The 72,089-nt window shown below is 41.6% G+C and overlaps 1 long non-coding RNA gene across 1 annotated transcript; it reads left to right on the top strand.

Annotated features, from left to right (window-relative positions):
* The first annotated feature begins 16,008 nt into the window (after positions 1–16,008).
* On the top strand, positions 16,009–27,145 carry LOC134474058 (uncharacterized). The gene is made up of 4 exons (XR_010044644.1): positions 16,009–16,593; positions 19,866–20,012; positions 21,549–23,966; positions 25,544–27,145. It is a non-coding gene; the product is annotated as an uncharacterized LOC134474058 (long non-coding RNA).
* The last annotated feature ends 44,944 nt before the right edge of the window (positions 27,146–72,089 follow it).

Raw genomic sequence — 72,089 nt, 5'->3', positions numbered from 1 at the left:
ATGTATTTTCTAAAAACTATATTGTTGAGAATGTTCTAATAAGAGAAATTATGGTTTGGAATGTGGAGATGGTGCTTTATTGTTCTTGGAAGAAAAAGAAATGAAGGAAAAATCAATTAAGTGTAGAGAATCCTTGTCTACTAAAATCTGTTATGGGCCAGGTCCATACGCAGGTATCATCTCACCTCCATCAACCAATAGTCCAGCAGGTTCTGTTATTATTCCTATTTTAGAGATTGTCTTAGTTACTTTCTCCTTGCTGAGATGAGATATCTGACATCCACAAGGTAAAGAAGAAAGGGTTTATTTAGGTTCACAGTTTGTAGAAGTTTCAGTCCCCAGCTGGCTGGCTCCAAGGTAAGAAGGCATAGAAGAGGGTCATTGCAGAAGAGAAACAGTTCATGGTATGGCAGGCGGCAGGCAATAGGCAGCAAGGAGTCAACTTGCCTTTCCCTTTTATCCCATCCAGGTTAGCAACCTGTTATGGATTAAAAACTGGTGGTCAACTTAACACCAGCTGGATTACATCAGCATGGCACTGAGCATAGATGTTCCACCTGAGAGAAGTTGCCAGCATAAATAGAGACTTGAAGAAGGAGAAGCTGATGCATTGAGGCATTGAGGTGTTGAGGCATTGTGGGTTCTCCTATGAGTTGCTGTTTGAGCCGTTGGTTCTTCTAAAGAAGCTCTGGTTCTCACATCAAGCATTGCTTTCTGACTCCAGAGAGAAAGGCGTGTGCAGCTTGGTATCCAGTATGAACTCATCACACTGACTTGCTGGCAGGTACTCAACTGTGCTTGTCATCGGAGGAGCCTGGGGCCTCCATGTCACTGAGGATGGCTGTGGTGACTTTCAGGACAGCCCTGGTCTTTGTTGTGATTTTGACTTCTCGGCTCTAGCGTGGAACGCTCAACCTATCATCACTGCTCCTTCATCCTGCTGGTATAAACTTTCTGGCTTCCACCGCTGATGTTTGGGCCTTCCCAGCATGGATCTATAAAAGAGTCTGGCGTGAGTCCTTCTTGTTGGCTCTGCACCTCCAGTTGGACTCGTGAGAGGCATTGTCATGAGCTCTGGGTCTTCATCTGGACTCATGTGGGACATTGCTGTGGAATTCAGGCCCTTGGCTAAATATTCTATGCTTTTGGTATTGTGGATAGATTTCCTGCATTTTCTTGTGTTAACCCCAGTGACCACCATAAAAGTAATATTATAAACTCCATGTCCTGATTCTAATTGTTCTCTGCACAACTCTGGACTACAACAAACCTTTTGGGTGATGCCACCCAGAACTATGCTAATTCAAATCGGTGGAGTAATTTAGTGTCACACACCTTTAGTCCCAGTTTTACATGGATCCAGCCAGTTAAGAAAAGGTGCACTTGAGGCTTTAGGGGGACATCTAGATAAAAGCCATAACACAGATTGTGGGATAATTGTGGATATGCACCAGTAATTGCTGCTAGTTAAGTCTCAGAGCCTGGACTTTACTATGCATTCTCAAAAGTGGATGAAAAGTAGTGCTCCTAAGAAGAGGATAACCTTCTCTGACACTGATGGGAAAGGATAAAAGGGTACAGGAAAGGGAGTCTGCAAAGTCACAGATAATCGTGGTTACAGATACCAGATTTTTCCCCCTATTTTGGCAGAGGGTAAGAGAATGGCAAGGTGTCTAGGTACCAGGATGAGAGGAAAGCACCATGGTGAAAGACAAAATGACTGTCTTACTCTGTTTTCTGTTGGTATAACTGAATACTACATATTGGGAAGTTTGTAGAGGTTTATTTAATTTATGGTTGTGAGGGTTGAGATGTTCTAAAAGTATGGTGCAGGCTTTAAGCTAGGGTGTTCTGTTTTGTTTACTTTCTCTTATTGCTGAGACAAAGCACTCAACACTCAAAATTAAGAAAGATAAGGTTTATTTAGCTTACAGTTTGTGGAGGTTTCAGTCCATAATCAGCTGGCCCCAAAGCAAGGTGGCAGGGCACAGGCAACTGTTCAAGTCAGCAGAAGATAGCAAAGCAGCAAGAGCAGAAAGGGGACAAGGAAAGCCTCTTTTACTCCCTTATATTGTAAGCAAGCTACCCCATCCAAAGAAGGCATAGCATTTACACCAGCTCCCTGCCCCCCTCTTGCACAAAATGATGATATTTACAAAGAGAAGACCTTGGTCCCCTGCTACATCCCTTAGTTAAACTTCCAAGCTTTTCAAGTTGACACAAACTATCAACCATTACAATCCATCCCTTGTCAACTTAGCATCCACACACATTTCTTTAAACAGGTTTCCAGATACAAAACATGCTTATTCTTATCATTTCATAACTTGGACATTATAACACAGGTTTAACAAGCCTTAAAACCAGTATTAATTTAGCAAAATTATATTACACTAGAACTATAATATTCCAGCCCTGGTCCCTCCGAGACACATGCACACCCCTTTATGCAAAAGGCATTTAATTCATCTCTAAGAGTTGCCAAAGTCCTAACAGGTTCAGCATTGATTTAAAAAACAAGTCCTAAGTCTCCTCCAAGATGTAAGACAAATTCTTATCTGCAAGCCCCTGTACAAATAAAATCAAAGTTAAGGACTTCTAGCATTCAATGACAAAAGATAAGCATTTTTATTCCAAAAATTATAAACAGGAGAATACAAAAGATTGGGGGGAAAGCAAGTAAAAAATCCAGCAAAGCATTAGAATAAGACATTAAGTCTTATTCCCTGTGTAGTACCTACGGCAATCTGTGACAAGTTGTTAGTGCCAAAGACTCTGAGTGGCTCCATCCTTATGGTGCATCTTGTGGTGGTAGCTCACATGACTTCTTTTGTAGGCCCATTCTGTTCCCTCCTTGCAAGTTTCCTTAGATGACCCACATTGCTGGCTTTTGAAAACTTTTGAGGTCTCCACTGCACCTTTGACTTCACACTCACAGCTTCACATATTGCCCTCTCAGGGGCACACTGTCTGGCCTCCCAGGCCTTTTGAAATTGGGATAGAAACCTTCTTAACCCAACTCTTGCATTCTGCGTACACCTAAAACCAGCACCATGTGGATGATGCCAAGATTTGCTGCAAGATGGAGCAGTAGCCAGGCTTTCCTCTTTCATGACTGTAGGAGTCCAGTGCCTGGATCACTGGGTACTCTGAACCCAATTCTAAGGAATAAATTTTCTATGCCACCACCATTTAAGAGCATGGTGTTCTGCCACTTTCTTTTCAAAACAAAGTCTTTCATTTTTGCAATTTTGAACTGAAAAGGATGGGGACTTGCTGCCTCTTGTGATGTCTTCAGATCAACTTTTCTATTTTCCTGTTTCTTCCCAGCAGTTGATTTTTCTTCAGCTCTGTCTTTGCAGTTCACAGCTTTCTGGAGCTTTCTTTATGGCCAAACTCACATTTTAAATCATCCTGCTGAGCTCTTTGCTCTTGATTCACAATGTAAATTTGCCTAAAACCCCCAGCAATAGTTATGTTACTGCCTCAACATATGACTGCCTTGAAATTCTTTTGCCAGATTCATTAGTTCACCACCCTTAATGTTAGTCTCAGGCAAAAATCTCTGGACATGAGATGACTGTGGATAAATTTTTTGCCAGTCCATAATATACATCATGAGGAGTCCAACTGCCAATTAAGACCTTCTTCCCAGCAGAAATCTCCTGAGGCTGATTTTTAAGAGATTTCTGGTCTTCTGAGCTCCAATCAGAATCTCCCATACAGAACAGCCCAAAGCATTTCAGCACTACTCTTTCAGGTGATATCCCTGAACCTTTCCAAACTCTTCCCACAAGCCATTTCCAAAGGCTGATGATCCATATGGTCAGGTATAATCACAGCAATGACCTCACTGTAACAAATTCTGTCTTGGTTACTTTCTTTCATTGCTGAGATAAAATACCACACATTCAAAACTAGCAAAGGAAAGGTTTAGTTAGCTCACAGTTTAGGGAGGTTTCAGTCTGTAATCAGCTGGCTCCAAAGCAGGATGGTGTGGCATAGAGGCAACACTTCAAAATGGCAGAAGATATCAAGATAAGCAAGAGCAAAAAGGAAGAAGGGTAAGCTTCTTTTCCTCCTTATAAGCATGCTACCAACATTCAGTGGGGGTGTAGCATTCACACCATCTCTATTACAGTCAGGGGTTTTCAAGGAGTACAAAACAGTACAGGACACATAATTTATAGTATTATTTATAATGGTCAGCTGAAAAGTCAAATACAATAAAAGTGCAGGAAATCTGTCCACACACTAAAGACCTGAAGAATCCAGCCAAGGGCCAGGATCCTAAAGCAATGTCCTGCATGAGTCCAGCTGAAGACATAGAACTCATAACAGTGCCCCATGAGTCCAGCTGGAGGCCTACAGCACATGACAATGACTCGTGCAAGTCTATTTCATGGATATGTATTGGCAAGGCCCAACGGTCAGCAGTGAAAGCTAGAAAGTCTATACTTGATTGCTAGAAAGTCTATACTTGCTAGGTGAAGGATCTGTGTCAGTAGGTTGAGGGTTCTGCACTGGAGCCAAGAAGCGACACTCATAATAAGGACCAGGGCTCCCCTGAAGAGTACCACAGCCATCCTTAGTGACAATGGCGTCTCAAGCTCCTCTGACGATGGAGAACAGCTGAGTTCACATCAGGAAGCCAACATGACAAGCTTCTCCTGGATACTGAACAGCACATCATCTTTCCCTCCACAGCCAGGAACTGATAAAGACCAGAGCTCCCTCAAAGTGAACCACAGCCATCTTCAGCAACAAGGTCCTGAGCTCCTTTGACAGTGAGAACCGCCAAGTTCATATTAGGAAAGAAGCTCACCAAGCTCCTCTAGGAGAACCCATGGCAACAGGAAAGCCAACAAAATAAAGAACAACATTACACTCTTTCTCTCCAGTTCTTTTTATCTTGGCAGGGTTGTCAGGTGGGAATCCATGCTCAGCACCACAAGTTATGAATCCACCGCAATCTTCTTGTCCAGGATAAGGATTTCACAAAGAGAGGACCCTAGTCCCCTGCTGAGTCCCTTGGTTAAACTTCTAAACTTTTCAAGATGACACAACGTATCAACCATTACACTTTCTTTCCACATCGTGTCCTTAACATGGGAGATTAGGGCATGGCAAAGTTGGCTGGGGAAGTAGAAGTGACCTGTTAATTACAAGATCCCAGACACAGGCATAGCGCAGTTCTCAAAGCCCTACTTGTGGACTTCTCTCAAAAACTCAAACAGGTTTTCAATAGGATGGGCCAAACCAGACACTTAGCCTGAGGTGTGGATCCCAGCACCACCTCTCAGGACCAGGATGTAAAAGTTCTCAGGGGTTCCCTAGAGATCTAGACAATATGTAAGGACACAAAGCAACAAGGAGCCTGTTCTTTTGGTGATTTTCCTCATGGTAGCCCACTCTGCTTTCTCCAGAGTGTCTTTTATCTTGCTTTTTCTCCTTTTATCCCAAGCTTGCTCTGCAGAACCAGTTTCTCTCTAACTCTTCACTTTTACTTTCTTGAATAAACTTTGCTATTGCTCTTTTGCTCATTTTGTTTAATTCTTTGTTTTAGATGAAAAGAGTTTGGAATGTAACCCCAGAAGGAAAGGTGAATAACCCAGAACCTGATAACATTGAATTGGCAACCTACTTTTAGAAGAAACTACCTGATAACACTTTGACAGAGGGTATCTCATAGTGAGACAGAGCAGATGTGCTGGTTGGGTTGCACTTCCTCATTTTATAAAGCCACTGATGTCATCATGGTGCCCTGCCCTGTTGATTTAATCTAATCCTGATTACTTCCCAAAGGCCCCACCTCCATATATCTTTAATGTATGACCGGAGGAATTAGGTTTCCAGCTCATGAACTTTTGAATGCTATGCTATTCCAGGGGCATGGGCTGAATACTAACCTCAAATATATTATATATGAAACTGTCTACTTACTTTTGAATGTATCAGAAAAATGAGGCCAGTTCTTCAGATCCTTTTAATGGAATCCATGAATGTGACCAACTCAGGGGGCTCATCAGCCCTATTGATACCTGTGATCAGCATTTAAGCTTTGCTTTATAGGCTTTCTCTGCTGAGAGGGTCTTTTCATTGGAAAGTAATTTCTCTTAGAATCAAATGTCAAAGAGTGGTTTAATATTTTGAAGGAAAAATTACAAACACTTTTTCCATTGTGAATTGAATATTCTTCTGCTAATACTACCTGGACTTGTAGCTATGTGGTAGAAGCTAATAAGGGCTTGGGAACCAAACAGTGGGAGGATCAAATTTCTGCTCAGGTACAAAATAAGGGGATATGCTGGCTGTATCAAAGAATCCCAAAATAAGAGAACTTGATTTTTTCATACTTCCCCAGAGATACACGGACCAAGACTGCGATAGCTGCTCTGAACTATGTCCAGAAACTAGGCTCCTTCCATCTTACCTCTATAAGGCGATGCCTTTGACTATAAGACCCAATATGCCTCTGACTTCATCAACATTCTAAGAAGCAGCTGGTGCTGGCAGGCAAAGTGCTAGTGAGAGGAGAGCTTTGTCTTTAAAGGCAAGTCTAGGAAGTTATGCAGGGCGTACTTCTCCTCAGAGCCTGTTGACCTCAACTTGGTCTTCTGTTTGTACACAGCTGCAAGGGAGGGTGAGAAATGCCGCTCTTACTTTAAAAGGCCATGTGTCTCAGAAGTTCCATCACTAGGAATCAGCTAGTGATGGCTGACTTTGGACTGGTAAATTCGTAACAGGAGCACCCAGACCAGATTCACCCACCACTGCCTCAAGAGTCCAATCAGAGTGACGAATGGTGGTAAAGTAAGTAAGAATTTATTCAATATGGGCATACTGGGAAAGAACAAAGGATGAGAATCCTAAACCCCATTTTGGGGATATGGACAAGAGATTCAGGATTACTGGGGCAGAGTGAGGAGAGAAAAAAACACCGGGATAAGACATGCATAGCTAAGCAGTTGTGCTTACACTGTGGTCTAGGATCGTTATCTCAAGTCTGGTTCTTTGCTGTGATGCCCAAGAAGGTATTATTGCTTGAGAAGGGCGATTTGGCTCCCATCATGAGATTATTGTTTCTGTTTGGGGTGGGGATGGGAATAACCTAGATTAGTCATAGGGTCTTTTTTCCTGGAATTAAAGATAAGTTGGGAGGGACTCAGAACAGGCCAGAGGAACAAAACCGTGATCCAGAACAAGTCTTTTAAGTCCCTAATTTTAAAGAAACCCCTGTTACAAATTAACTTTTGTGCCTCCATTTCTACATTTCTAAAGGGAGAATAATAAAAATTTACCTCACAGACTTGATGTGATGATTAAAAAGGAATATATTTAAGGCATTTAATAAGCATTCAATAGACATCATGGTGGTCACTGCTGATTATGATGGCACCATGTACTTAACACACCAGGACCCTGATCTTACCATTCTTTTTTCATAGAATCTCATGTCTGAATCCTCTAAAGGTCAATTTGGTTAGGGCTTTAGGGTTTAGAGAACAAAAGCAATGGAGAGAGAGAAACAGAGTGAGAGAGACAGATCCCACGTTGTTCCTAGGCAAAAAGGAGCTAGGCTCTTGCCACAGTCACTTACTCAGAGGACCATGTATTGGAGGTGGAGAGCAGAGCTGGTTTGCATCTTCTGCTGCTTCCTGTGCTCAAGGCTTACCTTTCATTTTCCAAACCAGCCATTCTGTTTCAAGCTGATAGCTACCAACTCCTCACCCCACTCCAACCTGGCCCCTGTCCAGCCCACGGCAGGAGCCAGCCACATTTACATTGAAGTTACCTGAGAATTATTATTAGAAAATAATTTTTAGAATGGCCCCGTTTGCCTTTGGCTGGCTTTGTTTTATGAGGCTGGGTAATCATGCTGGCGCTAAATCTGATGGGAGGGAGAAGTGTCTCGCAGAAGTATGGCTCACAGTCTTGTTAGAGAACGCGTGTGCACTCTGATGTGACTAATCCATTTCAAAAGGCAATGCAAAATACCTGTGCTGTAAGCTGCCTGTGCCTCTCAGGAGGAATTCATGCTGTAGCTTATAAAACACCTGTTCTTCCGTATAGGCAGCCCCAAAACCATTCTTTTGTTTTCAGTAACCTCGGATTTACTGAATGCCAGCCATTCAAAGTCAGGAGCAATTTGTTGAAGACCTACTGTGTGCTGGGTACTTGCATAGTCACCAGCTCTCCCACCTGCCCAGTGTGGAGTTGTCAACCTCCTTTTGGAAAGGACAATCTTCTACTTAGCCTACATGAACCTCAGCGTTGTGTGGCGATTCTCAACGCAGTTCAAGATGCTCTTTCCTTGCCCTGATTTCTCCTCCTCATGGAAAGAATTATCTCCTCAACTTCATCAGTCCATCTGGCACCAAAAATTTAAGAACTTGTGGTAGTTAAAACGTGCATATATTTTAAACCCACAGGGGTACAATGCTTTTCTTTTTTGGCTGTAAATCATAAAAGAATCCCTCAGCTGCAAGAGTTCCACTATTAACACAGGGAGATGCTAGCAAAAGCTCTTAGTAAAAGCTCTTAGAAGCCAGTAGTTTATCTTTAATTGTTTCTCTTTTTTCTTCCTCTTCTACTTTACTGATGCCTTAAGTCTTTTTTCCTTTCCCTCCCCTTCCCTTCCCTTCCCTTCCCTTTTCTTTTTATTTGAATGTATGCATACATACAAATCACCATGCATACAAATCCATTTCACCATGCATACAAATCACCATGACTGCAATAAATAGCCTAAAAGTTTTGGGGTTTTAATGGACTAAGATTTACAGAACATAGACGTTCATGCCTGTGTCCTCACTGCAGTAAACTTTATTGCTCTGCACAAAACAAATTCACTTCCACACGGATTCTCCCCCATGAGGTCTGATCACAGACATATAGGACTTATAGTAAGAACTTTAGTTTTTCACACCGATTCAGTGTTCCTAAATTCTATCTGAAGAGTAGAAGTTGTAATGTAAATCAAAAATAGCTCTAACTTCTGCATAGTATAAGGCCCATGTGTGGAATTAAAACCATTCCTTTGCAAAGTAGCTTGTGTTCCAATAACTGCTTTGGAAATCTCCCTTAGTGATAGCAAGAAAGCTAGTACGTAACAACAGAGTTGAGTCCTCTCCAACTTCTGTAATATTCTTAGATTGAATCTCTGCTACTTAATCATGTAATAGTTATGTGTTACTATAATTCCTTGCTAGGGATAGTCTCAAAATAGCCTTTATTTCTAGTATGTGCCTAGTAACATGATGCTTCCAGTGATTAGTAATGTTTGTCAGTGGTCACTCTCACAGAGGGACATAGTTCTGCACAGAGGATTATGTTTCATATGCACATAGATTCAGAGAATGTATTATGGATATGCAGGAATATTATACTCAACAATACTCGGGCTGGAGATATAGCTTAGTGGCACAAGCATCTGCTTGGCAAGCATGAGGTCATGAGTTTGATTCCTAGCACACACACAAACACACACACACACACACACACACACACACACACACGAAAGAAAGAAAAAGGAAAAAAAATGCTGAAACCAATAAAACCCAATTGCTTCTCCTTCCTCTGTTAGATTGGAAAGCAAAAGACCAAAGAACTATGGCACTTTATATTTTTAATGGTGTGTTTATTTTTAAAAATGTATTATTTCTTCAAAGATGTATAAAACAGAACATAAAGATTCTGGGAACTTGAAAGAATTTTCAGATTTCTAAACTCACAGAAATTGGCATTAATTATTTTATTTTTTCATTGTGGAAAAAAAAAAAAACAATTTTCTCTGATGTGGGAGGTTAGCCTCTAAGGCAGTACCAGGGGAATGAGGGGAAACGTTGCACTTTTGTTTATTTTAATATTAAAAAGTGTCCAGGGAAAGTTCATAATTTAAGTTTAAGTGAGAAAAGTAAAATGCTAAACACCATGAGCTCAATTTCTTAAATACTGGAAAAAGTACATATTAAAAAGATTGAAAGGATATGCATCAAGATGTTAGCATTTTCTTTCTCCAGATATGAAGAATATTTACTGGTGATGTTTACCATTTCTATTGTGCCACTCTCCTTTCTAAAGAAAACATAAATTAAAAAAAATATATATATATATATAAAACATTCTCTGCCAATAGAAATGAAACAGAAAAAAATGTTACGTTGGGGAAATACAACTTTAGTTCATTCGTTCTTTCTCTCCTTCCTTCCTTCTTTTTTTCCCTTCTCTTTTTCTTTTGCCAAGTAACATTTCTCATGAAGGACGAGATGGTTAATTTTCCGTGCTTTGTGGGCTGCACAATGTCTCTGGTAGCAACTGCTCTGCTGGCGAGGTGCACCAGTCATACTTGATATGGACACGAATGGGCATAGCTGTGCTCCTGTATGACCTTATGTATGAACACTGAAATCTGAATTTCCCACAATTTCATATATTTTGAAATAATAGTTTTCTTTTAACATATCCTCCTCCCTATTTAAAATCATAAAAACCAGTAGGATTTTGGGGATTACATAAAAGACAACTGGTAGGCCAGATTTGGCTCTCAGGCCATAGATGACCAACCCCTACTCTATTTTATTCCATATTTTCCAGAAAATTTAAAAATAAAAATTCATTATTTTTCAGGTTTCTTACTTTAATAATTTTAATAGTGCAAAATTTTTAAACAAATGTCTGCACTTTGGTCACTCAAGTTTTTTTGGCTGTTCTCATGGTTTATGTCTGTGTCCCCAGGCCTCATGAGTTTGCATTGTGCATTTGTGATGGTTCATTGTCTAGTGCTTGGATTGATGGTGTCAGTGCTCCACCCACATAGGGGTGGAGCCAGGATGTAATGTAATGGCAAGAAGAAGGTGTGTCTTGCTGTTTGCTGGTTCCTGCTTGCTGTTTGCAGCCACCATGAACTGATGCCCAGCCATGCCCGCCTGCTTTGGAGCCAACTGAGTGTGGACTGAAACTCCAAAAACTGTAAGAAATAAATCTTTCCTTTCCCAACTTGGGCTTCAGGTATTTTGTCTCAGCAACGAGTAAAAAGTAACTAAGACAGCTGTCTTTAGCTGCTTATTACCAACCTCAATAGTGAGCAGGATCATCAAAATCCTATTGTGACAAGATTGTAATAATCGAAGAGAGGGGACAGTGAGTATAAAGAAGAAAGGCACAATTATGACATAATGCCATAAATTCAACAGGGAGAATAGCTCAAGAAAGGTAGAATACATACTTTAAATAATCAATCAATTTTATCAATCACAAAGTGTTTATTGCATATTTAAAGTGTTCTAGGTCTCTACAGCCCTGGTACATTTTATTTCCTATCTAGGCTTATGATCAGAAGGACACAATGTACTTTCAGAGCTTGGGAGGGATAATGGAAAAGTACAGGGGACATTTTCTTTTAATAGAGCTTTACAACTTAAAGAAGATGCAAAACTTTTGCTTGTCAAAAGGAATCTTTATTGAGTTGACATTATCAGGACTGATTAGAAGCCTATATTTTGTAAGAAAATGTTTCTTAATAGTTCATTAAAAAACAAAAAGAAGAGCATGTTTATAGATTTTATATTTTGTTAGGTAGAATGAGGTCCCATGCACAAAGGCACACCTTAAAAGGACTTGACACCAGAGAGAGGAGTCATTCACTTGCTATGAGTGGGTCCTGTGCCTCAGAACTTGGAGATACTGTAAGAGATTTGTTTAATGAATCTCTACAGATGAACTCTGTCAAGGTTTGTGTCTAGATGTTTCTCCAATGCCTCATTCAGTCTTGGAGGGTGGGATTTTTTTTGTGATTGTCCAGTCCTGGGATTGGTGGTGTGACTGCTACACTTGCCCTAGAGTCGGCAGTCTGCATACAGTATAAGGGAGGAAAAGAGACTTGCTCCTTCCGTTTTACTCTTTCTGCTGCCAGGAAAGGCTGCCCCTCCACGCCTGCCTTCGAGACAGCTGATTATGGACTGAAACCTCTACAAACTGTGAGCTAAATAAACCTTTCCTTCCTCAATCTTGGTCATTGGGTGTTTGGTCTCAGCAACAAGAGAAAAGTAACTAACACAGAGCTCTGACCAAAGAACAGGCACTGGACTGCTCTGCATGTCCTACAAGGGCATCAAGACATCTCCCTGGCAGGAGACCTGGCTGGTGTGTGATCCGAGGGAGACCTGGGATCATCGTGAGTGTTCTCCCTCTTTGACAGATCTGCTGTTTTATCGCTTGTTAAACCAGCAAGAGCCATAATAACTTAAGTTGAAGGAACAGATTTAGGTGCCAAGTTTTCCTCCAGGATCTGGATGGGAGCAGGCACATGTGACGTTAAGGATATGCTAAACTTGGCCCTTCTGCAGGCTGAGCAGTCTCTTCATGGCTGGTGGAGAGAAACACGTGATTGGGTTTCTTGAAAACGCTTTGTGTTTATCTCTGGAATCACAAATAAGATTTGTACTTATTTTATGCTATTAATATAGAGGTTTTGAGGGGAAGTTTTTCTTTTTAAAGTAAATTATCCTTACATTATTCTTTCAGTTTTAATAAAACTTCCATTTTCTAGAATTTTTACAATTCAGTAACACTGACCTGGAAAAGGTAATTGAGACAAAGGATAGGAGTGTGTGTGTGTGTGTGTGTGTGTGTGTGTGTGTGTATGTGCGCCCAAGTCTAGGTGTAAATGAATGATATTTGATACTACATAACAGATGAAATACAAGATTCATGAGTGGAATACAGAAGTTAAAATCCTAACTAATTTAGTATTTATTAAGTAGGAGGTTTGGGGCAAGTTAGATGACCTTAATTTATCACCTAGTAATTGGATATACCTTTAACCGCTTAGCACAGTATTTTGCACTAACACACATAGGAGGTATCCAGTAAATAGCAATTATAATTACTAATTATTCTTTCTGATAATAAGCTCAAAACTTTTTATGGAACCCATGCCTACTCACATAGTTTTAGAAAATCTAGTTTTTCCTAGTCTTGCATATGACTGGTGAATTTTCATACTTGTTAACTTTAATTTCAGGATTCAGATTTTGAAATGTGTATAGATCTGCTTTCTATCATTGTGACCAAAATACCAGAAGGCACCAATTTAAAGTGGAAAGGTTTATTTTAGCTTACCATTTCAGAGAATTCAGTCCATGATCACCTCCATTGCTCTTTAACCTGTGAAGAGGTAGAATCATGGTGGAAAGGGGGGGGGGGAACTGCTCACTTCATGGTAGCCAGAAAGAAGAGAGGTTGAGAGAGTGAAAGAGGAAGGGGCCAGGGGCAAGATATCACTTCCATAGTCCTTATGACCTACACTCTTAAACTCAACTCTGTGTCCTAATAGTCCATTCAGCTTCAAACTCATCAGCAAACTAATCCATTGATAAAGTTAGTGACCTTGTGACTCAATCACTTCCCAAAACCCTAACAAAGCCTTCAACACAATGATCCTCTTGGGAGGTTATCTTAGATTCCAACCATAACAGATCTTATGTCAAAAAGATTGAAAATCAGGAGCCTAGACTCATGGGTCATGCACATGGCCTAGCCTATTTTATACATAGCATTCCCAGGTTTTTCTAGTGTCTAATTTGGATTATTACAATCATATTCATTCATCAAATTGAATGAGTACAAAAGAATATTCACCACTGGATCTTTAGTTGTAGGCAAGAGAAGGCTCAGGGAGTGCATTCCGGGCAAGAGTTCTGGGTGTGTGGGCTGAAGGGCAGAGGAGCAGGTTGGAGCATGTAGAGGAAGTTGGGAAGGCAGCGTAGAGAACTGCAGGCCAGCATGCCAAGTCTTACTCCAAGGAGGCGGAACTGAGCTGGGGAACGGATGCAGGAACACAGGATCAGTGGAAAACATTAGCACAAAGCAAGAAGTTGGGATGGAGATAGGAGAAAGGCCTGAAGGGACCCGTTGAGATGTTAGAAAGTTGCCTCAGGGCTCACCTGTGCTTAAGAGGCTGGGGTTGGGGAACACACACACACACACACACACACACACACAACACAGTCTCACATCTCATAACTCCGGGAGTAAGATCGTAAAAATTTTATTTTTCATGGTGATGATTTTTACTATTTGCTACTCCAAAATGGTGGTTCTCAACCCTGTGGTACCTGAGAATGTTTAGAGTAGCTGTACAGAATCAACGGTACTTGGACCCAATTCTACAGTAACCGAATGGAATTTGATGACCTGAGCCGGGTCCCAGATAGGGATGTTTTTGGAAACATCCTTTCCCAGTGATTCTCCTGCATATCCAAAATTCAGAACACTTGCCCCAAATACTTTAAACTTGAATTATTTTTAGTAAACAGATTATCATTGTCACTGAACAGACAGGACTACAATATTTTCATTTGCTGTTAAGATTTCATGTTTCTCTACTGTCATAGTGAATCATTCTATCTCTGGGAGCTATTTGTCCACCCTCCACCTCTCCTGTATTGTAATTTGAAACTTCTAATGATGTTTATAATAGCAGGCAAAGCTGCTAACCAAAATTGTTAGAAGTGCAGTTTGCATTCATTCTCTTCACCATTTGGCTGGTGGCTTTTGATCTTGTAAAACATCTCTTAGGAGACAGGTGTCATGGCACGCTTGTAATCCCAGCAGGGAGGCTGAGAGAGGAGGAGCACCCCTCCCTCAAGAGTGTGAGTCCACCCTGGGCTACACAGTGAATTCAAGGCCAGCCTGAACTTCATGGCAAGACCCTGGCTTTTCAAAAAGACAAAAACAAAAGAAACTTCTTAGTTTTGAGATTTCCAAATATTAAAATGCCAACAGCTCCAAAATATGACTTAAGGTAAGGAGGCCAGGCTAGCTCAGTCTTGCTGTCTAGTCGCCTGAGTGCTGGGACTATGGGCATGCACACTATACCAAGTCCTGTGAATACTTTATATAGTAATGAATCTGTCTGCACACAACAAGTAGCCTTCTTTTACTTCTTTTTCCACTTCAAATGAATAGATAATGACTCTTATTGTTCATCAATTTATTTAAAAATATTTGCTATCAGGTTTTTGAGGGTAGTCCATGTTGATGCCCACGACTGTAGTATGATCTGTGTAACATTTGATTAAGTGAATATATCATGTGATTTAGCTGTTCTTTAATGCTGTTGTCCAGGATAGAGAAATGTCAAGGTTTCCTTCAGTTTTAAAGTTCTCGAACTTGGCATTAAAATGTGTTTTTTCTGAAGATGCGGCATATCAACACCTTTACTTTTGCAGCTTCTCTTAGTTGTCTTCGTTTTTAAGTGTAATTTGAGGCCCTGTGGATGACCGGAAGCCTGATCTAGGACTGTTTTCTTTTTTAAATAGCAATCAAGTAAACTAGACATGATCACTCATGTCTGCGCTTGGTGAGTGCTGGAGAGGTTGAGTCTTAGCCCCCTTTTTATTTTACTGCTATAACTGCATATTATGGACTGGGAATCTTATCAATTAATTTATTTCTCACAGTTTTGGAGACTGAAAGTCCAATATCAGGATGCTGGCATCTGGTGAGGGCTTTCTTGTTGTGTTACAATATGGCAGAGAGAGAGCATTATATGGCTGGAGGGCCTCCACGAGAGAGCTCGCTTCCATTACAAAGCTGCTCTACAGATAAGTAACCCACTCCCATAACAGAAGCATCAGTGTAGCCATGAGGGTGCAGGCCTCTTGGGCCAAAGACTCCACTTCCCAAGACTGTCACAGCAGCAGTTAGATTTCAACACCAGTTTTGGAAGGAATGTTTCAGCTGTAGCAGGTCTAATCATGCAGTGAGTGAAAACACAGACTTTGGGGTCAGTCCGACTGTATTTGGTATCCCAATTTTGCCATCTGTGCATTATGGGATGCTGAGCAAATTATGTGACCTCTCTGACCCTGAATTTCCTTAGCCAGAAAATGGGCAATAATTTCTACTTCATATAGCTGGTATTAGGATAAAAAATACATAGTGTGTGATTATTTACCAGAATGCCTTCCACCTAGTTAGTGCTTGAAGAGAGGGAGAGACAGCGAGACAGAAAGACAGAAACAGAGACAGAATGTGATAGCACTCTGTCAGGACCCCTGTGAACATTCACAGTGCAGACAGCTGGTACTTGGTAAATGCTTGCAAGAAAATGAAGAAGTAAGTATATAAGTATACAAATGGAACTATAAGAAATACGTATTTTGTGGTGGAATTGATGGAAGCCAGTCCATGAAATGACCATAAAGAAGTTTTTCAGTGGTTCCTATTAGTAGAGGGTGACTCAGTAAAGTTGAGAACATTTTTTCCTGAAGATCAAACATTCTGTCGTACAAACCAGTCACTCCTTTTAATCTCCTAAAACAATCTTGATGTTTTAGTGGGAAAAAAAGCCTCTGCAGTAGCCTAGAGCTCAAACGTTACTTACAATTTCCTGTCTGTCATCTCGGCAGCTCCCTGCCCCTCTCACTTCATCCGCCTGCTCGGCGTCCACCCTCGAGACAGCCTGACTTCAGTGAATGTCCACGTTTACAGGAGCTCAGCAGGCACTTCCTGGCTGGCTCCTTTCAGACAAGGAGCCTCTGTTCGCCTTGGGATGAGGGAGCAGACAGCCTCTGACTGTCCCAGCTGGTGAGCAATGGGCTGCAGCTCTGGGACAGATACTTTATGTACATATTTTTGAGCGATGGATGGAAAGCAAGCCAATAGGTTAGGATAGCGCCAGTCTTTTTAAAAAGCAACGCCCAGCAATAGTGTTTACAAGCTAATGTTTAAGAAAATAAAACATGTCTATCAGGAATTCCTTTTAAGTGGCACAGGATTTGCAAAGGTGTGTCATGTCTAAATAAAGTGCTTTCATGCTCAATAATGGTGGAGGATTGTTATGGTTCTGCTTTTCCTTTGGAGGTTGTGTTTATGTCCCACTTGAAGCCTTCAAGGATACTGCATATACATCTGCATATACATCGGAGGTCTAGTTTACTTGATTGCTATTTAAAAAAGAAAAAAAAAAGCAGAGGAAAATGAGTGTTTCTGCTTGACTTAGAGGTTAGTAAATTGAGTGTGGCTGGTTTGTGGTCACTGGCTTGCTTAGCTTAAATAGATTCAAATCTCTGCTCTGAATCAGCTTTGGGTGCCTTGGGGGTCAAGCTGGGGCCTTTTGTTAAGGGCCATGTTGAGTGACAGGAGGGCCAGGGAGGTGGAGGAAAGACAAGTATTAGAGGATTGTTGGCTGGTATTGTGTCTCTGTGAGTTTTCAAAGCCCGTTTTTTCTGTCAAAGGGGGAGGGGGTGAGGGAGGAGGACGTTCTGGGGGTGGGGAGGAGAGGGAAAGATAAAAGAAGACAGGGAAAAGATAGAAGGGTTAGGTGCAGCCATTTAGGCCTGACTGTCCCTCCCACTCCCACCCCCCACCCCACTCATCCATGGCCTTCTTGCTGACCAGAGACAGAATATAAATGAAATGCTTTGCCGGTACAGGACGCTAACTGGCAGTGGCCTGCTTGAGCTCAGGCCTTTTTCTAAGCAACTCACTAATCAGAAGTGACTGGGGCTCTGGAGAGAACACAGCCCAGCCTTGGGTTCCACCCTCCATGCTAATGAAGAAGGCAGTGAGGTGGATAATTAAGGGCAGTGATGTGAATAATTCCAAACGGATCATTCAAAGGTAATGAAATGCATTAGGAGTTTTGGGGGCAGCAGATTTCCCTTACCAGATATGGCTGTTTTCTGATAAAATGAGTTTGCCTTTTAGAAGCACAGAGCTGCTGACTCTGGGAGGAGCCTGCCTGGAAAGGCAGGGCTTGTGGGTGTGAGCTGACCTAGGACTATGAATTCAGGCTGCCGTGAAAGACAGTGTTCAGGAAGCTTGCATAACCGTAGAGGGAGACACACTTCTGCCATGATCTGAAGTGTAGAAATAAAGAGGCATGAAAAGTAAATGCATGGTAAGCAATAGCAATGTACAAACAAGCAAACTAAAGACACACCAAAGTTGTATATACACGGAAGGATGCCTGGAAGAAGATCTATGATTAAGAGGGTTAACAGTAGTTAATCTAGGTAGTGGGGCTGTGGGTGATTTCTTTTATTTCTTTATCTATTATTTGCCAACTTTTTAAATTAACCTCGGTTATTTTCATAATAAAAAAGGTGAGCACACTAAAAAAAAAATTATTTCACATGTGAAATTCTTCCCCAGGATAGCTAGAGAATTGACATAATGCTGTGGGATTAATGCACAAGGGAAGCCTATATTTTATTACAAATTTATTAGAAGTCCCAGCAGCCCTTTTCTGGATAGAAATGTTTCCACTATGAAATGTGATTCTATTTGAATTTCCTTGGCTCTGGTTTTCTGAAAGCTTGAGAAATATTTTCAGAGACAGCAGCTTTTTGCTTACTGTGTTCTCCTTAGCGTATAACCAATATATATCTGTATTAGTCTGTTTCGTGTTACTGTAACAAAATTGCTGAGACTGGGTAACTTTACAAAGAAAAAAGTTTGCCAAGTGCATACTTCTATCATGAAAGAAGAAAGAAAGAGGGAGCGAGAGAGAGAATGATGGGGGTCACGGGAGAGACACATTAATCTCTCCAAAGGGTAGTACTCCCAGTGACTTTAAGACTTCCCAGTTGAATCTACCTCTTCAGTGTCACCATTGTAGGGAAAGGGGGCTCTTACGAAGGGAAAAGATAGGATAAAAGTCTCATTTAAACTTTATTAAAAATTATTAGAGAATCTTACTAAAAAGCAGTTTTTGTTTCTACAGGCAGACTATACAGTTAAAACAATCAGAAAGAAAGGTTGAAAAAAAAGAGAGGAAAAAAAAAAAAACAGATCCCCAAAGCTACCAGCTAATGCAATCACCATAAAAATTCATCAAAAAGATTTAACAAAACACGCAAAAAGGTAAAAATATAAAGACTAGGGTAACCAGTCTTCCTCCCCACCTCTGATTAACTGCAAAGGAGGTGAGGCAGCTGTGTAATGGCTCTTATTTAATGTGTAAAAGACATACACACCTATGCATACATACATAAATGTATTCACTCTAGCATCACTATATGGCTACACTGATACACACAGGTCCCCTTTACTTAATCATTCATTCTAAGCTACGTTTCTATAATCCCCACTTATCCATCTAAAAGGGCAGAAAGAAATCAGACAAAGAGGTGCCTGATTTAGGGTCAAAAACAGCCAAAGGGCCAGTAAGATAGTGACAACTTTCAGATGCCCACATAAGGAGTTAAGGAGAAATTGCTAGTCTTAAATAAAAGGAGCAAGGGACAAGGGCTTGGGCGTCTTTATCTTTTCAATGCTCCCTACTCTTCCAGAGTAGCTGTGTAGTTCCTCTTTTTCCACTCTTTTCCAGATAAAGCATCATCCTTTATTTTAAACCGCATCTTTTTAGATCCCTTACTAGTGGTGAAAGTTTACAACCCAGCAGAACAGTGGTGCACACAATGTCCCAAGCTAACACTGTCACCTCACCACTGCTGCCCTTCGGGCCAGTCTCCAACACATAAGTCTTAGAGGGCAAACCACAGCTCCGCCACTGCACCCATGTTGAATAGCCTCATTGCAGCCATATTTAATAACCGTCCTTACCCATGTTTCCTTCCCAGTTTTAGAATCAGTCGTGAACATCACCTATTAATATTAAATGGACTTCTTATGTCAGGAAGTCATGGGACTAGCCAGACTGTGGGGTTCATGATGGTCAGCGGGGAAAAGAGACTGATTATTTCTCATTCTTGTTGTGAGACAACTACAGGAGATTTGGAAGAGAATGATTACTTTTGTAAAGATTTTTATTAAGCGAAGGTAATCTGTCACTTCAAAATGAAAGTCATGTTTCCTTCTGTTTTTTTTTTTTTTTTTTTTTTACTCTTATGCAGAGAATCTGTTAAGATTTGAATGTCTGTGCCCTCCCCAAATCTGTATGCTGAAATGCTAGCTTCCAAGGTGATGGCGTTAGGACATGGAGCATGTGAGAGGCGATTTTAGGCCATGAGGATGCACTTTACAAGGACCCAAGAGACCACGTGAGTTCACAGTGAGAAGGTGCCAAGTGGGCCCTCACCAAAAGTCAAGTCTGCTGGCACTGGATCTGGGACTTCCCAGACTCTGCAACTGTGAAAACTAAGTTTCTGTTGTTTATAAACCACCCAGCCTATGGTATTTTGTATTACCAGCTTGAACTGACCTTACAAATTCTTAGAAACTCTCTGACTACTTATTCTCATAATATTGCGTAAGACAGCAAACCTGCCATATATATGTGTGTGCTGCTGCTGGCCATGACCTGGTTTAGGGTTGGATGTTTAATTGTTGTGCATTGCTGGAAAGTGAAGGATCCCTCTGTTTTACTGCATTGAGCTGATAAAAGTATCCATTGCAGTCTTTGGACATTGTGTATATTTGAAGTTTTATCTCAATAGTTTGACGTTTATATATATAGATCAAAATGTAGTGAATGCTTAAATTTTAAAAATTATTACAGTAAAAGACAGATACTTTAAACACAGATATCCCATCATTCTTGCCACTTGCTGAAGCGGTTCTACAAGTGCATGGCAGTCACAAAGCTCTTTTGAATGAGGGTAGAGGATGCTGACCATACCCATGCTGAGCCCTTGCTGAGCACTGTCCTATGAGTAGCCATGTTAAACTCCAGCCTTGCCCCATCAACTACTGATGATGGGTCCAGGGAGGGCTTTCTAGCTATCTGGTACGATAGTGGCCAGCTTTCCTCATCAAGTCCTGTCCCCGGGAGCTGGCATTCATGGCATTCTTGGAGAACTCATCAGCAGGAGCAATAAAGACTGAGTCAGAGAGCTGCTGAACCCCCAAAGGGGCTGTAGTTCTTGTCCGCCCAATGCCTTCTCCTCTGTTCCTTCCTTTGGAAACAGACCTACCTTCCATCCCCCTAAGCCAGTCAGAGGCCTGCCCGGAACCTAATGGATTAGGCTGTCATCCTTCCCCAGACAGGAGACTGTGGAACCAGCTCCCCTTACACAGGCCGGAGGGGCCAGGTGGGTGCTTCAGTGAGAAAGGGCCTGGTGCAAAGAGCTTGGGGCTGCGAAGGCCTGTGACCAAGGAGAATGCATGACTGCCATAGGCAATCAAATTAAAAGAAAACTGGTGTAACCAATAAAATGAATGAGGTTTTAATGTGGCCCCCTTTGGGGTTGGCTGCTCTATTTAATATCAGCTTAAAAGTCTGGGCCTCATTCTCTTATGCTATGATGAACTTAGTCTCCAAGAAGAGACACCAGGGCCACACCACTCTATGGATGGATTATAATGTATTTGGTGACTCACTGTGGAAATGATATTAAAGGGGGAAATCCCTAAAGCCAAGATGGGCTATATTTGACTGAATAATGAAACTAAAATTTCTGTAAGTTAAAAATGTTATAATTACAATTAGATGTGCATATTAATATAATGTATGTGCATGATAATATAAATAAGATATATGACAAATGGTAAGCTAAAAAAAGTACTTTCTATAGATATTTTTGATGCTGCCAGCTATAGCTCACCATTAATACTATGCACTATTTTTCTTTCTGCAGTTAGTTACTTTATTCAAGCAGGCAGATCAAGTCACCAATCTCCATGAGGTGAAGGGTAGGAACAAACCTTTTATGTTCTATTCTCTCAGAGCAAGATCTAGACTTTTGGGAGACAGTAAGTATTTTGTTTTTGTAATAGTCATTTGAAATAGTCATTTCTATGATATGTGGTTTATTACACAAGATAGCTATGATGATGTTGAAACAGGGCTCTCTCAGATAATGTCTACTGAGAAGAACTTTGAAGCATAAATTTGCTTCATATTATTTGCTGTTCTTGGGGGTGCAAAAACAAAACACCATATTCTGTGCAGAATGGTGGATAACTTTATCTCCCTGGCTCTGAAGAATGATTTGCCTCTTGGCAAAAATGAACAATTGTGGGTTGGGAGTGTAGCTCAGTGTTACAGCACCTATCTGGCATCTCCTGCAAAAATAAAAGGATTAAGAATAACAATGATTCCATACATGGAATTTAAATGAGTGCTTCCAGATTCCCAGTTTTTATAAATGCTACTTTCTGTCCTGTGAGAATTAAATCCCCTGGGTTTGAAACTGCCTACATTTCCCCAAGCTTTGATTGCCCTTGTGGCCCAGGAAAGCGGCCAAGTTATAGATCTAGTTCATAAAATTAAAAATCTTAGATGCTCTCTACTTTAGGAATGAGCTAAACCCTGTAACTTCATCCATGACAACGCAGACTTGAACAGCTTTGGAAAAGTAAGTTGTAAACTGGACACCATTTTAAGAAAAGCAGAATATGTACTCAGAGAAATTCTCCCTGATGAGAACTGTCTGTTGGGATATTATTGAGTGAAGATTTATTTTAAAAGACATTCAGCAAGAAAACTGGAAGGCAAGCAGGGAGAATCATCACTTCTTGTTGATAGATAAGATAGAGCTGATTGCACTGAAATCTTGGGCTATTCCCTTTTGGTTTTAGGGTCTTTGGCAAGGGCCCATGTCCAGAAAGACTCTTGTGAGGTGGAAAAGAGAGCCATCCCAAAAGTGACACAAGTCACTGGCTATCTTGTGTAATAAGTCATTCAGAAACGTGATGGTATGCCATCAGGGCGTTATTACTACAACTCTGTAGGAAGAACTGGGGATGTGGGGACCACTACTCTCCATATGGCAAGGCCACTTGGCTAGCTTGAGCTTCCTTCCAACATGGAGATCTCAAGGCAGCCTGAAAATTTGGAGGATTGGGAGGCTGGTGACCAGCTTCTTCCTGAGTCAGTGTTTCAGCAAGCCTAGGTGGAAATTGCTAGTCTTGTTAGAAGTTAAGCCCAAATGCAGCCCTGTATCACTTCCGTTGTTCTGTGTTGGTAACAGCCCAGCCACAGGCCAACTCTGATTCTAGAGGAGAGGAAATGACCCTCGCCTCTTGATAGGAGGAATGTCAGAATTTCTTGCCATCTTTCATATACTACCACCATTAAGGTGATCTGGTAGAGGAAAGCAGACCAAAGTGTAGCCAAGGCGCTATGTGGAAGGATTTTTTTTTTCATTTCTGCTGTACTTAGTTATGTGGTTTATTATTTGTTCCGTAGTGGAGTGTGAGAGATTTGGAGAAATTTGAGAGGACTCCCAATGTTTGCAGAGAAGCACCGGTTTAAACGCTGGGAAGTAGGACAGAGGGACTTACAAAGTAGGATTGATTTGGCCTGGAGCGGGAAGGCAGGAGAGTAGCTGACTCATCATCTTCAAATTCGTGACGGTTGCTATGAAATAGATGCATGACTGCAGAAAGCAGAGCAAAAGTGGATTTGTCAGGCTGGAAATAGCAAAGAATCCCAACCAAGATAGGGGCATCTCTGGGACCTGAAAGAAGTTTCCTTTTCTGAAGCTGTTTGAAAGAGGACACATTTTATATGACTGTAAAGAATTAGAATTAGTTTTACTGGGAAATAGAAGTGGTAGATTAGATCACTTTTTCTTTTCTTCTCTTTTGTGTTTTATATTGGAACCCTTTTCCAAGCAAAATCATGTATCAAATAGGAAAAGTGCCGCTGTTTGGGTTGTGGTGAGTAAGGGCACAGCTTCCCTGGGTCTCTTCTGTCTCCTTGCCTTCCCAAGGTCCCAAGCGTCACTGTGGGAGACGCAAAGATTCTGCAAAAGATAACTTAAAAATAATTAACGCTGATAAAGTGTCCCCTCACAGTTCTATAAAAACTGTGTACACTTAAGAGGTTTTTTATCTTTTGTTTTTCCTCAAAACTGAAGTTAGGCCTTATGGGTTTGGGAACTTGATGAGTTCTTTTCATGATTCAAATTCATGAGATTTTGTTGTTTCTGATCTTAGGTTCTATCTCTTGTGTACTGTCAAATGACACCTTGTTATGTACTCTAGAAGTACATGAGTTACTAAAGGTACCGAGTATAATGCAAGCTTTAGTTAACGATTTTCATTTTTTGGTAAGTTTAGTTCTTTTGCTTGAACTTCATTCAGATGAAATTAACTTGCTTACATTATTTGTGACTTAATTTCATTAGTGGTCAATGAAATTAAGGGCTTAGTCTATTAGTCCTTAAAACCTTTGCAGAAATAAAAAAAGAAAAAGAAAGTACTATTATTGCCACCAAAGCCATCATCCTTGTGTTACCATCCAGATAGTTTCATTAATATTCCATTTACTTGGTGTATTCTTGGGCCATTTTAATATGCACACATATTATTACAACTTTAACACTAGGTCAATCTACATAAAACTTTTAAATACATAAACTTTTCACGGTTGATACAATGTCTATTTTCAAGATTGTGAGTAGCCTACTTCGCCTGTATTGTACCAAGTCATATAATTGGTAGAAAGTACATTGTGAAAACAAACACAGCTGCCCTGAAACTCAGACAGTCATAATGAATTCTTAAAAATGCAACTATATTTTTTTAATGTGAAACATCATAAAGCAAAATGACACAGAAAATTTAAATGCAGGGATGGAAAAACTTACTAAGCAAATTATAGCAAAAAAAGAGAGTATAGCAGTATCAGCATCAGGCACAACAGATTTCAAGGTGAAACAAATTTTCCGGGCACCAGAGAACACTCCACATTGACAAAAGTAACAGTTCACCAAATGATGTGACATCATGAGCTTTTATGCACTTAATTACAGGGCTATGACAAGCAGGTAAGTTTTTTTTTTTTTTTTAATCGGTACCAGGGATCGAACCCATGACTGCCTGCTTGCAAGGCAGGAGCTTATGCCGCTGAGCTAAATCCCCAGCCCCTGAAGCAGGTAAGTTTGAGGATTTATGTTTTTGCATTTTCTGTGATTATAAAACATGAAGTAAAATCAAAAGAATTAAGAGTTCGTCATTTGGGGCTGGGGATTTAGCTCAGCGGCACAAGCGCCTGCTTGTAAGCAGGCAGTCGTGAGTTCGATCCCCGGTACCGATAAAATGGAAAAAGACAAAAAAAAAAAAAAAAAAGAGTTCGTCATTTGATGGTCTGTGGAATATTAATAATCTGTGGAACATTAATTCTTTGCAATACTTTGTAACAGTCACAAAAAATGAAGTTAATCAGTATAAGAATATAACTGACTCTCTAAAATATATTGTTGACTGAAGAAATATTTGCAGAAAGACAATGTATAGTACATTATAAAGCCACTTACATTAGCACACATACAAAACAGTGCATTTTTTCTTTTATGGAGATATTTTTATATAAATACAAAAAATTTTTAGAAGAGCACATACAGAAGATGTAACTGTGGTTACCTCTGCAAAGGGGAAAACAGATACATGAGAATAGGTGGTTAAGCAGAAAAGACTACCTTATCCAAAATGCTTTCAGTTTAAACAAAAAGTTATTTTTTATTATTCGGTTTATTAAATTTTTAAAAATTCTATGATTTCAGAAAGCTTTGAAAGCCCTATCCTTCTTGATGTTGGAAATCAGCGCATTTGATTGCAAATAACAGAAAGTTAATCCCAACAATCAGGCTGGAACAGTAATGGGGTTTATTATTCCACTTCACAGCTTGCTTGGCTGGGTTGATTATGAAGTGCAAACGTATCATTGAAGATCAAAGATGTTATGCTGGAATTGATTCATGGTGTGATGCTAAAATTAAGAGTGTGAGGTCTATGTGCCCTGATATCCTGGACAGAACATAAGGTACAAAAAAGGACTGCTCTAGTCACTTGCTGCTTCATTTCTTCACTACTGGGCTGCATTCTGGCCGCTATGAACGGTTTCTCATCGTAATGGTCCTCTGCCACGTCACCGTGCCTTGGAGCCAGCCAACTGTGAACTGAAACCTTTACAAACTGTGAGCCAAATAAATCTTTCTTCCTTTAACTTTGGGTACTAGGTATTTTGTCTCAACGAAGAGCAAAGACACTGAGTAATTTATCGAAGATTACTTTTTACCAAATTGGTAAGTGGTGGATTCAAACCAGGCATTTTGGTGCAAGAACATATGCACTTGGGGTCTACATCTGTGTTTCCTTGTCTCTCCTCTCCTTTGCTCTCTCAAAGGAATAAGAAGAGTTTTCCCAGGACCCGTCCAGCAGACAACTCTGCAGCTGATCGATTTGTGCCTACTCCTGAGCCAATCGGATAACCCTTGCCAAATAGACCACTTCTGGAGTTGAAAGTGTGGTCAAAATCCCTCCACGAGCGTTGCTGGCAGGGAAGCATAGAAGCATAAACTGAACCTGAGTTCACTTTGGAAGGAAAAAGGGGTAGAGGGAGAGATTCATTCTAAGGAGATAATCTATTGCATTCAGTAGAGGTGACTTCTACTAGCTCTTTGTAGTCAGTGACTGACTCATTTGAATGCCAGTTACATTGAGCCTCCAAGTGAGAAGCCCATGAGGCAGTTGGACTATGGTTTAAAACCTGAGGAAAATTTGGGCTAGAGATGTAGTTCTTGATTGGAGCTGAAGATCTAGGTACCACCCACACAGAGATTACAGTTTAAGTCTGGACACTCAGAAAATCTCCATAGAAGAGTATAGAGATTTGAGACAAAATGGCCCACCAAAAGATTTAGTGTATCTTGCACTGTGTTAGATAGAACATTTTTTTATGATTAAAAAAAAACTGTAAAGCCTCTTTAACAAATAGTGCTAAAAATTGAATATGCATTGTAGAAGACTGAAACTAGATCTCTATTTCTCACCCTGTATAAAAATCAATTTTAAATGGATCAAGCACCTAGGAATGAAACTTTGAAACTGCTTGAAGAAAAAAATAGGAGAAATACTTGCAGGCATAAGCACAAGCAAAGAATTCCTGATTAGAACTCCAAATAACACCAGCAATACCAACAAATGGGACTATATCACTGAAACATTTCTGCACAAGGAAACAAGAAACAGTGTGAATAGATAACCCACAGAATGGGAGAAAAATCTTTGCTAGGTTCTCTTCCAACAGAAGATTATTGCCTAGAATGTATAAAGAACTCAGGGGCTGGGGATTTAGCTCAGCAGCATAAGCACCTGCCTTGCAAGCAGGCGGTCATGAGTTCGATCCCTGGTACCAATAAAAAGATAGAATGTATAAAGAACTCAAAACAGTTAACATAAAAAAATCAGTAGCCCAATCAATAAATGGATAAGAGAATTGAGCTGATACTTCTCAGAAGAATGTCTATACATTGTCAATAAGTACACAAAAGCATGTTTAACATCTTTAGGGAAATACAAAACTATATTGACCTTCTGTCTCATCTGAATCAGAATGGGTATCATCGAGATCACTTTTAAAAATAGTGAATACTAGTGAGGATGTGAAGAGAAAAGAACCCTTCTGCATACTGTTGAGAGTGTAAATTAGTACAGCGACTGTGGAAATCATTATGAGATTCCCCAAAACACCAAAAATAAGCCAGGATAATTGTGCATGCCTGTAATCCCAGCACTCAGGAGGTTGAGGCAAGAGGCTCACAGTGAATCTGAGGCTAGCCTGAGTGACGTATTGAGTTCAAGGCCTGCCTGAACTGTACACAGAGACCTAGTCTCAACCCCCTCCTCACACACACCCAAAACTTAATAAAATTTCTAAGTCTCAAGTATACCACTCCTTGGTGTATACCCAATGGAAATAGAGTCAGCATACTGGAGAGATATATGCATTCCCAAGTTATTGTGGCCCAGTTCACAATAACCAAGATATGCATGCCAGTTAAACTGGATTGCCAACTTGATTGGCTTCAGAGCTACTTAAAAGATTAGCAAAGCATACTTATGAATGTATCTACATAGGTCAGATAGGTCTGGCCTTGGGTACTATGCTGGCCCCTGGCTCTTTGTTTTCTAGAACTGTTCCCTAGCTCTGCTTCCTTGCTGCCACAAACCAATCTGCTTTTCTCTGCCATACCTTTCCACCATGGTGTTTCTGCCTTGGAGTCAGTTGACCATGGACTGAACCCTCTGAAACCATAAGCTCTGTACATTTGCTTTGCAAGTACCTTATATTCAGCAATCTAGGACATGGCTCCTCAGTGTGTGATAGCAGGGCCAATCAACAAGCTTCTGTCTCAGAGGTTTACTCCCGTAAAGATTTGTCAACCTTGCTTATATTGGATCCCAGCAAGGCAGAGGGCTTCTCTTTTCACTTAGTGCTAGGATTATTTCCAAAAGATGAAAAATATTTCCAAAAGATGAGAAGTATAAAATAAAAAGTGGCCTTTATTCTGAGAACACGGAGAGAGATGACCAGCACCCCCACCGCTGGCATCAGGCGATCTCTCCGGCGGACACGTGGCATGGGGGCATGTAAATAGCCTCGGTTTGGGGTGGAACCTAAGGCGGGCATTAGGGATGCACAGGTAGCCCATTGGTCCTAGGTTTGGCGCCATATGTAAATTTCCAGGGGCGGGAAGATGGCGTCACAGGTAACTTCCTAGGAGCAGGGGAGATGGGGCTTCCTGCTTCCGGTTGTGGCTTTCCTGGCTACAGTGTCCTGTCTGGGCCAAAACCCTTTCACTTAGTAACTCCATCATAACCACAAACTTTGAACTCTTCCATGTGGTCCTCAGTATTTGACTAGCAGAAAAAGAGGGAAAGCACATAGAGGATTGCTTGGGAGCCTCTGGGCCAAGTCTGATGAACACTGCTTCCGACCCACATTCCATTATGAAAATTTAGTCACCTGGTTGCAGCTAAGTATAAGGTAGTCTGGGAAATGTAGTCTAGCTGTGTGCCTAGGAGGAGGAAAATGAGTTGGTGGAATTTTATCTAGTTTCTTACACACCATCGATCAAGAGAAACATTTCTTACCATGTCCAAATTTAATATTTATTTTTGGTGTCTATCTCATATCTTATTTTTATTTACAAAAGATCTGCTTGTGCTGTGTTCTTCCTCACTGAGTACAGCTTGGGAATGATCAGTATGCATTTCATATTTCTACTCGTTAAGAATCACTTCATTTTTGCATTTGTTATTTCATTATTACACTCTTAAAAGTTTTCTGCCTTTGGTTTTTCAAATTTGCATTTCAGTTAGAATTTAGTTGATCTCTCCTTGCATGATTCAGTGACCTTCTTTACTTGTGTTTTTGGCCTCTGCATTACCTATTTTTATGCATCTTAAAACTTTCAAAATATTCACTAAGTGGTCAAACATTTGAAAATATATATTTCTTGTTTCAAGAAGTAAAACCTCATAAATATATATAACTTGTAGAAACACTGCAATGTACTGTATTAAATTGAAAGCAGGCAACTTGTGTTCAATGCAATGAATTACAAAAATTATAAGCTTAATTTTTAAAAGGTTAAGTAAATGCTCAGAAACATATAATTCTTTACAGTTATCTATCTGTCAACTGGCATTGTTGATGTTTAAAAATTAACCAGTATGGTTTTCATGTGATTAGGTAAAAACCACACCCATCTGAACCTTGGGGAAACATCCTTGAGCATTTCAGATATATTATTATTTTTTTCCATTGTTGTCATTACACCAAGATCAGCAAGGTGCTCAGGGACACATTAAGCTGCAGCTGTTCCAATTAATTGTACCCTCATAGCCTCGAGAGACAAGCGTTGGCCAATTTAGTCCCAGGGAATGACAAGTCCTAGCAGGAGGCCTTGGCTCAGGGTTCTTTGGACCCTCCCTGAAAACTATCAGTAGTTTGATTAGGTGGCGCTGGGGCCAAGCCTGGCCTGGGGCTGGGGCTGGGGCTGGGGCTGGGCTGGCTGGGCTGGGTTGGGTTGGGTTGGGTTGGGTGGGGCTGGGCTGGGGCTGGGCTGCTGGTGGCAGAGCCTCTTCAATGCAAAACTTTTCATTGGCTTGGCTGCACCCCACTCATGACTCTGGCTAGATGACTCGATGGGAACCACAAACAGATTATCTGTCAGTTAGCTGCGTTTCACAGGAGTGGCTGGTTAGACCATCAGTTAGCATTTTGTGTGAAGAAGTTTATCTGCTCAGGATCACAGCCTGAGAGAGTAGTGGCTGTAGCCAAGTGCTCTAATGCCCTAATGCTTCACTTAAAATATGATCCAATCTGCTCGAAATTTTAGCAACATTTTTATTTCTCACATCATATCACATGAGTGGTGCTTAATACCTTAGGTCTTTTTTTCATTAATTTTTTCATTAAAGTGACCTGTTTTATGACTTGATTGCAGGCCAGAATTGGACTCTCTAAAGCAATATGAAAAGAATTACAGGCAAAATGAGATCTAATCTGGCCACTTGGCTATCTGCTAAATCTTAGCATGTTCTTCACATCATTGTTTCCTCAGTGGGGTAATTAATTAGTGATTGCACCATGTGTTTGTGGAGAAACAAGGTTTGGGGTGATCCCATGTCAAAACAAGTGCTCAAAATGAAAAGTAAGAGGTCATCATTTTATAACCTGTTTCATGGTAAATTTAAACTTTTCATTAATGTAGCCAAAGACTTGGGACAAAATTGGAAACCCAGGGCAACAGAGATAGACATTTTAGCCAACAGTTTCACACTGTATGCCAGACTCTGGGGCCGGAAGGGAAGGTAGAGAGGGGGCTCCTGCATGAGCTGAGAGGTTGGTTAAAAACAGGATTCCTTTGTGCCTTTCTTTATAAATGAAGCCTGTCTGCTCTGAGTCTTGATTGTATCAAACCGCCATTCAGCTCCCATTAAACATGTCACCGTTAAAAAAGAGCACAAGTAGAAATTGCTGGGAGTTGAAAAAAGAGAGACAAATAGGAAAATTTAGGTTGGTCTCACAGAACAGCAGCCACTCCTAAGGTTTCTCATGCCAATTTAGAAACGTCTCTGTGAGCAAAATGCTGCAGATGTGAGGCAGAGAGGGCCACAAGATCACGTGTCTGTCTGGCTGTAAAGTACAGAATAGTATACATAATAGTATACATGATGCCAGCTTGGTAGGACAGCACGCTTTGGAGGAGACACAGCGAATACTGTGAGTGAGCCAGTGGGACCTGGAATAGCAGGTGTGTGTTTTTCTGAAGTTTCCATTGTATCTGTAGCAATTTGTGTGAGCGTGTGCGCACACGCCCTGGCTCAAAAGCAATAACGAAAACCCTAGAAAACAATCTCAGAATAAATAAAGGCACACTGCCTTTGAGGAGTCTTGGCTTTCAGAGACAAGAAGCCAAGAAAGGTCTTCTCTTCCCGGCATATGAACAGAATTTTCATCCAGTAAAGCAGTGCTGAAGAGAAAGGAAATAAAAATACGCTTCTGGCTTTGCTGTGGTCAGTTAAGTATGCAGAGTTGGGAGCTAGACTGTCTAGAAGGGAATCCAGAACTACCACTTCTGAGCTCATCTCTCTGAGCCTCAGTTTCCTCATTGGTAAAATGAGAGATAATAATAGTGCCCAGTTCATAAAGTTGTCATAAGGATTAAATGAGCAATTTATATAAGCCATCATAATAGTGTTTAGCAAATTAATCTTTTTATTGCAATAATATAGTTAATATCATCATCATCGTTACCAAATACGCAGTATTGAAATAGCACCATAGATTGAAACATTGTAACATTGCCTTATAGATGTAGCTGACATTTTAATATTGAACTTGGGAAAATGGGCACAGTAATATCTACCTTGCAAAACTTGTTAGTAAGTACATGCCAGGTCCCTAAACATTCTCTAGGGGCTTTGAGAAATGGTTGATATCATTTCTAGCTTCATTGAATGTATTTTCAAGCACATACTATGTGATAAGCACTTTGTTATTCTCTTTATGGCCCAGAGTGTGATCTCTTAGTGCAAATTCCACATGATCTTGAGAAGAATGTGCATCTCAATCTTGTTGGACAGAATATTCTATAAATGTCAATTAAACCAAGTTGGTTGATGGCGCTGTTGAGGTTAACTCTATACTTAATATTTTGCTGCATGCTGAATCTGTTAATAACTGGGAGAAGGGTCTTGGAGTTACAATAATACATTTGTCTATTTTTCTTTAATTTCTATCGGTTTTTGTTTGTATCTGTTGATACTCTATATGTATCACTTTGCGTTCAATTCCTCATGTAACTTTCACAATGCCAGTGGAGAAATGGGTTAGTGGAACACATGCAAACTGAGCTTTGAGTATGCTCAAAGTGATTACAGCTGGGAGATGGAAAAGCTAAGTTTTGAATCAGGTCTATTTCAGACCAAGTTCATCTGGACTACCAAGTCCACCACATCATGTAATGCAATAATCCAGAAATTTTAATTATTGAACATGTAAGTGAAGTTTATAACACACACACACACACACACACACACACACAAACTATATGCCCTATTGGTACAAAAATGGCTATTTGAAATATGGTATAAGAAAAACAACCAACCAAGCAGCAAGCTCTAGCTGAGCTGAGCTAGAGTAAAGGGTGCTGATGGAATTTGTGGCCTCAGCGTGGCACCTTCTGTGTCTTTGTGTGTATTGTTTTCACCTCTCTGGCTTGAATGCTTTCAGTTGATTTCATGCCTGCTTGTCCCTTCTTTGACACCATCTCAGGCAACTGTCTGGCTCATCTGGAAGACCCGTAAATTCTATGAGGTTGGCTCCCCTCAGGAAGTGGGAGTTTAGCTGTGAAAGCTTGAAATAGAGCTGAAATTCCCACCCCCCTCCCCCAGTAACTGGGTTCTGATTGGGCTGCTCAAGGGAATTCTGGGTTTTTCCTTTTAGGGATAGTGAGGTAGAGTTGGAGAGAGGTATCATGAATCAGGTCTTGGCTGGGCAGATTCTGAGTCACTTATCTTCTGGAGATAGCATCCATGGACCCGGCGCTGGGAAACTACATCTCCACAGTTCCCAACTGTCAGTATCAAGGTGTTAACTGGTGGTTTTTCCTTTAGCACCAATTAATGTTCAGCTGGATGTTTTAATTTGGATACCATTGAAACCTGACAGTGTTGTTAAGGTACTATTTAGTAAGACACTGGCTGTATTTTTATCTAAAAGCTTTACGGTACCTTCTAAAATGTTCTCACCAAATCACTGGAGATTGTATCAGCGCTAAGTGTGTCATCCACATGAGTATCCTTAGAGTCTCACTGTGAATGATGTGATTAGCAAGCACAGTGTGTGGCCGCCCAGTGCATCTGGAGACTCTTCAGGTAATTTCCTGGGAGGGAGCAGCACCAACATCCTGCATGGTGGCCTCTGTCTCACCCACTGATTTTCCCTGCCATGGGAATGAGCTGGAGAATACCTCAGACCTCAAGTCCTTCTGGGGATGAGGGGAGGAGGAGGGTTTTTTAAATTAATAAACTTTATTTATTTATTTAGATACTGGGAATCAAACTCACAACCTGGTGCTTGCCTGGCAGGCACTTCTTACTATTATTTTTTATTTTTAAATTTATTTTTAAATGATACATGCTAATTGTGCATATTTATGGGATGCTATGTTAAGACTTGATATATGGATACAACATGTAATGATATGACCAGGGTGGTTGGCATTTCCATTTCCGTTTCCTTAAATATTTATCATTTCTTTGGAGCAGAAGAGCTCTCTCTTCAACTTTTGGTTCATTGTAAGACATAGAGGGAGACTGGGTATTAATGCCACAATACAGTTGGATAGGGGAGGAATAAGTTCTAGTGAGCTACAGAATTGTAGGGTTTCTATGGGTTAACAAACTTTACTTTTTAGAGCTGTTTTAGGTTCACGGCAAAACTGAACAAAAAGTCCAGAATTCCCGTGTGACGCACCTGCACACATGTACAACTTGCCCCACTACTGATCCAACACATTCAGGAGGCACACATGTTACACACAGTCAGGGTTAACAGCCTTCTTCTTGCATGTTTGGTGGTTTTTAACTAATATTAATGACTTGTGCCTAGAATAGTTTTGTTGCCTTAAAAATCCTCTATGCTATGCCTCGTCATCCCTCCCTTCCACCTAAAGTTTCAAGATTTCAAGTTTTATTTAGCAGAGATTTTTAGTTTTCTAACGGACTGAGATGCAAGAAGACCTCAGGTGTCTTTCTGGCCAACTTTTCCCTCTCTCCCTCCAGGCACAGAGGTAGTGATTGGTCATGGTGGGGTGGAGAGGTCACACTGTCTGCCATCCTTCCTCTATCTTCTTGGCTCTTCTGATCTCCCAGACACCTTGGTCCAGGAGAAGGCAAACCCCTAGTTATGTAAAATCTGCCAAGAGACTACAGGGCTGGGAATGTAGCTTAATGGTTGCCTAGCATGCACAAGGCCCTGGGTTCTATCTCCAGTAAAAGAGAAGGAAGGAGGGAAGGAAGGAAGGAAGGAAGGAAGGAAGGAAGGAAGGAAGGAAGGAAGAAAGAAAAAGAAAAGAAAGAAAGTCCACCGAAGGTAAATATTCCAACCTCTTCCCAGTTCTCTAGAACAGAAAGAGAACATAAATAAAAAGGGCAACACATGTATATAGCCAGTTCCTACCTGCTAATACAACTAAGTCTGCACGGAGCTTACCTCATCTGACCCCCTTCATGAAGCCTTTCGATGCAGAAATTCTAGGTCAAGGGCTCTGTGGTCCCCGAGACAGGGAAATCGGGCTTGTGACCCAAACTCGCGAATTTCTTCAGCCCTATCTCTGTTCTTTCCTCCCATGAGTTCTACTTACTTTGAAAGTGAGGTCAAGGGCTCAGGACCCTGTTATTTCAGATTTACCACAAAAACAAAAACTGCAACAAAACATTGAACCAGCAGCTTACAATACAGGTTGCTGCTCACAGATCCTCTGGGATGCAGAGGTCAAAGTCCCAAGCATCTGCTTTTTTACATGATGTGACACCAATTTTCTTGTCATATTCCCTCTCATCAAAGACCTTCTGGTGAAAAGTGTAACCTTCTACAAGCAGAATCGGCATCCATCAAGCTGTCACTGCAGTGTGCTCTGCTGTGCGTCCCCTTCATCTCACCTGGTTATCAGTCTTCCTCTGGGCACAGAGGCGCAAGTGCTCACTTTTGCTATTTTGTAGATGAGCAAAAAGGCACAGGAGAGTCAGGGAACTTGCTCAGTCCACCATGGCTTTCAAAGCAGATCTCCCCAGTTCCAAGTCTCTCCTAGTTCATTCTTATTTACTACAAAATAGCAACATAGTCTAATAGGTGCTGCTCTCCATCCAAAGACAAAGAATTAAAGTTGTAAATTTGGAAGCAGAGGAAGCTGATAAAGGTTTTGATCAGAAATTCTGCTTTTTGTTTCTTTGGTTTTGTTTTCCTTCTCTTACAACTCAGACATGTCAGCAGGACCACATGCATAATTTTCAGTGTTTGGTGCAAAATGAAAATATAGGGTTCCTTGTTCAAAAGTTATTATGTGATGTTGGCCCTACAGCCAGCCCTAATTTATTTGGCTCTTGCAGCTTCATGCCTCCAGCTGCATCTGAGAGGGCTCCCCAGCAGTAGGTCCTGGGGGTGGGCATCCAGATATTTCTGAGTTGTGTGAGCCCCAGAACAGTAAGTCATGCTCACACTGCCATAATCACACTGACAGCAAAATGAAGCAGCACACACTTTAAACCAACAGCAAGTTCACTGCCGCCTCAATTCATGAACTTAATTCATTCCATGATTCTGGGGAAGATGACTGGTCGTGTTTGTCACCCAATGCAGAGTTCACGAATGGAAGCAAAATTTTACTGAATGCTTCTGTTTGCACCAGGAGCCTTTGTGAACTGGGGTATTACTGTATAGATTTGGTTTTTTCTGGGGAGATAGTTGATGATGTCTCATTCAATGGATTATGTAGATAAAATGGTTGAAGCTAATGTCTCACCCAATAGCTTAAAGATAAAACACACATCTGCTTTCTTTTATTTAGTCTATGCAAAAAATCTTTGGGTGCATGAGGAAAACATGCAGTTTTTGAGGGCAATGGCCCTGGCTTTGAGTTCTTCTGTAGGTCCAGAGACTGATGTAGGGCCTGGAGACACTCTCACACCAAAGCCCAAGCAAGTACCAATTTCGTGCAAGGTAAGTCTTCTACCTGGGAAGGATCTGAAAGGGTTTGGTCACACCAAGTGATCTGTGTAACACTGTAGGCCCAGTAGACAGCTGGGCCAGAAGCACCCTGCTCAGGGCAAGCTAACTGGTCAAGAGAGATTGCAAAAGGCCTGCAGTGCACATCTCACACGGTTAGGGTGTAGAACCCCAAGAGTCTTGGGGAGTTAGAAGAGGATCCCTGTAGGGTCCAACCCATAGGGGAAGATCTGTAGGGCTGCAGCTAATAATAACATAGAGCACTGATGAGGCACCCAGTGTGTGCCAGGCACAATGTGCTATTTGACATGCACTAGTGAGTGACATGCACTAGGCATCTCATCTGGGGCTTGTTAAGACAGATTGCCAGGGCCACCCTCAGGTCCTGGATGCAGTAGTACCCCTCTGTCCCTCCTCCTTTCTTCCCCTCCCCCATCTCATGTCCGGTATGGGTCCTTTCTTCCCCAGGATATCTTTCTTGTCCCCATTATTTCAACTTTCAACACTTCTGCCTCAAAGTGTCAGGGCAGCAACTAGATCTCATCTGGGTTTGAATCCTGGGGCGGCCACTTGCCAGTTGTATGACCTTGAACAAGTTCTTTTATTGATTTGAATCTCTTCTTTTCTCATATGAAGTGGCAATTATAGCATAGTGCCCACTTCATAGAATTGTGATGATTTAAATGAATATATATACACATATATAAAATGTTACATTTATGGATATACATATACCTAAAGTATAATTTTTAAATCTAAGAAATTACAATTTATTTCTTATTTAATTGTGGTAAATCATTTCTTTTTTCTCTGTAAAAATTATAACTACAATTCTTAATACACATTACAGTCTCTTTATTACTAAATCTTATGATAACCACTGGGACCCCAGGACAAGTGATGCAAAGAATCTGGCGCAGTGGGTGAATTACATCTGCTTTGGAAATGGGCTCCTCATTAGAGGGTTCCTGCAGAAATGAGAGAGAAAGCACAGGGAGGAGCTGCTGGAAAGGAGATTTAAGATGAAGAGATAGTGGGCTCCTGGCAGACAAAAGGGGAGGGTGTGTTGCAGTCAGGTTCTGCAACCTGGCAGCCAGAATAAGGCCTGCAACTGTAAAGACCCATCCTGCATCCATGCTGGGGGAGAGCAAGCCATGAGTCCAGCATAATGGATCCGTGGAGCCCAGGAGCTCAAGGTCAGCTTGGGAAACATAGCATGGCCCCATCTCAAACAAATGAACACAACAAAGGATGATCTGGGAAGAAGTGACCTTCCTTTGAAGAACAGAAACTGGATTAATAACCATTTCTGCTGAGGTGATTTGCTTTGGTCGGCCCAATAGGCTTAAGACAAATAAGTCAGGGCCCCAGGTCAATGATTAGGGCCAGTTAGGAGTCAGAGTGTGGAGTGGGTTGCGGAGGGTGCTGCATGGCCACTGGAGACTGGAATGAAGCCCAGGAGGGAAGATCCATTGGGGACAAGGCAGGACAGGTTTGTTCTACCTAGGGAGCAAATGTCACAGCAGGAAATGTGGTGGTTACAGGACCAGCTTCATAATTTGCAGGGCACAGAGTCAAAATGAAAATGCAAAACCTTTCTTCAAAGCAGGAAAACATGTTAAAAGTACTAAAAAATACAAGGTATTTTCCTTCTGTGGTCTCTCTGTTTCAGCCTATCATAATGGAATGCCTCATTTTTACTTCTGTTCTTTCTTTTGTTATTTAATGTTGTGGTAAAACGCAGGGGCACTTATAACTCATAAGAGTACTGATTCTCACAGTTAACCTGCCCCTTGGCTCCAAGTAGCCTACCTGCTCCCCGGTCCTCCTGCTCATGGGTCCCCAGACAGCACTCCATCCCCCGATAGCTCACCAGGGCCAGGGAGATCAAGGCAGGCATCTCTCCGCCCCACTGGTCCCTCACCTCCACCATCAGGGTTCCAATTTCACAGGACACATGTTAGGCATGGGATTCAGGCTGGGTGACAAGCTTGTTCTATGGTGTCGCCTGCCCACAGTAGGACTGTGGTGCCACCAAACTGGGGCAGGTATGGCTGCGGCTCTGATTAGCCCCAAGACAATGGTTCAGCATGCTTCGCCTTTAACCCATCCTGCATCTATGCTTGGGTGGAGGACAATAGTGGTCTCTGGGTGGGTGTGATGACAGCCAGGCCGGGATCAACAGGGGCACCAGGGAAGCCTCTGATAGAGAAGTCTTGTCAATCCTCATCCACTGAGATGAAAGAATTCTGAATGTTTTATTTTAACATTCTCCCCAGAAAGGCAGAGTAATAAACTTCAGGAGTTTACCTTAAAAGCAAGGCCATCAGCCTCAGTTCAGGTAAATGTGGTTTAGTAAGCTCCTCCAATTTAGTTTCCTAGAAAACTTTTTCCTTCTTAGTTTCACTAATAAAAACATTTTCTTCTTTCTTAGCTTCACTAGTAAAAATTCCTGTAGAGGATTGTGCATCTTGATTTAGTTAAAGGAAGGACCGGGAATTTTTCCACATTTACTTGGGTAGGCGTCACTTCGGCATTTCTCAGGAGGAGAAGGCCAGAGCTAGAGAGACCGGACTGTCCCTTGCATCGGGAACAGCGACCTGGCTGCCACGACAAGGTGGGAATCCCAGAGGTTGCAGGTGTTGCTGCTCCTGCCTGGCCCAGAATCCTGTGGGAGGATCACCAGTACTGCAAACCACGACTCTGGCTTTCCCAAACAGAATACACCAGGGCGCACACCTTCCTGGAAGTCACTGGAAGGGCCACACACGTGTTATGATGACTGTAAGGGCCAATGTGGTAGAGAGAAAAGTGTGTGGACTCTTGAAGGTCGGTCTTGGGCGAGAACTGTGGCTTCACTGAATTTATAACTCCTTCCTCCGTCCCTTCCTGTCTTTCCTGTTTACCCTTTCCTTTTCTCCCTCTTGCCTCTCTTCTGCCAGTTTAGTCATCAAATATTTATTGAATCCCTATTTTAAGTTGATCTTTGCCAGCAAGAAAGACAGATATACAGTCTCTTCTCCCATGGAGCTTGCTGGGGAGAAAGCACTGAGTAATCATTACAAGGGAGACATAGGACGGCAGGCAACCGTGGGGTGCTATGGGAAGTGGTGAGGGGTTCAACCAGCTGGAGGGGTCACCAACAATGGGAACACATGTCCTCATCCTCATGTCCTCCCCTTTCAACTGTGAGAGTGTCATGGTGTGGAAAGTTCTGACACTGTGCTGACTCTGCATAAGTACATCAACCAGCTTTGGGTTGCTCCTTGGGAAATTGTCACCAGAGTCATTTCACACTGCATTGGTCACTGTCTCTCTATACATTACCTTGATTTGTGCTGACTAACTTCTCGCTCTGGTGCACCTTACTACCCTCCGAGATAGGGATCACTGGAAAGCAGGGGCAAGTGGTGAATCTCCACAGTGCCCGCACATAATAGATGCTCAATAAATGTTCCCTGAATAAGATGATTTGAATATATATTCTTAAAAACTGAAACAGAATCCTAGAGAAAAATCACTAAGCATCCCAAAGAATGAAAAAGTTTTATAGGAAAAAATTGGAATCTATTCTGATATTATCTTCATAACTTCTTTTTTTTTATCTTCATAACTTCTAGATAGAATAAAGCTCAATGTTCACCACACTCGGTGTCTCTTCCACTATATTAGGCAGAGAGGATTAATAAAAAAAAGAACACTTATCTGGAGTTTTACTCCAAGGGCTCCTTCTTAATTAAGTGGTGAGGCATTAATTTAAAAATCTAATTAATCAAAATAAGCCTATTGCTTTTGTTGTTACCAGTAGGTGCAGGTTTTCTGAGAAAAGGAGGCTATGAGAGCTGTGAGTTGCATGTAAAAGAAATCCCCTAATACCCTAAAGAGATGGTAAATCTCTAAGCAAAGAATTTTCTTGGGAGTTTCCTTTAAATTCATACACAGAGATGGACTTTTGGAGAGGTAATGAGGCTTCATTTTTGAATTCCTCTCTTTACAATAGGCCTTTCCAAAGTCAAGGCAGGGGACCTCAAATTATGCACATATATATGTGATATATGTATATATATGTGTGTGTGTGAATGTATATGTATATACACATATCTATGTGTATATATATGTATATATGTGTATATATATCTGATGCATATAAACATTATATATAGTAGTGATTATATTTTTGTATGATCTTTTATATATATAAATATGTATATATACATATATAAATATTCATGTTTATATATGTATATGTATGTAAAAATTATATATATATATATATATAGGGGTTGAACTCACAATCTTGCATTTTTGCTAGGCAACGCTTGTGCCCCTGAGCTGTATCCCTGGCCCTGTGCCCTCTTCTTTAAAAGTTTCCTCTAAGCTTCTAGTCAACAAAACTTGGATTTCTCCTACTAACATTTCCCCTAGTGTGTTTTCTATTTGATCTTGGTTGTCAGCTTGGTTGTCAGACTAAGAGCCTCTGGAGAGGGTTTGGATTATGATGGCACCAACCTCATAAAAGCGCTATTAGGAAGTGGGCCTTGTTAAAGAAAGTGGGTCATGGGACATGACCTTGGGTACTGCCTCTGGTCCCCAGCACCTTCCTCCCTGGCTCTTCTTCTGCTTTCTGGTGCCAGGATGCCAGGATATGGGCTTTCCTCTGCCATGCCCTTCCACCATGATGTCTTGGAGCCAGTTGACCATGGGCAGAAACCTTACAAACTGAACTAAAATGAAGCTCCCCTCCTTTAAGTTGTAAGTATAAGACATGTGGTCCAGCAATGGGAAAGCTGGTCAATAGGCCTAGGAAAGGGCTAGGACAAAAGATGAAGGCCAGGGGGAGTGATGTTAGTGATACGGTGACAATGCAGGTGTGCCAGTATGGACTAGGGATGAAAAGGAGCTCGGCACAGGGCCAACATAACTTCCTGGGAAATGGTTTTGGATCAAAAGGGACAGGAAGTCCTTCTAAAAGTGTCTAAAAATCAGTTTATCACAATCAGAAGCCATATACTAGGCTCAGGGGCAGGGTCTTAATCCAGAATTCCTGAAGGGTTTCAGGGACTCCATAGGTACCCTGAAATCATATGCTAATTGTCTATATATGTGCTTTCCTCACCCAAAAGAAATTCCACTCCCAACTCTGAAATGGCATGATAGAAAATGGACTATGTAAGACTATAGTATTCTAGGAGTAGAATATACAGTGATAGGAAAAAATACCATTTATAAGCAAACATGTCAGAGAATCTCAATTCTCCCTTCAGTGTCTGATATGAGATTAACAGGCTCACATATGGCTCAATATAACTTGCCAGGGCCAAGACCAGACAAGGATGGAAGGATAAAAAAAAGGTGTTCTTGTGTGTCACCAGGTGTTGGGAGCCGCAGCCCCGAGCCCGGTCGCCTCACTTGGCGGACGTGAGGCCTGTAGTAAAGAGTGAGGCCTGAGGTAGATTACCCCTCCCATCGAATATGTTAGTTTCCTGCTTACCGCGTAAACAACCCGCTCAACAATATAGTCTGCCTGGCAACTGATGATGTTAGCCAATCAGCTTGCCTTGCTTACTTTAACATGATTGGACACTGTACCCGTATATATACCGGTGCCACCCCTGGGCGGAAGTAGAAGCCAGATAGAAGCCCGGAAGTAGAAGCCCAAAAGGAGCCGCGGAGAGCAGACCGGTAGAGGCTTTGGGGCAGACTGAAGCACAAAAGGAGCCGCGGGGAGCGGACCAGAGGAGGCTTCAGCTGGGAGAACCCAGGGCAGGCTGTACGGAGAAGGAAAATAAAAAGAAAAGGTTGTCCACTACCAGACTTTGTCGTGTGTCCTTCCTGCCGGCCGGGAGCGGACATCGACATTTGGAGGCCCGCCTGGGGACTGATCACCCCCGCGACGTGGAAGTGGACAACGCTCCAGTACAGAGCTGCGAGACAGGTGAGTTGGGGATAAGCCTGGGCTCTGGGTGGCGCGCACCTACAGGGCTTTTAGACTCCCCTCAGGCTCACGCGTAAGTGGCGGATTCCTTGGGCCTCACGCGGTGAGTAACATATTAAAAAATGGGAAACATGCTAGGTAGCAACACTAAGAGCGAGGGTGGTTGTGGAGAAAGCTCTCAAGAGCTTACAAAAGTACGCAGGGTATCTGAGCAGGCCCAGTCAGGGAGCTCCCGAGAGGTGTCTGTCAAGGGGAACAAGGATGCTAAGGAGGAGGACGGGGCTCTAGCCTCGGAGTCGTCTGACTCCGAGGACGAGGGAAAGTTGAATGGCAGGGAGGCCAAAGAGACCAGCTGTCAGGAGCCTAAGTCGCTCAATAAGGAGTCGCAGGGTTCTTTTCCAGCGTCACGCCGCGAATTGCGCTCTGCTCAACCTGGTCTGCGGAGGAGTAGAGAGCTCCTGAGTGCGCCCCGGCGCGAGAGGGAGGCGGTCCCTCGCCACGAGGCGGCCGCCTGGGAGCTCCCTCCCCTTTCGCCAGAACAGGAAGTGATGCACGGGCCCCCATTTTCCGCCCAATCACGGCCGCTGTCTTATGCTCCGCCGCCGGCGGGTCAGTATTTTTACAGGCGGCTTTGGCAGGGGGGACGCTTGTCTCATGAGGTACATCCACCTGGGATAGATAGTGGCCCCTACGAGATATTTCCTGTACAAGTAGCTATGGGCCAGGGACGCAATGTATGGGAGCCTTTTGAGATAAAGCAGATTAGAGAACTTAAAAATGCAGTTACAACCTTTGGGCCGACTGCGCCTTACACCATTGCCATGCTGGAGAATCTGTCTTCTGGGCCCCTCACTCCCGCGGACTGGATTCAGCTGGCAAAGGCCTGTCTGCCCTCGGGCAGTTACCTGGATTGGCGAGCCTGGTATGCAGAGTTCTCTGCCGAGCAGGCTGAGAAAAACGCCAATCGAGGAAACCGGGGGTGGAACAAGGAAATGCTTATGGGAGAAGGTCGGCACGCTGATGACCAGACCCAGTTCCCCGGCGCTGTCTATGAGCAAATCAATGCCATAGGACTCCGCGCCTGGAAGCAAGTAAGTGGTGCTGGAACAGCCTCCTTATGTCTTTCAAAAATAATTCAGGGTACCACAGAGCCATTTGTTGACTTTGTGGCCCGAATGCAAGATGCTGCCGATAAGATATTTTCTGATCCGGGAGTGGCTCGACCGCTGGTAAGGCAGCTGATTTTCGAACAGTGTACAAAGGAGTGCAAGGCAGCGATAGCTCCTCATAAGAACAAGGACCTCAACGCCTGGATTAGGATATGCAGAGAGATAGGGGGGCCGCTCTCCAACTCGGGAGTGGCTGCTCTCCTGGCCGCGGCTGTACAGCAGAGGGGACCTCGCGGGTTAGAAGGGGAATGTAAGGCTAAAGGGTGTTTTGCCTGCGGGGAGCCAGGACACATTAAACGTCACTGCCCAAACAATGCAGATGCTAGGCCTCGCCCTAGGAATGAAGAACCATATGTTTGTGGGCGATGCAAGAAGGGATCACACAAAGCTGAGGAGTGTAGGTCGGTCTTTGATGCTCAGGGCAACCGTATTTGTGGACAAGATGCTAGAGAGCCAAAAAACGGCCAGAGGGGGCCCCCTTCACAGCCGGGCCCCCGCCCCAGAGACAGGACAGCTCAGGGTGGCAGCCTTCAACAAGGGCCACCCCTGGGTCAGCAGGTGTGGACCTCAGTGTCGCCTCCAGACTTATACAGAAGGTCACCATTAGGACGGATGGCGTTAGGACCCTAAATGACATGCAAAGGCTATTGGGAGACATTAATTGGATTAGGCCATATTTACATATACCAAATTCAGATCTCAAACCCCTGTTCGACCTTCTGAAGGGAGACCCAGATATAGCCTCCCACAGGAGGCTCACTCCTGAGGCAAGAGCTGCCTTACAGAGAGTGGAGGAAGCCTTAGGTGGGGCTACCTTACACAGAATTGAACCGGGGCGACCCTTTGATGTCTGTTTGCTACAGACTAGTCTACAGCCTACAGCGGTGATTTGGCAGAAAGGACCACTACTGTGGATACACCCTAAGGTCTCACCTGCAAAAGTCATAGAGCATTACCCGGAGGCAGTCGCTTCATTGGCCCTTGAAGCGCATGATAGAGCTGTCCAACATTTTGGCTCAGGACCACAAGCCATCCGAGTACCCTATACCGCCAGCCAGATCAAGACCCTGGCTGCCTGCATAGATACTTGGGCCATTCTGAGATGTGTTTTCCATGGGGATATAAACAATCAATACCCTAAAGACCCTATCTTGTCATTTGTCACTCAGCACCCTATAATTTTTCCAAAGGTTACTGCCTCTGAGCCATTAGTCCCAGCAACTACAATATACACAGATGGCTCTAAGACGGGGATAGGCGCCTATGTGATCCTAGGCAAGCCCCCGGTTACCATACAATTTGAACCAGATCAGCCTCAGGTGGTGGAACTGCAGATCGTTAAAATGATTCTTGAACGGTTCTCAGAGGCCATTAACATTGTCTCCGATTCTAGGTATGTGGTCAATGCTATGCAAGTGCTTGAGACTGCCGGTTTAATTAGATCCACTTCCACAGTGGCTGGGCTGTTCCTGTCTATCCAGACATTGCTTCAGAACAGACACCATAAGGTCTTCACCACCCACATAAGAGCACATACATCCCTGCCAGGGCCTATGGCACAGGGGAATGCGGCTGCTGACACTGCCACTCGCCCGTTATGGATTTTTACCTTACTAACACCAATCGAGCGAGCCCATGCCTTCCATGATAAATTTCATGTTAATGCCAGGACACTAGCAAACCATTTCCATGTTTCTAGAGCAGATGCACGAGATATCGTGCGACTATGTGACTCCTGTGCCACATACAAACCTGCCATACCGATGGGAGTAAACCCTCGAGGTTTGATCCCTGGTGATGTTTGGCAGATGGACATCACACATATACAGGAGTTTGGAACTCTTAAATATGTTCATGTTTCCACAGACACCTGTTCTCACGTCATATTCGCAACAACAAAAACAGGTGAAAAAGTGTCTAATGTGATCAATCATTGCCTGGCAGCTTGGGCCGCATGGGGCAAACCAAAAATATTAAAAACTGATAATGGACCAGCCTATATAGGCAAAGCTTTCAATGAGTTCTGCAAAATGATGGAGGTTCAATTAAAACATGGTATCCCATACAATCCCCAAGGTCAAGGAATCATTGAGAGGGCTCATAGAAGCCTCAAAGAAATTTTACAAAAACAAAAAGGGGGAGTAGGCCAAGGCCTGGCCCCAAAGGCACGATTATCCATGGCACTATTCACACACAATTTTTTAAATTTAAATAATGATAATCGCTCCCCAGCTGTGGAGCACTGCAACCCTTCCCCCAACCATAAAGGGTGGGTGAAGTGGAAAGATGTCCTGACAGGACAATGGATGGGCCCGGATCCGGTAATCAGCTGGAACCGAGGCGCGGTTTGTGTTTTCCCACAGGAATCGGGACGAGAACCACTGTGGATACCGGAGAGACTGACACGGACAACAAAGCCCTCGACTAAAGATCAGACCTGCCCTACTGGAGATCCATCACAGACCAACCAACAAGATGAATAGAAATAGCGGTAGCCCGAAATGGACAAGAAGATCCTCAGGCATATGCATGGCTTGCTCAATTGGCCCACGACCGAGTCTAGATATGGCGGGCATCCCTCATTCTCCTCCATAAGGTGACAATACACAGCAGGGTAGGTGAGTCAATGACGGGTAAGAGCGTGCCTCCCCAGCACGACTCGACCTAAGCCAGGCCCTACCCCATCCTGCACGTAAGCCGCTGGACTGTTAGATGCTGCCCAGGTCTAAATTTCTCTCCGAGGGGATTTCTTTACGGAGAGGAAATGAGTGCAAGCTTGTGTGCATCCAGGTTCCGTCCAGTTTGTGCCTGGCCCTAGAAAAAGGACGAGGGCCTCAGGGCCTTGGCAGATCATGGCATGGCCAACCAGGGTCTAAGCCAAGGACCTACGGTGGGCCTACACATAGGGCATAAGCCTCTGCACCCAGTCCAGGAAGGGCTACGATGCGCACATTCATAAAAAATAAAATAGGGGGAGATGTTGGGAGCCGCAGCCCCGAGCCCGGTCGCCTCACTTGGCGGACGTGAGGCCTGTAGTAAAGAGTGAGGCCTGAGGTAGATTACCCCTCCCATCGAATATGTTAGTTTCCTGCTTACCGCGTAAACAACCCGCTCAACAATATAGTCTGCCTGGCAACTGATGATGTTAGCCAATCAGCTTGCCTTGCTTACTTTAACATGATTGGACACTGTACCCGTATATATACCGGTGCCACCCCTGGGCGGAAGTAGAAGCCAGATAGAAGCCCGGAAGTAGAAGCCCAAAAGGAGCCGCGGAGAGCGGACCGGTAGAGGCTTTGGGGCAGACTGAAGCACAAAAGGAGCCGCGGGGAGCGGACCAGAGGAGGCTTCAGCTGGGAGAACCCAGGGCAGGCTGTACGGAGAAGGAAAATAAAAAGAAAAGGTTGTCCACTACCAGACTTTGTCGTGTGTCCTTCCTGCCGGCCGGGAGCGGACATCGACAACCAGGGAATCTTTTCTTGGGGTGTGAGTTTACTAGTGATCCTGGGCAAGTCTCGTGCACATCATGACTTTAGATACAGAAAGACTGGAACCAGAAACTGAAAGGAAGGCTTGGGGTTGTTTTTTGTTTATTTTTTGTGCTGAGAATTGAATGCAGGAATTTAGGGCTTTCACACTGGGGAGCTAAATCCCCAGCCTCTTGTTTTTTAATTTTGAGACAAGGTCTTGCTAAGTAACTAAGTTACCCAGGCTGGGCTCAAACTTGCAAATTTCTGCCTCAGCCTCTCAAAACATACATATGATTCTTGGTGGCACGGAAGTGCCCACTGCCTGGATTCATTTTACTAGAGGTTGGAAATAACAGGTCTGGAATCCCAAAAGGAAAGAACTGTACTTGCTCAGGTTTCTTGGGAAGAAGAGTGGGATTGATCTTTGACAGAGAAGATGAAGTTATGGCAAAGCCAAAATCGTAAGCTCAAGACCAGACTGAGGAGTGGGCTGGGAAGAGGGATCCGTGGGTTCTAAGACAGAAGTGAGAGAGAGCAGTGCTCTGGCATCAGGGAGTGGCCCTGGGTCAAAGCCAGGTGACCTGCAGTTTCCTCTGACACGCCCTTATAAACCAGGTGCAGCTACTTCCCTGCTGGCACCTGCAAGGCCAGGGCCACCTGAGCCCAAGCCTGGCCCCACCCCATCTGAAGCTTAGGAGGCGCTTCCTGCCTAAGGCAGCATTTGCCTCTGAGTCAAGTCCTCCCTGCTCTGCTCCCTTGCCAAGCCAGCAACATGGCCAGGGCTGTGACCCCAGCTGCTTTGTCTCCTGACCCCAGTGCAGCTCAGGCCCTGAAGGCATGTCCTGGCCTTTCTAGTACCAGCACCATAATCAAGAAACATGTCAGCCCCAAATGCTTCACACAGGATAGAGGCTGGGCTTCCCTGGAGCAAAGGGAATCTAGTAAAGGTTAAGGCTCAGGCAATGCTAGAAATTGACCCTTTGTTCCCCAGTACTGTCAACAGCCCATTCCTTCCAAAAAGTCAGAGAGGTGGAGAGGCTTATCAAGAGAGCATATTTCATCATCTGTAGTTCCTGGGCAAAGTATAAGAGACTCTTCAAATTCTCTGTAATATTCTGATAGCATCCTATCCCCAAAGTGGATTTTCCCAAGTGGTATATGTTTCTGAAGAAAGAGTTATAATTTTAAAAAAAAAAATAGACACTTCTATTTCTCCAGCCCAGGAAATCTGTGTTCAATCTGGGCAAGGGTTAAACAGTCAGGAGATTGTATCAAGCTTGGGTTTAACTTTTGCACAAGATGCTAGAGGGCATATCTAAACTGTCACTCTGCATTGTGCATTTAGAGTTGGGGTGTGGAAGATCTGCCTCTCTTATAATCTACACAGGTGTGCAGAGGACTTCAAAGCTAGTTCTAGAAAGAGGTTTCTGAAAATTACCTCTGGGTAAAAAAAACAAAGAAATCTCAGGGGACAGACCTCAGAGAAGAAGGGAGACTCTTCTTAATATTTCCTTACATTAATTATTTCAAAATTCCATAATCTGTGTCTTCCCCTGTCCTTGCTCAAGAATGGGAATTTTCTATAGTATGAGTGCAGATTGGAAAGACCTGTTTGTGTGTGTGTGTGTGTGTGTTCTTTGTTTTGTTTTGTTTTGTTTTTGATGATTCTACTAGAAAGCTTACCAAGGAGCAAGATAATGGGTTAGGCTGTTAGGTAGAAGAATCCTTCTAGGTCTGTCTTCTAGCCTACTACTCTGTGCTTCTTGTTATTACACTAACCATCAACTATCATTTCATAGTGGAAATGTAACACGCAGTCACTTTCACATTTACTTTTCTATAAAAGCAATTGAATTAGTCAGTATAATGTTCTTTCTCTGTGCAATGACAGCACTGCCTAATTGATTGATGTGTAGTAAGGTGTATATCTGGAATTGTATTTTTCAAGAATATTATTGAGGTTGATTGCTGTACAGAAAAAAAAATCCTCCTTCTAAACCTTGAATTTTATTAAAATTAAAAATTTACTCAAATTTTATTAAAAGCTGAAGGGCACTTATGCATTTAGCTTAAGGTGTCTTTTACTTCTTGGTACTTTTGATGATTTGGGGCCAATGAATCATGAGAATGAAATGTTTAAACCTCAAGAAACTACCAGAAACCAAGCAAGGAATTTAGCATATTTCACAGCAATTATTCCTTCCCCACTCCAAATCTAAATGTTTATTTCCTCCAATACGTTTGCTTTCTTCGTTTATTGATGTTCCGGGAACTGCCTGTTTCTCTGGGAGTCGGCTGAGTATGGAAATGCCTGCATGTTTCAGTCACTGTCATTCTCCTGCAAGAAGCAGAAGAGTCACATTTCTCATTTCATAAAGGTTTTGCATGTTTTTCCCCCTCAGAACTTATTCCTACTAAATGGGCTCGTAACTGAACTATGCAGTACTTTAAAAATTAAAACCCATTAACTTAACTTTCTGGATAAAATGCTTAACAGTCATTTATTTCTCCAGGCAACAATGACAATGACTTGTTTAACCATTTGTCATGTTACCTTCCAGCATGCCACATAGCTGAGCTACCCATACCCCTCATCGTGTTTTAGCAGTTCTTACTGGTTATTCCTAATTGCTTTATTTTGGAGGTAGTTCTCCTTTGGTTTTGTGGAGTCCCTCATGGCAAAGACTCTGAAGTGTTCTGTGTATCCTTTCTCCTACAAACAGAACACACTTCTGGTTTTAGCAAAGCACGTTGTTCTACTCCTGTTCCTTACCCACCAAATGTAATTTGCATGCCCCAGTCTCCTTGCAGCTGGTTATGACCGTATGACCAAGCATCGCTAGAGGAATGTGGCAGAAGTGATGGGCATAGCTTGTGTTTACATCCATCTAATAGCACAATTCCCCTCAACCTACTTTCCTTCTTCCTGCCTATGGGCTTCTCTTGAACTTGGATGTGGCATTGGTGAACCAGCTGTAACCATACGGATGACATAAAAACTTTAAAGTAAAGGAAACTAGAGTCTGAATAAGCCACATGCCTCTCTCGGACCACTTGCTTATCTTTGGACTGTTGCTGAAAATACAAATATATTTTTTTGTTTGAGAAATCATACATTTTTTTCTTCTGGAACTTCTGAGGATTAAACTCAGGCTTCATACATGAAATGCAAGAATTCTACCACTGAGCTACACCCATGCCCCAGTCTTTTCAAAATTATTTTTGTTTTGAGAGAGGGTCTTGCTAAGTTACTGAGACTGGTCTTGAACTTACATCCTCCTTCCTCTGTCCTCCAAATAGATGGAATTCTAAGCATGTATCACCCGGGCCTGGATCGAACAACTGTGTCTTTTAAGTGCTGTTTCAACAGCATAACTTACACTCATTCCTGAAAAATATATTTTTTAAACAAAAGAGAGAATTTTGTTACTCTACTCTATGGTAGTCAGATCTTGGAACGTGGTATTCCTATCTGTAAATCACATTTTATTTTATATTTTTAATTTATTTTATTTTAGGGGGTACCAGGGATTGAACTCAAGACCTCATGCTTGCCAGACAATACTGTATCACTGAGCTAAATACTGGGCCTGTGAATCACATTCTAGTCTCTTCTCGGCCATTTGGTTAAGATCAAGTGCATAAACCAAGTTTTAGGAGGTATAAAGACAAAACAGAAGATTTCAGAAGAGGGCAACAAGCATGGGGAGGAATTTAAAGTTGTAGATGCTGGAAGAGCAAATTTGAGTCAGAAAGCTATTTTTGTGTGCGTGTGTTTTTCCTTTTTATCGGTATCGGAGATCGAACTCACAACTGCCTGCTTGCAAGGCAGGCGCTTATGCCACTGAGCTAAATCCCCAGCCCCTGGAAATGTCTGAAGTATTGCCATGTGGAAAAATTATTCAGCTTATTCTGGGTGGTTTCAATGGAACTCAACTGAAAAACAGATTTCACTTGAGACAAAGAACATTTCTGGACTGCAGATCTATGTAGACATTGAAAGGAAGCCTTGATTTCCTTCTTATGGAGCTGCCTAAACAAAGCCTAAACAACCATTTGGCCCGATTTCAGAATGACTGTGCCATGCTTGTGTATTTTGCACATTGTCTTACATTTTTAGTATACTAAAAATTACATATTTTTATCTCCATTTGATACAAAGGGAATCTTAGTCCCAGATAAGTTAAAACTTGCTCAAGTCACTTGGTCACAAACCAAGTTAACGGCAGAGTTCATGTACTTTCTACTGATCACCATTAACGTTGCCTGACAAAATGAATTCAAGTCCTCCTGGAAAATCTTTCATATGAAATTTTGCCTGAATTCCAATCCAGAGATTTCCTAAAAGTCAGTGTATCTAATGTCTGAAGTATTTTTTTTTTTGTACCAACGATTGAACTCATGACCACACGCTTGCAAAGCAGGTGCTTATGCTAAGCTAAATCCCCAGCCCTAATGTCCTAAGTCTTAACCCAGTATCTAGCTCACTCTGGGCCTTCTGTTCTATGTTGGAAATTGCTGTCTGGTCACTGATCTGTTTTCTCTTCTTTCTTGACACACAATGAGAATCCATGTTCCAGCTTCCCTTGGAGTGGAACGTGAGCAGAACTGATGGTGACCACTCCCAGATCTGGCCTGTAGAATGTTCCAATGTTCTTTCTTCTACCACTGCTGGATATTGATGCATGGAGTGATCTTGAAAGTTGGGTGCTGGGGACTTCAGAATCTCTCCTTCAGCCTGAGTTCCCGAACCTGGTGTTAAACCAGAGCCCACTGCTAACCTGGAACCACTGTGGACTGCATACATGAGTGAAATACCAGCCTTTAGTATAATGTGAACCAATTTATTTTTTCAGGCCACTGTACCAACAATCACAGTCCTTAAACTTCTAGCCACTTAATAACAAGAGTTATCCTGCTCTTGATTATAGGATGTGTGAAAGATCACTGCATTTATCAATAACTCTACCAGGCTGAACTTTCTGCCAGTTTTAAAAACTGCAATAAATATATGTATATATAACGTAAAAGGTCATTTACTCTCAATCATTTTAAAATATACTCAGTAATATTAAGTATATCCACAATACTATTTATCCATCTCTACCATCCATCTCCATAATGTTTTTCATCATGTAAAATTGAAATCCTACACCTATTAAACAATAATTCCCCATTCATTCCTTGCCTTAGCTTCTGGAAATCACCTTTATACTTTCTGTGTCTATGATTTTGACAATTCTACATCCCCATATAAGAGGCCAGCGTACTTTACTTGGCATAATATCCCTGAGATTCACCCATGTAAGAGCGTACAATTTCTTTTTTGAAGGCTGTATAATATTCGATGGTATATACATACACCACATCCTATTTACGTATCATCTATCAGTGGATGTCCGGTTTTATAGCTTGTTATCTAGAAGTCTAATGAAGCCTCAAGCATTCATAGGTGGGGATTTTTGGAGCTGGCTGGATCTAGCCTAAGGTATTGGACTAAGTGTGTTGTGCTGGGATTAAGACTGTCTCACCCTGCATGTGGGTGGCACTGCCCAAAGGGCAGGTAGCCTGCATGGAATACAAAGGGACAGAAAGAAGGCAAGTTGCTACTGCTACTTGCTTCTTGTTATCTCTGTCTGCTTGCCATGCATGATTTCTCTTTTGTGATGCCCTTCTGCCATGCCATTCTGCCTTGGTGCCAGCTAACTGCAGACTGAAATCTCCACAAACTGTGAGATTAAACAAACCTTTTCCTTGTTTAACTTTGAGGGTTGGGTATTTTGTCTTAGTAATGAGAAAAGTAACTGATACACCTGGGTGGTTCCCATTTGAGCAATGCTGTTGCGAATACAGGTGTACAAACATCTCTTTGAGACCATTTCCAATTCTACTGGGTATATACTCAAATGTACAATCACTGGCTCATATGGTAATTCTATCTTTAACTTTTTTTTTTAAGAAACCCAAACTGAACTTTTTTTTTTTTTAATTTTTTTTTTTTTTTAAGAGGAAAAAGAGAAAAACACAAAACAAACCAAAGCGGCGTAAGGGTACACGCAATACAGAACTACAAAACAAAACAAAACAAAAAACCATAACAGTAAGAAATTACCTGCTAGTAGATTACACACTATTTTCTTGAAAATAGTTCCTCAAATCACAGTATCAAAGAACACAAGGTGGACATTCAAACAGGGAGACTGCAAACAGCTGTGTTCAATGTTCCAAAAACATTGATAAAGTCAGCTATTTAACACCCCCAAACACACTTGCTGTTATATCCGTTAGAGCTCCTTTTCTTTTTTTTTTTTCTCTCTCTTTTTTACAACAAAATTTACACATCTTGGATTTTATTACTCCTTAGTGCTTATTACTTTCTTTGGGGGGGGGGAAGAATACAGTCAAATATGGCAAAACAAAGCTGTCAGTCAATACCAAGGATAGACATAGCACATGGTGTAGAACAGAGTACAAGTTTATCAACAATGGTTATCAACGTTGTCCCTTGTTTCCTTAAAAAGAATTGTCTATCTTATTAGATATTATAAAGTTGGACAAAACAGTAGAGAACAAGACCAATAAAACTTAGGCGTTGTAAACATTACAGGACTTCCAAAGAAGACAATAGTCAAACCAGAATGGGTATCTTAGTGAATCTTATTGTCTTCAAAGTAGTTGCCTATGTCTTCAAACTTGATACTATCATATAGAATAGAACAGAGTCTAATCAGTCAAAACAAGATCGTGGGAGTACTACAGGACTTCAAAACAAGTTAATAGGAAATCGAAAAGAGTTACTATTTATATATCCTAATTTTTTTGAATTTTTTCTTTAATTAAGACAAACATAAGAAATGACTAAATAATTTTTTTTTGAAACAATAAGGGGAAGATTGAGATAAAACAGGACATAACAATATAACAATAGAGGTCACAGCATGACTGTTTCAATAACCTAGTACTTCACCACCTTATAACCTGACTTAATAGTAGTTACCATAGTGTCTTTTTCCTTGAAATATTTGGGTAAAACTTCATATACTCTAGCTTCAAATATTTTCATATCAAGAAGCCCAGAATAAAGCCTTTCTAATTAATGAGTGAAAACTTTATAAGGCTTCAAGGCCACCTAATGGGGAATCATGATTACCACATATTTTTATATATTTGAATCATTACTTACATTAGGGAAACTATTCGGTATTCACACATGCGAGATTGATTTATTTCACTTATGAGTATGGTCTCAAGCTGTGCCCATTTATTGATAAATATCTCAATGTGATCCTTCTTTATAGCTGAATAATACTCCATTGTATAGAAATACCACAACTTTTTTATCCATCCCTCAGTTGATGGGCACTTGGGTTGTTTCCAAGATCTGGCGATTACAAATTGTGCTGCTATAAACATAGGTGCACATATATCACTGTGGTATGATGCTTTCAGTTCTTCTGGGAATATGCCTAGAAGTGGAATAGCTGGAATAAATGGGATTTCCAGTCCCAACTTTTTGAGAAATCTCCAGACAGATCTCCACAAAGGCTGTACCAGTCTACACTCCCACCAGCAGTGCAGGAGAGTTCCTTTTTCCCCACAGCCTCTCCAGCATTTGTTGTCGGTTTTCTTGATCCTGGCCATTCTTTCAGGAGTGAGATGGTATCTCAGTGTGGTTTTAATTTGCATTTCTCTAATGACCAATGATGATGAGCATTTTTTCATGTATTTATTTGCCATTTGCATTTCTTCATCTGAGAATTGCATATTCATCTCAGATGCCCATTTTTGGATTGGATCTTTGAATTTCAGAGGTCTGAGTTTCTTTAATTCTTTATATGTTTTAGACAAGAGGCCCTTGTCTGAGAGAGAGTTCACTAAAATCTTTTCCCAGTTTGTGGGTTTTCTTTTCACTATGCTGGAGATTTCTTTTGACATGCAGAAACTTTTTAATAAGAAGTGGTCCCAGTTATTGATTCTGGGAAGTATTTCCCGTGCGGTTTGAGTCCTGTTCATGAATTCTTTACCTACTCCTATGTCTCCAAGGTTTCTACCTATTTTGTCTTCCAATAGATTTAGTGTTTCTGTTTTAATATTCAGATCTTTGACCCATTTACATTTTAATTTAGTACATGGTGATAGACATGGGTCTAGCTTTAGTTTTCGGCAAATGGAGAGCCAGTTTTTCCAGCACCATTTATTAAAGAGACTGTCGTTCTTCCAGTGAACCTGCTTGGCTCCTTTATCAAAAATAAGGTGGTTGAGTGTGTTCGTAGTTGTGGTTGTATCTTCTAATCTATTCCACTGATCTTCAGCTCTGTTTTGATTCCAATGCCATGTTGATTTTACTACTGTTGCTTTGTAGTATAACTTCAAGTCAGGGATTGTGATGCCTCCTGCTTTGTCTTTGCTGCTTAGAATTGCCTTTGCAATTCTAGGTCTCTTCTGGTTCCAGATGAAATTTAGGAGTGATTTCTCTAGAACTATAAGGTATGTTGATGGTATTTCTATTGGGATTGCATTGAATCTGTATAACAGTTTTGGGAGAATGGCCATTTTCACAATGTTTGTTCTTCCTATCCATGAGCAAGGGATGTCTTTCCATTTTCTGAGATCATCTTCAATTTCCTTTTTCAGTGTATTATAATTTTCACTGTATAAGTCTTTCACTTCTTTCGTAAGAGTAATTCCTAAATATTTCATTTTTTTGCTTGCTAATGTGAATAGTCCAGTTTCTCTTATTTCCCTCTCTGTAATTTTGTTGTTCGTGTATAGGAATGCTATTGATTTCTGAGTATTGATTTTGTATCCAGCCACATTACTGAATTTATTTATTGTATCTAAGAGTATTTCAATGGAGTTTAGGGGGTCTTCTATGTAGAGTATCATGTCATCTGCAAACAATGATAATTTAACTTCTTCTTTTCCTATCTTTACCCCTTTTATTTCTCTTTCTTGCCTAATTGCTCTGGCTAGTACTTCCAGTACTATATTAAATAGGAGTGGTGATAAAGGACATCCTTGTCTTGTACCCGATTTTAAAGTAAAGGCTTTCAATTTTTGGCCATTTAGTATGATGCTGGCTGTTGGTTTGTTATAAATGGCCTTTATTATATTGAGGTAAAGACCATTTATTCCAATTTTCTGTAAAGTTCTTATCATGAATAAGTGTTGGACCTTATCGAAGGCTTTTTCTGCATCTATAGAGATGATCATGTGATTCTTATTTTTGGCTTTATTGATATGGTGGATTACATTTATTGATTTGCGTATGTTGAACCATCCTTGCATTCCTGGGATGAATCCCACCTGGTCATGGTGTATAATCTTCTTGATGATTTGCTGGATCCTATTTGCCAATATTTTATTGAGGATTTTTGCATCTGTGTTCATTAGGGAGATCGGTCTATAGTTCTCTTTTATAGTTGGGTCTTTCTCAGGTTTTGGTACTAGAGTAATATTTGCTTCCAGGAATGACTTAGGAAGGATTGCTTCCCTTTCAATTTCATTGAATAGTTTGAGGAGTGTCGGCATTAGGTCTTCTTTATATTTCTTGTAGAATTCTGCAGTGAATCCATCTGGGCCTGGGCTCTTCTTGGTGGGCAAGGACCCAATTACATTCTCAATTTCATTAGCAGAGATTGGGTTATTCAACAGTTTTATATCCTCTTGATCTAGCTTTGGTACTTCTTATGCTTCTAAGAATCTGTCTATTTCTTCTGTGTTATCAAACTTTTGAGAGTAGAGGTTTTCGAAATAGGTGTTGATGATCCTCTGTATTTCTATTGGGTCTGTAGTGATTTCTCCTTTTTCATTTCTTATTGCATGAATTTGAGCTTTTTCTTTCCTTTTTTTAATAAGGTTGGCTAGGGGCTTATCGATTTTATTTATTCTTTCAAAGAACCAACTCTTTGATTCGTTGATTCTTTGGATTGTTTTCTTAGTCTCTATTGCATTGATTTCTGCTCTGATTCTTATAATTTCCTCTCTTCTTTTGGCTTTGGGCTTGACTTGCTCTTCTTTTTCTAGCTGTTTGAGGTGTAGCATCAAGTTATTTACTTGTATTCGTTCTGTTTTCCTGATGTGGGAACTCAGTGCAATAAATTTTCCTCTCAGAACGGCTTTCATTGCATCCCACAGATTCCGGTAAGTTGTATCTGCATTTTCATTTTCTTTTAGGTATTGTTTAATTTCTTCTTTAATTTCTTCTGTGACCCACTGATTACTCAAGAGTGTGTTATTTAGTTTCCATGTGTTTGCGGAATTTTTGCAGTATCCTTTGTCATTAATTTCTAATTTCAGAGCGCTATGATCCGATAATATGCAAGGGATGATTTCAACTCTTTTGCATTTGCTTAAATATGTTCTGTGAGCTAATATATGGTCTATTTTAGAAAATGATCCATGTACTGCTGAGAAGAATGTGTATTCTGATGTTGTTGGGTGGAACATTCTGTATATGTCTATCAAACCCATTTGTTCACAGGTGTGATTCAGTTCTGTTATTTCTTTGCTCATTTTCTGTCTGGTTGATCTGTCCCTTGGTGTCAGTGGTGTATTAAGGTCTCCTGTTACAATTGTGTTACTGATAATTTGAGTTTTCATTTCTGTTAATAATTGTTTTATATAACTGGGTGCTCTGGAGTTTGGTGCGTATATATTTAAGATAGTTATCTCTTCCTCTTGGAGTTTTCCCCTTACGAGTATGTAGTGACCTTCTTTGTCCTTTATGGTCATTGTTGGTTTAAAGTTCACATTGTCTGCAAACAGAATGGCTACTCCTGCCTTTTTTTGGATTCCTGCTGCATGAAGAATTGTTTTCCATCCTTTGACTTTCAGTCTGTGAGTATCTTTCTGGGTTAGATGGGTTTCCTGTAAACAGCATATGGTTGGATTTTGTTTCTTGATCCATTCTGCTAGTCTGTTTCTTTTGATTGGTGCATTGAGACCATTTACATTAATGGTTATTACTGTTAAATGCTGGTTAATTGTAGGAATGTTATCTCTCTGCTGTTGCATCTTTATCTTTCGGTTCTGTTTAATTATTTGCTTTGCTTAGTGGTTTTTTCCTTTGTGTATCTAAACTGTCTTTCAATATTTTTTGCAGGGTTGGTTTGGTGTTCATGAAGTTCTTCAGCTGTTCTTTGTCATGGAAGTATCGTATTGCACCATCTATTTTGAATGATAGTTTTGCAGGATATATCAGTCTTGGTTGGAAATCATTTTGCTTTAGGATCTGGAATACTTCACTCCATGCTCTTCTTGACTTTATCGTTTGTGCTGAGAAGTCTGCTGTGATTCTGATAGGTTTTCCTTTATAAGTGATTTGTCTTTTCTCTCTGACAGCTTTTAATAATCTATTCTTGTGTTGGATTTCTGGGATGGTGACTATTATATGTCTGGGTGTAGTTTTATTTTGGTTATGACTGTTTGGAGTTCTATATGCTTCACTGATCCTGATGTCAGTTTCTGATCTCATGCTTGGGAAATTTTCAGCTATTACTTCTCTAAATATCCTCCTGACATCCTTCATGTTGTCTCCCTCTCTTTCATTAATCCCTATCATTCTTATGTTATTCTTCTTTGCATCGTCTTGCAGTTGTTGAATTGTTGTTTCCTGGTTCCTTGTTATTTTCAAAAGATCTTTCCTTTCCTGTTCACTAGCTGCAATCCTGTCTTCAAGGTCTGAAATTCTATCTTCACTTTCATTAAGGCGGTTTTTACAACTTTCAGTGGAGTTTTTTATTTCCTGTATATCTCTGTGCATCTGCATTATGTATTCTGTTTGTTTCTTATATTGCTCGTCTAGGGATTCTATCTTTTTGTTTAGTTCCTCCAATTTTTTATCTGTGTTTTCTTTAGATATATTTAGAATCTCTTTCATTTCTTTTATCATTTCTTCTTTTATCTGGGAGATTATTTCGAGTTTGAATTTCTTTAAAGCTTCCTGGAGTTGCTTGTCAATTTCAGTGGCTATTGTGTCCGATATATGAGGTGGATGGGATATATTTTCTTCTATATACATCGCTCCTAGGGTTTCTTGAGATGGGCTGGAGGTTTGAGGTTGTAATTTGGTCTTTCGTTTTGTCATTTTCCTATATTTCTGTGTTTCAAGTGTTACTTGAAAGCTTCCTCAGGATCTGTTGAAAATCCCCTTCTATGTTTGGAGCTACTGGGACTCTGGCGCTGCGCTACTCCAAGCCATTAGGCCTACAGAACCAGTGGCCCTCCTCTGCCTGCTCAGAACTCCGCAGTTCCAGACAAGCTGGGCCTCAGGGACACTGTGCGCCCACCTGCCCCTTGGAAGCTCCACAGTTCTTCAATCGCAGCCGGGTTAGGGTACTCACCACAGGCCGCAGTGCTTCAGGAACCTGTGGACCCTCCCTGGTTGCAGAGATATCCACAGTCCTCCAGACACGCAGAGAGGCCAGTGAGGGCACCCCAGATCTGCCCAGCTCCTCCTCTGCAGACCTGTGGCCAGGCGCGGCAGCTAAACAGGCTGGGCTAGGCTGGTAGTGTGGGCCAGCCCACCTATTGGGAGCTCAGCAGGTCTCCAAATGAAGCCGGGAATGGGGAGGCTGATGTGGAAGCCTTAAACCCACCTCTCTCCTTCACTGCACCTGGAAGCCTGAGGGAACTCCAGCAGTCTGGGCGCAGAAATCCAGAGTCCTCCAGACACGCAGAGAGGCCAGTGAGGGCACCCCAGATCTGTCCAGCTCCTCCTCTGCAGACCTGTGGCCAGGCGCGGCTGCTAAACAGGCTGGGCTAGCCAAACTGAACTTTTTGAAACTGAAGATATTGGATTCTTTTTTGGCAAAAAAAAAAAGCAGAACTTTAATACAGTTTAATCTAAAATAATAGACGATAATCTCATTTCTTCTATCTCTCCCTCTTTTGACCTTGCAAAACTGCCCAGATGTTAACATGAGGTCTGATTCTTTATACAACATCAGAGAAGTTTTACAATGCAGGCTCCCTGTGGTAGAGGCAATGACAAAAGTTTGTCATATAACGACCTATGGTTCAGTCCACTGATTTTTTTAAAAAAGTTTTGAATATCAGGAAGTTTCTTATGGGAAAATCATATTTCAAAATTATCTTACAATTTGTAAGATTTAGAACAAGTATTTGAATAGGATGGTACACAGGGTGTCCTCTTTAGACAAAATGCTTTCCTGGTTCCTCAGAGCCAAGGCTCCCGCTTTTGCCCCTAACAATGACACAAACAACAAATGTTGCATATCCTCAGGATACAGCTTTCTTGGTTCCATGCCCTCTGATTCATTTTTACTTATGTCCCCTGGTATCACAGTAGCTAAATCAGTGGTTGACAAAGAACTGCTGGCCTTCTCCTAAGGAATAGTTTCAAAGGAGTTAGAATTCCTTTAGAAGGAGCAAATCCATTTTGAAAGCTGACAGTAAGAATCAGGAAGTCTCCTCATTTTGAATGAGCACTAGTTCTCCTTATGTAGGCATATAGCTAGGATAGCAAAATTTGCTTTTTCAATTTCTAACTTCCTTTTTGTAACACTAATATGCACATAAGATCAAGATTTGTAAATTATAATGATAGAATTGGTTCTGTTTTTATTAACTGAAAACCCAAAGAGCAATACTGGTTGATTTGACTTTACCAGAGTGTTCAATGATTTCCTTCCTTATTCTCGAATCCCTGAGTATGTTGGCAGCCTGTTGTCTCCATCAGCCTATCCAACACTGTGCAGGTCCAGGCAGCATACCCATCAACTGGCCACTGGCAGAGCAGAGGGGAAGCAAGTAGAAAGGACTCTCATATTTCTCACTTTGGCAGCACCTGGGCAGGTAGGTCCCACCTCTGATCAGTCTCAGAAGGAGGCTAAAATAGGCATTCTGTCTGTCTTTCTGTCTGTCTGTCTGACTGCCTGCCTGCCTGTATGATTCTGGTAAGACCATTGGGAGCACCCCAGTTAGCCTGGTTGTCAGTCCTACTCAGCTTGAGAAGCAGAGATTGATCACCTCGCATTAGTCAGGACCATCCTTGCGGGAAAAGGGGTTGGAATGTTTTAACCTCTGAATGCTTGTTGAATAAATGTGTGGGCAAGTGGAACAAATAGTGTAAGCAATATACTGCTCCGTCTGTGCACCAAGACTGGGAAACACTGGTCTCAGTGGCTGATTGGACCCTCACCTGTGATTTCATGGCAATCAAAACAAGAAGAGACGGGGCTCTGAGCCTACAAGGAATCTTTGCATGTACTCATGGAACAGAAGGCAAAACCTAAGTAATGCTTCTCTGTCCATTTTCATTAAAGCCACTAGCCCACACAGGATCCACATTTGAAGGCATAATTTAAATTCAATTATTTATATAGACAGGGGCTCCACCATGTCCTGCACTGCAAAGAAAATCTTTCTCCAGGGCCCTTGTACAGTCTCAGGAAAGCCCTGGTGAAGAGACTTTGAGTTTATGCAGCAGGACATATACTGTTGTTTTTTTTTTTTTGTTTTGTTTTGTTTTTTTCCTCAGTTGCACAATGAATTGCTTCCATTTCAGAGCAAGTCATTGACAGCAGGTTTTTTATTTTTGCCTTAAGGGCTAACTGATTATTCAGACAGATTAGGGCAGAAACATCCTAATGTAGCAGAAAATGCCCCCCAGCCAGTATGCTAGTTGTCCAGGTAATTCTTTCTGTTACTACTGTCCCAGAAATAGCTAGTCATTGTGATGCATAGCGGGTCACTAAGAAGCATATTGTAAAAACCAATCAAAGACAGACAATTGGTAAAAACCAATCAAAGACACTTTGCAACCCAATGTAAACCTCCCTCCCTGAGTCTTTGAGGCCTGACATTTTGAAGGACAGTTGATTCCTTGTCAGTGCCTATACACATAAACCTGCCTTCAAATTCTGGGTGTTGTTTTGTGGTTTCTGTTTGCCACTGCATCTAGTGTGTTGCCTTAGAGCACCAATTGTGCTGACCTCTTTGCTCACTTCACTGGTTGTAGCCTTTGAGGATGGAGCAAAGTGCATCTGGTCTTGCCTGGAAAGTGCATCCTCAAAATTTCTTGAGTCCCTTTAAAGGTCTGGAGGAAGGTTTTTGGTTCGCTGTTGCGTGACTCACTTTGGACACAAAAGAGAGGAGAGCAGAAGGAGAGCTTTATCAACTTCTTGTTAGTTAAGGCCACCCTCAAGGGAAGAGGGCTTGGAATGTCTAATCCCTGAGAGCTGCTGAATGAGTGTGTGAATTACGGCCTAAGCAATAGGCTGTTCCATCTGTGCACCGAGACTGGGAAGCATTGTCATGGTGGTTGATTGGACCCTCACCTGCAGTTCAATGGTGATCAACATATGGCATAATGGAGACCTTGCATCCTCCTTAGCTAAATTGCTCCTTAGTCCCTGCAAGGGGCACCACCAGGTGGGTACCTGTTCTCTCTCTGAGGGGCACCCACCCTTTGTAGTGCCATTTGTTGTGGTTTACTTAAATGCCCCCCAAACCCTCATTCAGTCATGGGGGTGACTGAATCTAGCATTTGTGATTGGTTCATTGTCTAGTGCTCCGATTGGTGGTGTGAATGTTTCACCTGTCCAGGGATGGAACCCGTGTAACGGCCGGTGGGTCTATCTGTTCTGCTTTCACTTTTGCTGTTTGCAGTGGCTGCTCCACCACGCCATGCGGTCTTGGAGCCAACTGAGTATGAAACCTCCAAGAACTGTAAAAAATAAACTTTTCCTTCCTTAACTTTGGGGGTCAGGAATTTTGTCTCAACAAGTAAAAAGTAACTAAGACACCATCATTTAAGGGTACATGACACACATGTAGGAGTCAGAGATGGGAATTGGTCAAAACCCACAGTCTCTGACTGCAGGATAAAGGGCTTTTATGGAGTTAAAAATGAAGCCAAAATGCTCCCTCTGTCTCAAAAAGAAAAGAAAAGAAAATGCCCATCCTTCCGGAGAATTTTTCCTTGGCAGCCTTGTTGACCACAAGAGTTGCTCATCTACTTTCAGCCAATTGAGCCAATTCCAGTTTGATCAGTCATTGCCCAAGATGTGTCTGTCCTGGTCAGGGGCATCATCTAATGTCCATCTGAAATGGCTATCAGAAATTCCTCTGAGTTCCACATTTTGACTAAAAAAAATTGGACTGTCAGCCCTGATGAATGAGTTGCCATAGCCATTCCCAAAGGTCATTCCACTTAGAAGCATAAAATTTGTCAATCATTTCTCAAAAACATCAAAGAAGGGAACCAAAAGCCTACCAACCAGTGTTACCCCAAAACCTGATTTTTTAAAAAAAGAGCACCTAATATCTGTAAAAAAAAAATTCAGACTAATGAATTCAGATGACCATACCCTCTGGCCATGAATTACAAGGACTATGGATACTAAAAAAATAAATGCCCAGTGCATCTATGAGACACAGTGAAACCTGACCATCCAGGCCCACCTTAACCCAAACCTCTCCTGGCCCTGTCAGGTCTCATCTGAACTCTATCATATTAGGCTCCAAGAACCCATAGTCATTGCAAAAGTTGGGGGTGAACCTGTGTCTTTCCTGGTAAACAATGCAACAAAATTCTCCAAAAGTCCCCTCTGTCAAAAAGTTACCATCACTGGGGCATCTGGAACTCTTGTCTCTCACCCCTTCTGCCAGGCACAACTTGCAACCTGGAAGGACATCTCACTAAGCATGACTTTCTGTAGAAAGCAGTGCCCATACCACTTCTAGAAAGAGATTGTCTCTGCAAATTAAAAGCAACTGTTTCCTTTGCACCAAGTAAGTCAGCCTCCCTCTCATTTAACCCTGCACTTTCCATTCTGGTTTTTCTCTGAAAGAAAGATGATGCCTGCGTCAGCCTAAGACAGAGAACTGCAATCTTGAAATTCTGAAAACTCTCCTCCCAGAGGTATAAGCCACAGACCTGCCTCTGGGCCTGGCCATCAACCAAGCTGCCTCACTGTGACCTCCATTACTGTCAAGATAACACTGGAAGCACAAACAGACATCCAGCACACAGCAGTTCAAGATCCTGATGAACCATTAATCACCTTGCTCTCTGCAGTTCCTGCCCAGTGCACCCTTTTTGGACTGTTACTTCTAGATGCCACCTGGTTTACATGCCTAGATTTAAACGATGCCTTCCTCTGCTTGTGAGTTGCTCCCATAAACTCCTTCAACTGGGAAAATCCTGATATCAGATGCAACTCAATTGTCATAGGAGATTAAAAACTCTTCCACTATATTTGGGGATGCTCTACAAACAGATTTGGCCAAGCCACCAGCACCTTTTCTCCAACACAGACTATTTCTCTGTCTCCTCCTGCTTGCCGTCATGGTCTCCTGAAAAAAATTATAGACAAACTGCTAAAATACACCTCTCCTGCCTGTAAAGCCAGTTTAAGATCTCCAAGCTGCCAGTGCTGCCACAATTGTCCTCCACACATATTGCCTCTGTCTTTTGCTATCTATAGTCTGCTGTTACACCTGCTGTTACATTCTGGGACCTGCCTCAACCTAAAGAATGCCTTGTTCTGCCTCTGCTTGGCTCCTGCCATTCAGCCTCTCTTCTCAAATGAGCCAGAGTCAACCTCCTAGAGTTTCAAAAATTTATTTCCTCTTTTAAAAAGCACTTCTGATTAATAATACCCAAGCTGCCTGATGGAAAGGCACAAAAGCTCTATGTCAATATCTGGCAAAAACTGTTTACAAAGTAAACAAAAAAACAAGCAAAAAAAAAAAAAAACCCCAACAACACAAACCTCTGCAAATTTCTTTAAATTCCTGACTTCTATAAAATCTAGACTTTTTAAGTTCACAAGAACAATGATGCTTACCCAGACTGTCAGCCTCTGGGAGTGCCCAGAGGTCTACTTATGTAAATACTTGAATCCAGTCACTAAGGGCTGCCTCCCTCTTTGTCTCCATGCTCTAACAGCCACTGTTCTTCTGATCAAGAAAGTTGACACAGACTTCCAGGAGAACATGGCAGATAGATAACAGCAGCTATGGAGGCTCTGAGATAGCCAGCTTAGAATCCAGGAATGGTGTGGTGTGAAGAGTCCTAAGCAAGGGAAGATATACTCTGCCAACCCAGGAATGAACTAGGCTGAGAGAAACCACTGGAAATGCAATCTCGGTGCTATAACCAGAACAGATAAAATCTCAGTGTGAAAGCTGGGACCCGCGCCTCTGGAAGCCGGGATTTGAATTTCCTGCCGCTGCTGCTGCTGCGTCCAAATCTGCAGGGCAGGGAAAGAGACGCGAAAGCTCTGAGAGTGGGAATCAGCGAACCAAACAGAGTTGAGAGTGGGACTGGCAGGGAGCCTTGCATCGACCTGTGGTGAGTGAGAGGAATGGGGACCCTTCCATAGACTAGGACATTCTGGGACCAGGCAGACTAGCCAGAACAGAACACTGCAGTAACTTTAGTCACATATTCCCCTCTGAAGCAGGATTGGTGGGGAGGGCTTGGCCTCCGTGACGCCGTGGACTAAGACCCAGTAGGCTAGCCCAAACCAGGTCTCAGTGCCTGGCAGTGTACCCTAGCAGTGAAGCCTTCAGTAGGTTGACGTGGAGGGGTGGGCCTAACAGAGGCTGCCCAGGTCTGTGTCTCCCTAGTACACTGCAGTGGGCAGGAACACCTAGCCGGTGGATTCAAACAAACTGTAACTGAGAAAGAAAGAAACTGGGCCTCTTATATACGCTTGTATGGAAAGAACAAAAAGTATGGGAAGAGGGAGCAACAAGAAAGGGTCCTCAGTCCCCAATCCTGAGAACACTGATCCAGGAAAGGGAAACACAAAGGAGAATGAGGACAGAAAGCATGCAATATCAGACATGGCACCAATAGACATAAAGCGATATCTCCAGAGCTTCATAGATGAGTTCAAAAGTGAAGTACTTAACAAAGTAAAGCAAGATATAAGTAGAATAGTTAGAGAAATGCTAAGCACCACCCAAGAAAATACAGATGGTGGAATGGAAGAACAGAAAAAAAGGGGAGAATTGTTTGATGGAGAAAACAGAGAAAACATAGAATATGTGAAGCAGGTTCAAAGAGATTACCAGGAAACTAAAAACTCTATTGAAAGCTGGCATAACAGCTTGAAAGAAACTAAGGACAGATTATCTGAACTGGAGGACAGATTTATAATGTGGGAGCAGGAAATGAAAAACTTCTTGAAAATAACAAGGAAACAAACAGAAATAATACAAAGGCTAGAAGATGATAAGAGGATCTATAACTTAAGAGTTAAGAATGTAAAAGAAGTAGGGACACAAACAAATGAACTACAAAGGCTATTCACAGAAATAATCCAGGAGAATTTCCCTAATTTAGCAAAAGGTAAAGATACTCAGATGTATGAGGCATACAGGATCCAGCCACCTACAACCCAAACAGAGCTACAACCAGGCATATAATAATCAAAATTCCAGAAATCCAATATAAGAACAGAATATTAAAAGCCATCAGAGACAAGAAACAGATCACTTACAAGGGAACACTCATCAGAATTATAGCGGACTTCTCGGCACAAACCATCAAATCACGAAGAGCGTGGGGGGAAATAATTCAAGCTTTGAAAGATAATCTCCAGCCAAGATTGATATATCCTGCACAACTGTCCCTAGAAATTGATGGAAAAACAAGGTGTTTCCAGGATAAAGAGGAACTAGGGGAATTTGCAACCACCAATTCAACTCTACAGACAATACTGCAGGATATTCTAAAAAAGAAAAATACCAAGATTCCAGAAACAGTGGCAGAGAGGCCACAATGAATGGAGCAGAAAGTGAAATGAAGAAGACAAACTGACAACTAATGACAGGAAGGGAGCTCAACAGAAATGAGGCAGAGGTTGGATGGTAGGAACAGCTATTTTGGAGAAAACAAGACATCATAATAGCTAGTGCTGATTTAATATCACCTTGTTTTGAAGTCTCATCAAGCTTTTGTTCTTCTGTCTCTATCAGTCTTAACAGGTTGTACCTTATTGGATTTTATTATATGTTCTAATATAAACAAAAACTTTTATAGACAAGGAGATTATACAGAAACCATTGTTCATTTTCTGTTAGTTGATTCTAAATACCCTGTAATACTGTCATTGTCTTGAATGGCTTTACATTGTCTTGATATGTTTGATGCTACAGTATATGATGTTATACTCAAAGATTTCAAGGAAAGAGACACTATAGTAACTACTTTTATGTCAGAATATCTTATGGTGAAACACTATTTTGCTTAAATGGTTATGTTTGACCTGTGCTGTTTTGTTGTTATGCCCTCTTTTATCTCAATCTCCTTTTTTAATTATTTACTTTTTATTTTTATCTTTTTAATTAAGGGAAAAATAAAAAAATAGCAGGATATATTATAGTAATCCACTTTGATTTCCTATTATCTTCATTTGAAGCCCTGTATTGCTCTCACCATCTTGTTTTGACTGATTTTCCTCTATTCTGTTTTGCTTGATACTACCAAGTTCAAGAATATAGGCAACAACTGTGAAGACAATAAGATTCATTATGACATCCATCCCGGTTGACTATTATCTTCTTTTGAGGTCCTGTAATGTCTCCAATGTTTTGGTTTTATCGGTTTTGTTCTTTACTGTTTTGTTCAATTTTATTACAACTGATGATATAGGCAATTCTTTTTAAGAGAGCAAGAGGCATTGTGGTAACCATTGTTCATCACCTTGTATTTTGTTTTTACGTTATGTATAATGTCCATCCTTTTGATTTGACTAACTCTGTTTTGTTATGTCACATTTGGCTTTACTCTCTTCAAAAAAAGTAATAAGAACTGTGGGAGTAATAAAACCCAAATGTGTAATTGTCACTGTACAAAAAAGAAGAAAAGAAAGTGCTCTAAAGGATATAACTGCATGTATATTTAAGTGTATAAGAGATAACTATATTACTGAGTTTTTGTTGGATCATTGAACAGAACTGTTTGCAGTCTGACTGTTTGAATGTCCACTTTATATGCTTTAATTTTGTAACTTGAACAACTATTTCTAAGGTGACAGTATTTCCTACTGTTTATTTTTTCTGAAATTCTGTATAACTTGTACCTTTTTTCTTTTTCTCCTTAAATAAAATTAAAAAAAAAAAAAAGAAAGAAAGTTGACACCGTTACTTCAGGCTGAGACCTAACTCTCCAAGTGCCACATGCTGCTCTGGACCTCCTAAATAACTGTGGACCACTCAGTTCTGTCACATACCTGCTCACCATCTGGGTCAAACCCCTGACAGGCGCTGAGTACACCCTGTTCATGGATATAAAGAGCTTTGTTAAAGATGAAGTCCAACAGGGTAGATATGCTGTGGCCACCTTGAGCACAGCTATTTTGGGAAAAGTTCTCCTGCTGCTGCTTCCTGCTGCTGTTTGGAAACCTGCTATCGCTGCAAAACAATTCAATTCAGAGGCCTAATCCCCCTCCAGGGACCCAACTGACCGAAACATCAACCCCAGCCTGAAAAATTTTGCCCAGTACTCTTGGAAGATCAGAGCCAGATCTACCCCCACCATTTGTTCTAGAAGCTCAGGCTTCAGTGTTACTGGCCCTGATCACATGCAGTATGGTAAACTCTCCCCCATTTAAATGTATATAAATAAATTATACAGAAATAAAACATTACACAGGTTATAGCTGCTGCTATACTGGTAAATACTTCTGCACGCACAAATAACCCAGGTACATATTAACTACCTCTACAAGTTTCAGAAATCTAACTTTAAACCTGCTGAAAAATTTACCTTGACCAGACAGCTCACTCTGAAGGAACGAGACACTCAAAGCTCTGTTCTGGTCACTTTATACGCTTGACCAGCCCATACATGACTGGAGCCTGACGACACTGTTCATAGGATCACTCCATCCCTATTCCCCTTTTTGTGTCTTTTCAGGCTATTTACTCCAGTCCTTTCTTCTCTACACCCTGCTAGCTATCATTTTTGCCTTAAACTATATGGACAGTTGCTCCAAAAGAATAAAACAATCAAACACTTAGCCAAGATTTGATGAGCATCCAAGTCACACTGGACTCTCTCCTAGATCACGTTAACCCCCTCACTACCTTGCCAGAGTAATGTCACAAAACAGGTAGGCCTAAACTGTCTCTTCCCAAAAGCAAATTAGAGTAAAACTCTGTAATAAAACAATCTTGGGGACCTGAGTTAGAGCCCATCCGAGGATCACTGACAACCCTAATGTTACTGCTTGGACCTTGTCTCAGAAAATCACATAATTTTCTGAGAAAACTAAAAGAGGGGAGAATTGTAACAGAAGATGGCCCCCAGCCATATATTTCAGTTTCTTGGCTGTCCAATATCTTGATTACTTTTCTCTTTTTGCTGAGACAAAATACCTGACACCCACAATTAAGAAGGGAAAGATTTATCTAGCTCACAGCTTGTGGATGTTTCAGTCCATAATCAGCCTACTCCAAGGCGTGGCATGGCATACAGGTAACACTTCAAGGAGATGGTAGACAGCAAAGGCAGTAAGAACAAAAAGTGGGGGAAGAGCAAGCCTCTTTTCCTTGGTTATATTGTGAGCAGACTACCAACCCCCAGGGTGAGTGTAGCACTCACACCTCTGTGCCCTCCTGATGCACAAGCTCAGAATTTTACAAAGTAAAAATCCTGGCTCCCTGTTGACTCTCTTAATGAACTTCTATACTTCTCAAGTTGACACCATGTATCAACCATAACACACAGGTAATAGTTCCTGTTGCAATCCTGCTTGCTTCTGTACCCTTGAATTGGCTGCTCACTGTGATACATAGCTGGTCACTAAGATGAATATTATAAGAACAAATCAAAGACAACCTAGTACTTCACCTCTGAACTTCCCCTTTGCAATTCATAAAAACCTCCCTTCCTGAGCCTTTGGACCCTGATATTTTGGAATGATCCCCATCTGTGCCCATCAGTGTAAACAAATCTGCCTCCAAATCCTGAGTGTTATTTTGATGTTTCTGTTTGCTGTAGCAAGATGAGATGTTGAATCAAATCTATCAACCATATTTTTGTGAAGTCAAGTAAGCCACGCATCCAAAGAAACAGTGTCACGTATTGTCACTCATCTGTGCTAGCAAACTAGTTGATCGTATAGAAATAGAGAGTAGAATATATAAATGCTAGAGAACAGGAAGGGATGGAGGGAAAGGAATGAGGAACACTGCTTTTCAGCTTACCATCACTGTAACAAAATACTTGAGCGGGTGGGTGCTTTAGAGAGGAAAGGTTTGTTTTGGCTCACCATTCCAGAGGTTTAAGTGTATGGCCGTTGCTATGTGCATGAGGCGAGACAGAACCTTCTGGCCACTGCACGGCAGAGGAAAGCTGCTTGCCTCAGGGCAACCAGGAATGAGAGAGAGAGCCAGAGAAGAAGGGGCTGTGAACAAGATATAGTTCTCAGAGCCACATTCCCAGTGACCTGCTTCATCCAGTTTGGCCCCACTCCCAACTTTCCATTATCCCTCAGTGCCACCAAATTGTGACTCTGTTGATGGCTTAACTGATGAAGTTAGACCCCTCATGAGCCAGTCACCTTCCAAAAGCTCATCAGCTGACAACCAAAAGCCTTTAGTCTTTGTGGAACATTCTAGATCCAAACTGCAATGGATAGTCAATAGGTATGAAAATACAGTTAGCTGAAAGAATAAGTTCTAAAATTTCATAGCAGAGTAGCAAACTATAGTTTTCAACAATTAATTATACATCTAAAAATAACTAGAAGACTTTGCAGGTTCCCAACATGTACAAGTGATATATTTGAGGAGACAGAAATGGGAATTCCCCTGATTCGACATTTATACATTGTATGCAGTTATCAAATTATAAAACTGTGCTCCATAAATAAGTAAAAATCTTGTCAATTTAAAAATAAAAACAGTATAGGACAGAGTGCAGTAGAGGAAAACTGCTCACCTTATGGCAGCCAAGTAGGTAATAATTTTTTTTTAATTTTATTTAAGGAGAAAAGAAAAAAAAAGCAGAGAAAGGGTACAAGTAGGAAATCACTAGTTAATGGATTACATATTGTCATCTTAGAAATAATTGTTCAAGTCACAAAATTAAAGCTTGTAAAGTGGACATTCCATCAATGATACTGCAAACAGTTCTGTTCAATGATCCAATAAAACTCTGTGATATCATATTCTATCTTATACACTTAAATATACATGCAGTTATATAGCTTAGAGCACTTTCTTTTCCTCTCTTTTGTACAATGACTATTACACATTTTGGGTTTCATTGCTCTCACGGTTCTTATTACTTTTTTGTAAGTAGGTAATAATTTTAAAAATCTTGATTCTGTTTTCTTTTTTTTTTTAATTTTTATTTTGAAAGTATACAACAGAACAAGTCAGAATAAAGCCAACTAAGATCGTACAGTGAAATTGGTACAGAACTTCACAGCTGGTTACCGGGATAACAGTAATAGGTATCACAGTATATTTTGTTATCTTTATAATAGTTGTTCTTTCAATCCCGTATATCAAAATGAGATGAAATATAGAACACTATAGAATTTATCAAAACAGAATATTGAATAGAGCAGTACCATTAATCAGAAAAGAGCAAAACAGTAATAAAAATATTTGCCTTCAAAGAAATGGTAGAAGGAAGTCCCCCTTATTTGCTATGGTCAACCTCCCAGGAGACGCTCAGGTTTCTGGTTCCCATTTGCTAATGGGCATGGCGGGGGGGGGGGGGAAGGAGGATGGGGAAATGGGATACTTGACTCTAGGCCATGTAGCAGTAGGTTCACTATTGCTAAGCAGGGAGGCAGAATGGTCATTTGTTTTCACAGTGTCCTCAGTTCCAACATGGCATGGATCTCAGAAGACACTGCTGGGTCTCCCCCTGGAAGGGCTGCAGTGGGCCACCCTGCCTCCACTTACCAGGGAGGGGAGGTGCTGGCTTGGCTTCCCAGAGTCCTAAGTTCCAACATGGCATGGATCTCAGGAGGCACTGCTGGTTCCTGGTTCTGTTTTCCTAAACTCATAAAACCCATACAATTCTTTCTTATAATGGGTAAGTTCTTAGGCGGAAGACAAATATTCAGAGAAATTGGGTACTCCAAATCCTGCATACTTTGTCTCATTTTTAATCTTCTGGTCCCTTTAGCATTTCCATCACTAGATAACTCTTGTTTGCTCCAGTTCAAAAATTAAAAAAAAAAATAAAATGCACGGGGTTGCAGCAAGAGTGACCGAGCGCCAGGAATGAGGAATTTTGGCCCAACCATTTCATTTGGGCAGCGGGATTGAGAGGAAGGTTTGACCACATCTGCATCATCTGAGAAAAAGTGAGTCCATTTGCAATAGAAAAGTTATATTCTTTTTCAGATGGATCTTGTAATTATGACACTGATAATCCCTTTCCCAGACAGAACAGAAGGCAGCTACTATTTATCCCTTGTTCCTTTTCACTTTCCGAGAAAGAAGAGATTTCAAATAATGGTTTGGTTTAATAACAGTGTGGTCAGTTCTGTCTCTTTTCCTTTAGATCTTGCATGTATTTCTCCCTTTAACCCTGAGCATGCCAATTGTATCTGCCGTTGACTGCAAGAGAA

Source organism: Cavia porcellus, unplaced genomic scaffold (genome assembly GCF_034190915.1).
Source record: "Cavia porcellus strain 051 isolate PalLab524CR breed Dunkin Hartley unplaced genomic scaffold, mCavPor4.1 scaffold_30, whole genome shotgun sequence".
Taxonomy (NCBI): domain Eukaryota; kingdom Metazoa; phylum Chordata; class Mammalia; order Rodentia; family Caviidae; genus Cavia; species Cavia porcellus.
The sequence above is the reverse complement of the archived record's forward strand: the minus strand, read 5'-3'. Positions and strand labels throughout refer to the sequence as shown.